The sequence below is a fragment of the Necator americanus genome, chromosome I (assembly GCF_031761385.1).
Source record: "Necator americanus strain Aroian chromosome I, whole genome shotgun sequence".
NCBI classification, from domain to species: Eukaryota; Metazoa; Nematoda; class Chromadorea; order Rhabditida; family Ancylostomatidae; genus Necator; species Necator americanus.
The window spans coordinates 23,953,630-24,020,328 of record NC_087371.1 but is presented as its reverse complement, the minus strand read 5'-3'; the positions used below and the strand labels follow the sequence as shown (position 1 = coordinate 24,020,328).

General features: G+C 41.2%; 6 protein-coding genes across 11 annotated transcripts; 5 read left to right on the top strand and 1 right to left on the bottom strand.

The window, feature by feature from the left end:
* Window positions 1-21,494: 21,494 nt before the first annotated feature.
* RB195_006689 (uncharacterized protein) lies at window positions 21,495-28,928 on the top strand (the record flags this gene model as incomplete). Of its 3 annotated transcripts, XM_064179913.1 has the most annotated exons (11): window positions 24,928-24,966; window positions 25,176-25,196; window positions 25,382-25,453; window positions 25,945-26,075; window positions 26,392-26,853; window positions 27,004-27,047; window positions 27,204-27,266; window positions 27,315-28,321; window positions 28,375-28,483; window positions 28,674-28,813; window positions 28,869-28,928. In XM_064179913.1, 11 exons carry the CDS (start codon window positions 24,928-24,930, stop codon window positions 28,926-28,928), a joined length of 2,148 nt encoding a protein of 715 aa, XP_064036829.1. The 3 variants fall into 3 exon arrangements, with proteins under 3 accessions (XP_064036828.1, XP_064036829.1, XP_064036830.1); XM_064179912.1 differs by lacking the exons at window positions 24,928-24,966; window positions 25,176-25,196 and adding an exon at window positions 21,495-21,530; XM_064179911.1 differs by lacking the exons at window positions 24,928-24,966; window positions 25,176-25,196 and adding an exon at window positions 25,745-25,858 and having other exon boundaries at window positions 25,400-25,453.
* A 2,710-nt stretch (window positions 28,929-31,638) lies between these two features.
* Window positions 31,639-34,827, top strand: RB195_006688 (uncharacterized protein; the record flags this gene model as incomplete). The annotated part of the gene is made up of 3 exons (XM_064179910.1): window positions 31,639-31,715; window positions 32,692-32,766; window positions 34,542-34,827. 3 exons carry the CDS (start codon window positions 31,639-31,641, stop codon window positions 34,825-34,827), a joined length of 438 nt encoding a protein of 145 aa, XP_064036827.1.
* Window positions 34,285-40,419, top strand: RB195_006686 (uncharacterized protein; the record flags this gene model as incomplete). 2 transcript variants are annotated; one of them, XM_064179908.1, is made up of 4 exons in its annotated part: window positions 34,285-34,369; window positions 34,424-34,816; window positions 37,486-37,628; window positions 40,366-40,419. In XM_064179908.1, the coding sequence occupies 4 exons, from the start codon at window positions 34,285-34,287 to the stop codon at window positions 40,417-40,419; spliced, it is 675 nt and encodes a 224-aa protein (XP_064036824.1). The 2 variants fall into 2 exon arrangements, with proteins under 2 accessions (XP_064036824.1, XP_064036825.1); XM_064179907.1 differs by lacking the exons at window positions 34,285-34,369; window positions 34,424-34,816 and adding an exon at window positions 34,873-34,879.
* Window positions 39,160-39,486, top strand: RB195_006687 (uncharacterized protein; the record flags this gene model as incomplete). Its single annotated transcript, XM_064179909.1, has 1 exon — window positions 39,160-39,486. The coding sequence occupies one exon, from the start codon at window positions 39,160-39,162 to the stop codon at window positions 39,484-39,486; it is 327 nt and encodes a 108-aa protein (XP_064036826.1).
* A 6,355-nt stretch (window positions 40,420-46,774) lies between the features above and the next one.
* On the bottom strand, window positions 46,775-53,216 carry RB195_006685 (uncharacterized protein; the record flags this gene model as incomplete). Its single annotated transcript, XM_064179906.1, has 18 exons — window positions 46,775-47,113; window positions 48,372-48,527; window positions 48,586-48,701; window positions 48,876-48,998; window positions 49,078-49,195; window positions 49,254-49,355; window positions 49,690-49,782; window positions 49,892-50,052; window positions 50,509-50,712; window positions 51,163-51,354; window positions 51,414-51,618; window positions 51,704-51,821; window positions 51,926-52,060; window positions 52,180-52,308; window positions 52,384-52,576; window positions 52,761-52,891; window positions 52,986-53,112; window positions 53,171-53,216. The coding sequence occupies 18 exons, from the start codon at window positions 53,214-53,216 to the stop codon at window positions 46,775-46,777; spliced, it is 2,688 nt and encodes an 895-aa protein (XP_064036823.1).
* A 2,909-nt stretch (window positions 53,217-56,125) lies between these two features.
* RB195_006684 (uncharacterized protein) lies at window positions 56,126-63,471 on the top strand (the record flags this gene model as incomplete). Of its 3 annotated transcripts, XM_064179905.1 has the most annotated exons (9): window positions 56,126-56,215; window positions 56,284-56,343; window positions 57,227-57,367; window positions 57,850-58,062; window positions 58,182-58,319; window positions 59,795-59,948; window positions 59,995-61,523; window positions 61,583-61,906; window positions 63,247-63,471. In XM_064179905.1, the coding sequence occupies 9 exons, from the start codon at window positions 56,126-56,128 to the stop codon at window positions 63,469-63,471; spliced, it is 2,874 nt and encodes a 957-aa protein (XP_064036820.1). The 3 variants fall into 3 exon arrangements, with proteins under 3 accessions (XP_064036820.1, XP_064036822.1, XP_064036821.1); XM_064179904.1 differs by lacking the exons at window positions 56,126-56,215; window positions 56,284-56,343; window positions 61,583-61,906; window positions 63,247-63,471 and having other exon boundaries at window positions 57,239-57,367; window positions 59,995-61,562; XM_064179903.1 differs by lacking the exons at window positions 56,126-56,215; window positions 56,284-56,343; window positions 57,227-57,367; ... (2 more) ...; window positions 59,795-59,948; window positions 59,995-61,523 and having other exon boundaries at window positions 61,601-61,906.
* Between the last annotated feature and the right edge of the window lie 3,228 nt (window positions 63,472-66,699).

The following is a 66,699-nucleotide window of genomic DNA, read 5'->3' as shown; positions in this document are numbered from 1 at the left end:
TCCGTACAATTGTGTTTGTGTCCGAAATCTTTTGCCTCTTCTACTTGTAGTTCCGCATTCTTCAAAGTAGGCCGTGTACGTATGGTGTTTTGAAGAGTGATAGACACCTCGAAAAGTGCAAATAAGTGGACAGTGCTGAATAGACGGTAGCTTCCAGTTCCTTATTCACTCTCTTCCTTTCTCAGCTCGTAAACAGCTTGCTGTCTACATTTTCTCAACTATTTCGATCTTATTGGTTTTTTACTTCCCCCCTTACTGCCAATAAGCAGTATTGAAAAGCTTTAGTGAATCGCCATAAATGCACTGGAACTGGGAAGTTCCTGGATTTATTCTCGAGGATTTCAATTAGGTCCTTACCCTCCTTAGCTGGAAGTTACTCCAGCTTCTTTCCTAATCTCTATTTGTTTGTGTAGTTGTATGTTGTAAAAATGGAAAACAGAAGACTCTTCATGTTTTATTTGAAAAACAGGAAATTCGCTCGCAAACCAGTTCTGCAACGAGAAGATTCCCGAAGCGGAAGTGGAACTAAAGAGACAGTGAAAAGTGACCGTACTCATCTCGATGTCTCTGTTATCTGCTTGATGAATAATTTTGATTTTTCTGCGTTAATCCATTGGTTTAAAATGAACAATTCAACCCGACTAACGTAACGTTCCTTACGCAACGCATCTTCCTCCTTTGTCTCCCTTTCACTCTCTTCTCCCTACTTTGGACGAATCGAAAACGTCATTTATTCATCACCTGAATACATTCGGCGTTGACTATATGAAGGAATCTCCAAGAACTTTTATCAAAGGCATCACTCCACTAATCTGGAGTGGTGTGGGTTTCAGGTGGGTTATGCCTATGCTTGGTCGTCGATTATGGGCAGGAGGGTGATTCCGTTCACTTCTTCCCAATTTCCGTAAAAAACGGCCCGGAAGATGCAGCGCGTGCACAATGCTGGCGCGCTCCAATAGAACTCGTGATAGAAAATAGCGCCCCGGAACGCTGGAAGCCATATGGGCATAACCCACCTGAATCCTGCAGAACCCCAGATTCGTGGGGTGATGCCTTTAAGAGAACAGATTCAATTTTCAGAAGCTTCAGGCACGGTGTATTTCAAGAAGAGGTTTTTCAATATTTGACTCATGAATTTCCCAGAATTTATCGTTCGGTATTTTTCTTCTAATGGTGTAAAAATATACAAATTGTTGTGGAGTGGTAACGAGAAGAGAGATGATGGATAGCATGTTTCCTCCTAGAGATGACCTCACTTTGATTGTTACTAGTGAATTCACAGCGAGGTTTCAACTCTGACAGTTACCGCAAGATATTCAACGATGCAGCGCACGAGTTTTTTCAAATTACGTGGATTATTTTCCTTGTCTCGCAAGAGACAAGGAAATTGCCAGCCGAGATGCGCCGGTTGGGTTTTCACTTTGCAGCAACTTGATCGGCTAGATATGCTATACTTCCCACTTTCCATGAAAAAAGTTTTTTTTTTCATAGAAAAAGGTGGGTGTGACGAAATAATATCGCGAACTCCTTCTCAGGCTCCAGAGGCAGGAACAGTTCGAATCCTTAGAGTGCTTAACCGTGAAGGAAGTATCGATCGGCAACAGTTACGTTAGCCCGTTGCTGTTTTCCTTCCATCGCTGTATGACTTTTTTTCGAAGGCCAATGTGGCGTTCTTTGCGAATTTGCGGACAGTAACGAGCTTGACTAAAGAAAACAGTAAGCAATTAATTAAATTTATCATGGCTCTTACTCTACATATCAGGGTGACAATGATTTTCTGTTTCACTTAGCAGCATCTCATTTCCAAACAGTTTATTCCTACATATTTGGTGTTCAATCTCCGACGTACCATCCATCGGTACTGACGGCATGTTGCCAGCGACAAGGTCCCTTGTAGATTTTTTCCTTGTGGAAGTCCGGAGGCTTGTGATCAAAGAATGACTGAAGGTAAACGAAGTGTCGTCCTTCGAGGTGATGAGCCAGAGATAGGAACTACTTGGACGGGGTGATGTTCAAAGTGTATGGCGGATGGAGAACGTGGTCCAGTCGAGACTGCGCAGTCCCACATGAGTCAATTTCGCGACATGTGTGCGTCCGTTTTCATACGAAATGATGACCCTCCTCCGTTTCCTTCTAAGCTTTGCAGCTTCCTGGTTCAGCTCCTCGTAGTACTTCTCAGCATTGATGTTAGAAACATGCGGTTGGAGCTCCAAACTCCCTTTACACCCCCGCAGTAGCACAACATGACCTTCTTTTAACTCCGGTCGAGGATTTGGACTCAATTCACGACACAGAGGAAGAGCACCGCCAGTAGCAGCCAGCAAGGAGAGCGTCAGTGTTAGAAGATGAAGTTCTAAGGATCGATTAATAACCTATAGTACTGGGTTGACAGCTGTACTAAATAAGTTCCTATAGCAAAATCTCTAAAAAGTAACAGAAATTAGTTGCCGGAATAATCAAAAGCAGGTTACGTGTATCAGCGCACTTCCTTGGAGAGTGGATCTTGCGAGGACAGAGGTTGTTGGCATGTGGCCACCTTCGTTCCCTACACTTAATGCCAACGATTCCTCTATCCCTGTTTTTAAAGCTGCTGACTATGAAGGGAGCACACCATGAAAATGACTATGTTGGAATGATATAATAGAGTTCAGGTTCAGAAAATTTCAGAACTAGGTGTAGATTATGAACATAAGGGTGACCCCGCTCAATCTTCTAATCGTCGGGAAGGCGGGCTGGGAAATGCCTTCCTGTACGATTTTTCTTACGAGGAACTTCACGACGCTCTACCTGCGTAGATGTAGAAAACCCTCCTGCCGTATTGTGCTGGTATTCATTGAGAATTCCCCTACTCTGTTGGTGGGTACATTATTTATAATTTTATTATTTTCGTATGTTGTAGTACGCCCTCCGAAACGGTCATGACGCTATTCCATCCAAAGATTTTCAGAAGAATTGTACTTCTTATGGGTGTAAAAGATCTCGAATTATTTCGTTTGGAAGGAGAAGTCGTTCAAATGAAGTTTCACGCAATGAAATTTGACTTCTAATCAATTATGTTCTAATTAAGTTAACGTTGTAGAGCGAAAAAGAACATTACTTCGCCAAATGTACTTTTTCGAAAAAATTAGCGCGGATTCTGCCGTTCAAACATCGTACAAAAATGGTGCACAGAGTGTATTTGGTCGATTTACGGAGCATTTCAGCTACGGTTCTTTTGGCGAGCGATGAAAACAGGCCCGATTTCACAGCGGAACTGATTTTGCGTCTCCAAAGGCTTTTAACGTGAAGTTTCAGCGATGATAAGGAGAAGCAAAAGAAAATCCTGAAGAGTCACTTAGATGGGTTTCCCTGAAAAAAATCGGCAGCAGCCTAAATTAATTATGATGCAACTTTAAGTGTGGGACTCTCGAGCGCTGCGAGGAATGGAAAGTTTTCTTCAAATGATTGGAGACGTTATAAACCAAAGAACGTTTGTAAGGAATTTAAGCTACATATTTCTAGAATTTGCAGTTCTCGCAAACAATCTTAGGATCATCTACGTTGAATTTTGTCGTATTTTTTATGTTGTTGATTGCTTGACTAGTGATTTGACAACTTGATTTGTCATTGCTGACAGAATTGGGATCTAATATGTATTCTGGAAAATTTTTACTCCTGAAACAAATGCTGTTCAGAAAATCATCCTCGTCCTTGAAAAAGCTACAATTCATGGACATATACAGCTCGTGAAAGTGAAAATGTTAAACTATGGGGATTCGTCTATTCCTTCCCTGGGGAAAACGCTCTTTCATTCGGATGGGTCTCATTCTTATGTGATTCATGAGTATCAACCAGCTAAGCAGTTTGTAGGGGTTGATCCACGTGTTCTCCGACACGACTCTTTTCTAGAAATTGTAAAAACGGTTCTATAATAATTTCGAAGATCAGAGGTGCGCATTATTCTCGACTACGACTGGAGCCCAACCCTCAAACCTCAGTCGCAGCTCCCGGCCCTGCTGACAGCAGCGATGCCTTGCTCCCAGCACCACCTGGAGCTGGGACTTGAAGTAGTCATCGAGTGTGAAAACATATGGTAAGGGACTCATGCATCAACCTAATAGTACTATCATGGAGGTTATGGAAAAATGAGAATGCTAAAGCTTTGTGGATGGTTCAAATCGGCGACAACCACTGTGCGCCACTGCCACTCGCGATGTTCTTTCAGAGTTTTTTTTTTTAATGAAAAACTCAGTTTGTGTTGCCCTTGCATTTACACCCTCAGGGTAAAATTCGAGGGCTATTGACGAAAGTTTGCGGGTTTTACTATCCTAGCACGGTGGATGGGGGACCTTTATGTTATTGTATTATAACTATCCTAATCATAATTTCCTTCCTTCAAGCGAAAATTCCTCAAAAACCGTGAACGCGTACGTGTGCTGTTGTTTTAATAGTGGCACTGCACTCTGCTCATTTTTCTCTGCAGAAATATTTTTCTCATGGTCTTGGCAGAAGAACTGACGAGTTGTAAAATTCGTGAATGTCACTGAGCGAAAAATTCGCTAGCATGTGATTGAATGCTCTGTGATCCAATATTTTCAAACTTTTCCATACTCGTCTAGCGGTTTCACGCAAACGATCTGTTCGCCCTGATGAACGCCGCAATTCGTCATGATCGTATTAGCGTAATTACAAAACAGCAACAACTGGGACTAAATCGCTGCGAAATGAAAACGGTGCGTCTACAGCACGTTGGAATACGTTTTCTAAAAAATGCCGAAGAAATGTCGGATATTTTCCCTTAGTACGGTCGATACCATTTCTGAAAGCGAGAGAACCGGCAAATGATTCTGGGTGCTAATTACACTTTTTGCTTTTATGTTCGTCATGTTTCAGATTTGCAGGAGATTCTGAAGAATTAGATGTCTTCGAAGTCTTGTTCGTAGACAATATCCTGTTTAAAACAGTTGTGCACAAACTTAGCACAGAGAAACTTCGTTAGTCAATTAATAATAATAATAATAATAATAATAATAATAATAATAATAATAATAATAATAATAATAATAATAATAATAATAATAATAATAATAATAATAATAATAATAATAATAATAATAAGAGCAAAGGTGATAATAATTAAGTAACAAATATTAATAAACGTGATAATAGTGCACTTAGTCAATCAGTTATTAACTGCCTATTGAAGTAGTGAAATTTTCATCTGATGAGCACAAACCGCAGACGAAGTTTTATGAAATAAGAAACAACGAGAGTAAAATTTACAAGTTATTCATTCACAAAAGAAGATTTTCATTAGTTGTTGTAGGCAACAATTTGTTTAAGCGTTGAACTACAAAAGTGAAATGTGCGGTCGACGAAAACGCTTACACGACACTGATCATTTTTTTATGCTTCAAAAATCAGTGAAAATAAATCAATCAACCATCAATAATCAGATCAAGCCAATCAAAGTTGCTGAAGCATCATTTGTGAAATAAAGGCGGTGGTGTTTTTGTTTGGAACACTCACTCTCACCAATAGTTTTTCCAGTTCAGCGAGGGAGTTCCCTTTCAACATTCCTCTTCCACACTCTCATTTGCTTTAGCTAATTGACTTAGTGACTTTAATGAAGTTCATGACACTGTGGAATAGGAGGTATGTTAAAAAAAACAGTTAAACTCGAGATTTTGTGGGAGGGAGCTCTTGAAGTTACGCTTTGCGCAATCTCTTTTGCACCATCGTTTGCTGAGGGCAAGGATGAGGGTGGGCGGAGCTATTTGACACTACCGTTATCGAAAGGATAAAAGAGCGACTTCTTATTCCCTTCTTGTCATGGACTTTTGAGAGAAAGGATGCAGGTGACCTTACAAATAGAACCATAGCATATTTATATCAGGAGTGAGCGATATGGCGATTTTGCTGAATTCAAAAATGCAGGTTAATTAGTTTTCAATTTTTCCATTAATGAAAGCCGAAGTTTACAAAATTCAAATCTTCAGTGAAGAAGATGATTGAGCCTAGTTGCAGTAAACTCGACTCGATTTCGACTTCAACTCGGTTGAGGTCAGGGCCCACCCGAAGTGTCAAGTCAGGGTTCTCATCCTTCCGGACAGGACTCGTAGAAATTTATCTATCTCGGAAGTGTGAAAGAGTTGGTCGGTGCTAGAGCGGTTTCCTTTGGTAGTGAAGATGTCGCGGATACTTCCACTACTACACCCACGTTTTCTCAGATCCCACGTTACAAGGAATTCAAAAAATCTGAGTAAATCATAGAAGCTAATTATCTTGTCTTTGTCAGAACTCTCCGGTTGATTTTCCCGTAAGAGGAAATAATTTAGCAGTGGAAACAGAACTAAAAACAGAAATAGAAGTGAGACTACTACCTTATTTTTTAGGATATTTTTATCTGAAAATGTTGAACATTGGCCGCAAAAACAAAATCACCAATCAGCAATTTTACATCTCTAAAATATTCGTTCTTATGATTAATTGATTTGCCGTATTTTCTTACTGCCGTTTTCATGACTCATATTCCCCTGCAACTACAGGATATCAGTCAAAAACAGTAAAAGTCCCAAATTTTACTTCAAGCCCAAGTTTACATAGATTAAGCTGAATCTTCCTGAGCACATATATTTGTATTTTTTAACCACCTAAACATTTGCTATACTGGATACAGCTCGATCCAAACCAAATCTACGGTTCCGCTCACGATCAACTCGCAGAGAGTTCCGTTGTTTATTGTTATTGGCGCTTGTTCTCATCGGATGAGGGAGTGCGAAGAAGGCAGAAGAAGCCTGTTTCCGATTCTCACTGGGTGGCACTGCATACATTGCTTATACTAGATTTTGTGATCTTCGTTGGGTGCATACTCATCTTAATGGCGCGGTAAAGCTATGTACACTAGTTCTCCTCGTACAGGTACGACATAAGCGGAATGGCTTGTAATTCAAGCTTTTCTTACATTTCTTACATCAACTCCTTTCTAGTAGTTCCAGTGTGTACCAGTTGTTTTTTTTTTGGTTCTAGTGAATTCTCAAAACCTCTAACTGCAACCTCTCCGCTTAGATTTACAATCGGTCACACTAGCGTTCAGCGAATCAGCCATTAGTTGTAGGGATTATTCGGGACAAAAAAGCTATTGAAACGTGATATATGCTCTGGAAATTTTCGGACGCACTCATTCGTATATTTTTTGTCGATGCTCCTAGGTCCATGCGAAAAGAGTCACAAGAACTTCTTCAAAGCCAAAGCCATAAATTTTTTGTGAGAATGTGAACAAAACAGTGGAAGGACAACTCCTGTTCTTAGTTTCGGAGAGTTTACAATTCCAGGTTTCCTTATCATCTTCCTGCATGGCTTTCAAAATCCTGCTTTATCTGGTCGTTTTTGGAGAAAAACACTAAACGGTGCGTAATAATGGAAACTAACTGAATACTCAAAATAGTTTATTTTCTGTTACTACTCATCTCATTTCCCCTCTTCTTCCTTTTTTCCCATCTCGTGATTTTATTCCCCAATTTTTCCGCAATCAGAGCAACAATCAGCGAACTCAATCCATGTTTCCTGGATATTAGCTTATTGGTAAATAGTCGGCTTGTAAAACCCGTGAAAAAAAATATTGCTAGATCCTGAGAGCTTTTTGTTCTTTGCGTTGCAGAGCTGCCAAACAACACTGATTTCGTGATGATTACAGAGGAATTTTTCGGCTCAATGATTTGGGACATGCACATTTGGAGGGCGGATAAACATAACCACAACATGCACGCTAAGCGAATAGTCAGTGAAATCTTTACACTGTTAATTATACGTGTATTTTATTGAAATTGATGCTACCTGCTACTAACTACGATGTATGTTAAGTGAGAAAGGCGAATTGTGGTGGAATTCGGCAAGTGTTCTTGAAACTATTGCAAGACCTGGAGAAAAACAGAGTAGCATGGAACGATAGACGTAGGGAAGTATGAAATAACAAATACCAGACTTGTTCGATGAGTTATCTTATGAATGTCAAATTTGAATGATAACTTCGCTGACTTGATGACAAGAAAGCCTTTTTCATGCTGAAACACTTTTTAGTGATTCGCGCTTGCATTGTTCAATAATATTCTTAGCAGAAAAATATCAACTGAGGTTCTGAAACTCTCAACCACAAACTGGGTAACGTTTGTTGAAAAACTTCCAGTGAATTTTCCGAGAAAATCTCTCATTCCTCTACGAAATTCCATATCTGGAGAGGTATTGTGAATTTCCTTAGGTTTCGAAGCCAATTTTATTGTCTGAGTGAATTTTTAGAGATTAGAATTGTGTACTTCTGCAGACACATACACTTCAGTTCTTTAGAAAAATTGCTAAGCAAAAAATCTTTGCTCTGTTTTGTAGGGATTGGGGACATTCATAATGAGGAAAATATTTCTGATCCATGCATTTTCATAATTGAGTGGAATAAACTCATAGAATTAGCCGTGTGCTATTGGGGTAATTGGTCACTAAACCTTATCGTTTGAAACTTGTCAATAGCCAAATTTAAGCAACAGCCAAGATTGCTGACAAACTTTATTACGGCTAACGTTTCGGCGTTGTCGCCTTCGTCAGAGCCTGGAAAGTAAGAACATTTGCAATATATCCTCTCAAATGCCTCATCCAGAACAAGTCATCATCCCCTAGGATATTACACCCGGAAACAAAAACCAAAAAAAGCCCAAATCGTTGTGCCTACCTCAGTAGCCGCGTTGCCGTGATGTTAGCGGATATCCGCGTGGTGCTATCGCTCCGCTGATACTAATTAGGATGCGACCCGCATATGACCCCGTAGATCAAACCCGCAAAAGTCTTGATACAGAGCCAGCTCGTTGGTCACGGCTAAGCACTCTTCCTTTCTATTCATTTTTGGACCTTTTGCATTTATCCAAAACGCTTCTAAAGTTCTGCGAGCTATAATTTCGGGTTCGTACGATAGGATCGTTTGACCCCATAGGCTATGTGACCTCTCTCCTTGGGAAATGGATTGTATACGTCGGCATTTTATTGTCATTTTATTGTTAATGTGGAATCGTCAACCGTAGCTTTTTCTAGTCTCTTTCTTTATAAAATAGCGTTATTTCTCTTTCTCTTCTTCTTTTAACTCATTACCCAGGTTCTTGTAGTAGTACTCCAGGCATTTTCATTGAAACAATTCACTCCGGCTCATTCAAAGCGGTACTCTTATGAAGCACTTTCATAAATTCTGCAGAAAAAAATTAGATGTACTCTAAAAAAATGAATGTGAAACATGAAAGCCGCTGCAGTAATCAACTCATTGCCATTGATTCAGACCCATCATTAGTCGATGATTGATCTCGTCCATCACTTTCAGTTTCAGTCCTCCATTGCTTTATATTACTGGGTCTCATTCTGTACCGAATCACTTTGATCACCTTGACTCCCGTTGTTCTTCGAACTGGTCGAGCCGGCGCCACTAATTCTTCCATTCGTACGGATCGCGTGCCAGAGTTACCCAGTAACTCCTCCATTCGTGTAAGACCCTAAGAGCATCGAATTTTTCTCTGACGGTCTTTGTGAAGAAGGCTTATCATTGGATCTGTGGAACGCCTAATATCACTCACGGCTCTGATCCAACGGTTGTCGTTGAAGCGCATCGCGTGTCCGACCCACCTTATTTCACTTTCTTCGCCAAACGTGGCGGCGCGGCGTCTCTAAGTCTCCTCGATCGCCAACGTAGGAGAGAACTTCGAACCCCTTCCCTCACTTGCGTGAAGCGGCATACTCCTAACGCCTACACAGTGTATTATTCGAAAATACAAAAAAAAAACCATGAACAGAAAAAAAAATTCTTTTACTCTTCCAATTTACGCTAATCCAGTGAGACTCCTATCGTTGGTTCTACGCTCTTTTATGCAGATATTGAAACCAATCACTTTTTGATGGTGGACGCTATCCTTAAACGGTATTCTTTGCTTGGTGACACTTGATATTTTCAACTAATTTGACCCCATGTTCCCGCGGTGCTACTTCATATTTCCCGCTTATGATTGCCATAATCCCGGTGTAGAAAAGGAAGATATATTATATCGAAACCCAGTGGTTTAAAAAAGTCAAAAAATTAGCGACGGAAAACCCGCGGGAAAGTATGTGATGTGTACTAAAAAGTCGCCTTTATGGAATGTGTGTCCTAGAAGTTGTTCTCGTTTCTCTGATAAAGAATACTCTCTCTTCTGATAAATCGAGGGAACAATTTGGACAACAAAATATTTGCGAAGCGCAGAATACGAATCCTTCAATTTTCCACAGACACTTCGTCTATCTTTTCCTTGGTTTTTTTGTCGACTGAACGGGTTCCCAACATTGTCGAACTGTGATTGTGAGACAAATAACTTCGATTACCTTCTAGATATTTGCCCAGTAGAGAAATCTTGGGGCGACTTTCTCCCAGGTTTTGATCGTTGAACTCTATCAGTCATGCGTTGCCGCCAGAGGATCCGTGAAAAACTTGCTAAGAACATTCGTAATTTTATCTCCTGTAATAGATATCTCGTTCTGAGAAAAGATCTTTCTCTACTTATGACAGAAATCAAAACTCATTCATAAGTTCCTTGTTAAAGCACTATTAAAAGGTGCAACATCTAGTCTGAAGACAATTCTTTGGGAGATTTTTGATGTAGGGATCTCTCCACCTCTGATCTCACCAGTAAGTCGCAGCTGGGATATGGTTCTCAAGGAAAAAAGATCACACGGAAAAAAAACAAACACGTGTGAAAAATTCGCAATTTACCACAAATTCAGTATCCTTGAGCAGTGCTGAACTCACATTCACCACTCACCAGAATACAGATCCGACAAAATACCATATGCGCTCTCACAAAATGGTGGAAATTTTGCCATCTTTTGTTGACACTATCTTGGAGAATAGACTAGGTGCAATTCAACAGTTGTAGCAAAATCAATTTTCCAGGGATCCCCTAGAAAAAAGTGAATTTTCATTACATAGAGGAATTATCTACAACGAATTTGTCGCAACTAACCCCCATATTCTCGCCTGAGAAGCACTCCCTCCACCTTTTTTCCTCACTCTTATCAAAGACACATCGCGTTCGGTCGCTTTCCAGCGGCTGCCATAAGCAAAATCGGCAGGATTGAGTGCAGCACGAGAAGATCTGTTTTTTCCAGCTCTTAGGTTTCTAGAAGGTTGAAAAACCTTAGAGATGAAGTGGTCAAAAAATTCTCACTCCTGTTCTTACCGTTAAATCGTCATTTACAGTTTCACCATTTGATCATTCAAATTATAATGATACTCCTAAATAACGATTGATTTACTAAATTCAAGGATTTCAATTAATGTTTCTTGGACCACTTTAGCACATTTCCGTATGGTTTATGATCCACCAATCCTGATTGTTAATTGACATTAATTTTGAGCATATCAGTGATTAACGGCGATTTCGTTTTTTCATGCCGTGATACAATGAAATTCTATGCGGTTACGCTGAGCACACTTTTTCTGGTCTAAAAGGAACTTGCGACCAGCGCAATGCGGAGAAACTCCATAATTTTGGAAATGTTATTCCTCACTAGTAAACGACTTTTGCTAATTTAACTTAGTACTACCTCCAGCTACGTATCATCTGTAAGTAGGACAGACTATTGCTTCAATCATTCTCCAAATATTGGAGGTTTCTTCGTACCGAAGAATTGGTATAGAGATCTATATTAGAATACTGAATTAGCTGAAGAGGTGACAATATTACAGTAAAAATTAAACTAACGGTATAAATGTCGCATAGAACATAGATGGAGGTGAATAGAATTATACGTACAAGAAGTGATAAGAACCTTAAGGAGAAAATACCAAGGGCTCTCAGATGCATACTCATTAGACGGAAAAATTTCCTGAAATTTTCCGGGGCTGATAACTTAATGCAAATCAAAACAATAGCCACAAGTCCCTGAGCAATTACAAGCTTTAAGCCTGCACCACGTGTTGGACGTATTTTGTTGAAACCACCAAATTTCCCACAAAATCAATTTTTCCGAAGATGAAATAGTCCCTCGTTTTGTTTTTTTTTTTGGCAAATTTTGCACATGTTATAAGCTATTTCGCTCAAAACACCAAACTTCCCACAAAGTCAATTTTTATCGAACATAAAATGATCTCTCGATTTGTTTTCTGGTATTTTTGCACATCTTTTACGTGTCCCTGATTTTTCCTTATTTACACTGGTATCCGCAAACAGCTGCTTTAGGACTTACAGTCTTTCTTAGCCATTAACTTTTTCAGCTCAAAAAGGGAGATTTCAACGATATGGACTGAAAATGGAAAAAGCAAACATCGTCAACTTAGTGAAAGCGTTTTATATTGGAGGAATGTTAGCAAAACATTCGAAAGTAGTTCCCTCCGAGAAATTCGCCAATAGCAACTTTTTGGAGCTGGCTAAGTACGATGTAGTGAGTTTTCCTCGGTTGATTACTGTAACTATGGGACAAGTTGCAGAAGACCTAACTACGACATTAGCAAGTTGTAATGTGACACACGTACCGATCAGGCTCAGCTGTCGTTCCACCGAAGGAGTACCGTATCGAAACACGCAGGGAAAGCTGCGCGCAACGCACTGCTAGCCGACGACGGACAGGTCGGTCGGCGCTTTCTCCGCACCCCGTTGCGGTTGTCGACTAAATCGCGGTGCTTTACAACGTGTTAGCCAAGCGAACTCGGCTTTTTTGGCTTCATCCTATCTCTCCGTTTCTTTTGCTGGTTTCTCACGCGGAGCGAGGCGTGTCATGCCCTTCCCGGCAACTGGAACCAATTTTCCCACCATTTACCTGCAGTGAACATCCTGTTGACGACTGGATTTCCGCTGATCTATTCTAGGTCGGAACTTCTCTTAATCTTGATCTGAAAATTTAATTTTGTGGAGATGAGGATCCACCATTCATCATCCGAGTTCTTCCTTCCCATATTCACGCAGCTTACAACTAATTTATAATTAGAAAAACCTCTTGTGACATTTGTGGATCCTAAAGCCAAGGATCTACCAATTCTTCAGCACAAAAAAACAAGCCCAGTGTGAAAAGAATGACCGAGGCAATAGCCCGTTTCGCACCTGCTTACAGATGATATACATATGGTTAGAAAAAAATAGCATGATTCATTGGCCATTAAGGAAGGACATTTTTGGACGGACACATGGAATTTTGGAGTTTTTTAGACTGTGATTTATCGTCGTTGGTAACCCATAGCCTCAGAATCAATGTTTATCAGTTGATAGATGCCGACATTTGCATCATTCACTCAAAAACAACAATTTTAGAGAAATCCTAGCACAACTTCTTCGATTCTGGGCAAGGCGAGAAGAAATCAATCCCTAAGTTGCATCGTCAAAAATTCGAGAAGCAGAATAGATTAGTGGTGTATTCTGCTACTCGCATTTTAACTATCCAATTTCTAGCTAAAAAAAAAAACTTTAAAAAATCATTAAGAAAAGCAGTTTCTAAGTAAATGTTTGATGATATCCGGAAAGTAATTCTTGGTGTGCTTTTGCTTTCAGAAAGGAAAACTTTGGTTTTGGGAAGGGTATTAAAACGAAATTTTAATTTCTGACCTCGTTTGGACACTCACTATTTTTGCATATTTCTGTATTCAGTCACTAAGATATAAGGACTGAACTTTAGAAATAATAATAAAATGAAAGAAAAATAATAAAATAAAAATAAAATAAAAGATCGAAACAAGCACTTAAGTTGCTGCCTTTTTTAAATCAAAGAAAAACATTTTATGAATCTAGCAATCTAGAACTGCCAAAATCTTGGTTTTTAACGTATTCTTTTTCCTTAGAATTTGTTTTCTTTTTATTCGTTCCCTATTTGCTTTTTGACTGCTTTGCCTCAACTGCAATTCATTGTTTTGCTCTTCTAAGTCGTGAAAGCAGCATAGCAGGTCGTAAATTTGCATAAAACACCTCCGGTACTCGGAAAAACCTCTTGCAAACATACTATCCTTGCCGACTTCATTCTGAATTCCATTCATTTCATTTTCTCGCCGAATCAAAAATCAGTGCATTGTTATTATTAATGTTATCATTACTATCGTTATTGTTATTGCTATTCGCTACAAAAATGATACTGGAAATTCCCTCCACTTAGAGAGCAGCAATGCTCTTCGCTCGGGATTCTTCCATCTTCTACAGCTCTGCATCCTAGATAATTTATTTGTGAACGTGAATGGCGTCTCCATTTAAGGACCCTCGAAGCTTTCCAGAGAAATTGTTAAAACTTGAAAAAAATGAAGCTCTGCATTTGAAATATATATTGGCACTTTTATACTGACTGCACGGACCATAGAATACTTTCTAGGAACTTGTCTAGTTCTAGAATGTTCACTTCAGTTTAAATGGGTTTTTTTTTTGCCACAATTTTGCACTGGGTATGTTCTAAATGATTAATTCGAATGTACAAATCACAATTCAACATTCAGCAAGTTTCAACAACACTCAAAAAACAACTGCTCCTCTGTTTCTCTTCTGTTTCTTCAAAAATTCTAATCGTGATGGAGAGTATAAGCTGAGTTGAATTGCTTGATTAGATCTCATCATGAGCTTACAGTTTGCTACCAGAAGCTATGTGCAAAAAATGTAAAAAAATTCTGATCCTAGAGATATATTAGGAGGAGGCGCAGCACTTTTTTCTTGCCCGACAGTGAAACAAGGATAGAAACGAAAAGTCGAACGAAGAAAAGACAGAATAAGTTTCTGAATCTTTTCCTCCCCAGTTCGTCTTTGTTTGTTAGAAATCAAACAGAAACGAGCCGAAACCTTAATCCAATCTCATTAAAATGATTTATTTGACGATAGATTGTTCTTGACGGCTCCACACAATATAACGTGCTGGGCATTGGTCACAAAACGCGTAGACAATTGCTGGTTTTAGCAACATAACAAACTTGTTTGCGTGGGGAAGAGCACAAAAAAATTGGGGATGACTAGCCGCTGTAATTCATGCTGCAGGTACACACAATATACATTAGCAATCGCGCTTATGCGACCACAGCGATGACCACAGCGCGATGTGTGTCTGTGACTGGTCTTGAATCGTTTCCAACTATATAGGCTTAGACTTGCTCTCTAACGGCCATAAGTTCCATGACATCCCTCTTTTTCCTTCGCTCATAGCGCTATCAGCAAGAATTATCATCACAATACGGTAATAACGTTTTCCACACACGGACACAATAGACGGAGTACCGTTTCTTGCCTTTTTGCGAACTATGCGCAACTTGATTCGCTCCTTCACATCACTTTTTCTATGAGGTAAAAGCTATGCACATTCATCAAATCACACCACACCAAAGCTGGTTCTCTTGACAGCACTGAGGAAAAGTGGCTTCGTGCCGTGGAATTTTCATGATTGACCTCTCGAAAAGCGAATCGAAACACCCGTTCCGCTTGTTCTTTTTCTCAAAATTCTAGAGGAAATTTCACATTTCTTTGCAGTAAGTAGGTATTTCAAACCAAGCAAATTGCCTTACTGATTTTCAGTGATTGACTTCTTGAGAAGAATTGAAAGGCTAGTTCCATCTGTTTTTCTTCCAGAATTCTGAAGTAAATTTCACTTGTCCTTGCAGTGAACAGTTATCTTCAACAGTTAAAGTCTGACTCTGTCTGACTAAGTTGAATTCTATTACTGTCTGCACAGGCTGCGGTTAGATACCATATTTCTAGATAATTAGAGTATTCATAGAACACCAATTGAAATTAGTTCAGATGATTGAAATTTTTGTTCAGCTTCGGAACCATCGTTTATCCCTTTCCAAAAAGATGCTAGGTGATCTTCTTTTCAATAAGTCTGCCGTTTTGTTTAGTCTCCATTCAATTTCCTGGCTGACCTCTTCTACAAAAGATTTTGCCATCTTTATCGTCCTCTCAATCGGTGATCACACCTACTCCGTACGTAGCCTGCCTTTTCTCCTCAGTTCTAATCTAGTTTCATTACATTGGTGTGTGTAGTGTGGACGGTATGAGGTTGGGTTGCGACTGAACGGCCGATGGTTTGAAGACGCCCGGGAGCCAACCAACCTTTTTGTCCCTTCTTTTCAATGAGGTGTCGATAAACTAATAAAAGAGTTGTCTGCGAGGATAAAAACACCGAATTGAAACATCGACTGGTCCCTGGAAGTAATTGTATAGGCTCCACACACGTCCACAAACCTCACAGATTCTTAGTTGAAGTCGAACGTGTATCACCATAGCGACTGATCCGAATGTGCTTCTTCCTTTACCCCTTCAGTTTGTCGTCGTTTGTTCAGTTATCACTAAGGATCCAAATCTCTCTTCACAATTTTCAGTAGCAGTAACTTTCTTAGAAATAAAAGCTCTCAACGACAACCTCTTTCTGACGTTCAGCTCTCTTTTTCACTACTTTTTTCCTTGCCAGAACGTTGGCGCGATGACCAAATTGTGAACATGGAGTGCTATGGAGTGAGATGAGGAGAATACGTGTTGTATGTCAAACAGAAGAGTGAGGCGTTACGGCAAATTCGGTTGCGTAAGCGGCTGCGCTCGAAGCGGCGCGGTGAAGCGTAACGGTTAGGATCGCCGGAAGGCCCTTGCTAGCACCGCTGATCCATCGCTGCAGTTCGCGATGGTCCTCTTCCAGCCGCCATCTCCACTGCCCCACTTCAAGCGCTGCCGCTTACGCAAACGCAGCGAGTTTCATGTCGTTTTGTCCCGACCATGTCCCTTTGATTAGCTACCTATTTACACACTCTCCGCTTGATTTCATTCCTCTAACTCTGATTCCTTGCAGTACTGATCCTTTTCAATTCCATGTTTTTCCTACATTGCAACTCCCCTTCTCTAGTTGTCTTCCTTCAAGCGTTTTAAAGTGGGTCCCGTGGAGTAGGTGCCATGGAAGAAAGCATGTGAGCTGAAGATATCTTCTATACTGGCACATAACACTGTTTATTCCACTTCCATTTATCTTCAGCTCATTCTAAAAATTCTGCTGCATTGACTGAACCTACAACGCTGGATAAAAATTCACGGTTCGTCTTCTCTCGCTTCATTTCTCCGCGCTCATACTCCATTCCGTCCTAATTAAAGTTAAAGTTAAAGTTCCTGGCGTCAATCAATCCGCTTGGGAGGCGCCCCCACGTTCACTTCAATTCAGAATCGTTTGAGGTTTACGAACGTGTAACTGGCCTATACAATGACTTGCGGTGGCTAGCCGATGTGTCAAGTCAGTGTTTTTATCCTCCCAGACAAGTCTGGCACCAATTTAATGACCCCAGAGGGATGAAAGGCTTGGTGAGCACTAGGGCGGATTCGAACCTCCGATCGATTGTGCAGGAAGCGGAACCTCTAACCGCTACACCACACCCGCACTCCGTCCTAATTATCATGGACAAATAGGTGGAACTTTCGGAAAGTCTGGGTTGCCGTAGGAAATCAGAGAATTGACACTTTCCGGAATTTTTCTTTGAAGCAACGGCGACAATAGCTTCTTTTTTAGGTAATGCCGCGAAACCTCCGAGAATTGCTGATTTGGCGGAACTAGATCTGGAACTTCCGCTGAATATAGCCGCTTTCAAAATCTCTTTTCTAAATAGTAGCATTTTTAAGATGAACTACTGCCAGAAACAATAATTTTTTCATTCTCTTGCCTACTGATGGCTTTTTCTCTTGATAGAGGCCTAGACAAATGTCCAACAAGTACATTTCTTCGGACAGTTTTATACGATAACATGTTTGCGCACCATTCCGCCCTTCAAACACTGACACTGGAACATATTCTTCACATTAGTTTTAAATGCAGCGTACCACAAAATTGACGTGTGGAAACCTTACGGGAAGTATGGATTTTAGATGTACATTCTGAATGTGAACGTGGCCCGCTTCATACCCTTCTTCGTCCTAAACAACGGCGCTCGAGGTAAGTTGAAACACGCCACTCTTAGACACGCGCCGCATCCACGTGCGAGTTGTCGAAGATCGACGAAATCTTCTCAGCAGCCTGACCAAGAAAAACACCGAATAGGCTGTTAAGGGACCGTAACGTACACAAAGATTCACGTCCTAACGTAACTCGTAAGAAGAAACGCTCGTCCTCACCGCCGTCTTAAGGACGGTTGGGGGGAAAGAGCAGGCTATGCTCATATTCTACTCCCTGAAGTCCACATTTTCCATGAGGTTTCCACAATATATCTATTTCCGAATACGCTGCCTTCAAAGGAATAAATGTTTGCTGCATATAAAATAGATATTTACTTCGGCCAAGTGAAATATATTTTGTAATTAACGTGGAATAGTCTAGGCAGCTATCCGTTTGATGGTTATTCGGATAGAGATTACAATTAAAATGGAATCCCGATGATTCTACAATGATTGTCATTAGTTTTTTTTGCCCTCCTTTCCTTAACGTTGACATCAGCAGAACTTGCTGGGCAGTTTCCACGTGTGACTTTGTGGAAATTCTCGAAACTGATATTTCCCTTAAACTGGAAAAACTGAACTCTGAGAACAGAACTCTTTGAACGCGAAGAATAGAAATGTAATGGTACGCAATTATTATGTTATCGTATCGCGCACGAGGTTAAAAACATCCTCCAACGGACGATTGTGTAACAAAATCACATAACTTACTTATTTAACCAAGAACAATGAACACTGTGGATGCCAATCGCCTGAAACAGTTTGGTTTATTTCCACTGGTTGCCGCGCCATTTCATCTTCAGAATTACTCTTATCCACAATGATCGCGCCTTAGTAATACTTCTACATAGTGCTGTTAGCGTCATTATCGAAATGTGATAAGTGATAAAATGTTGAAAGTTACCACCACCGATTGCGCAAAACCAGAAAAGGCTAATCAACGTTTTCCTGACCACTTAATCGAAAAATCGCTACCAGGTTTCCGTAACTCCATCCGCATTCATGAACTCTCGTGCCCCGGATCCGTTCCTGAAGCATTGATTTCGGTGGCCAAACGAGGTCATGATTGCGCCGATCCAGAGATATCTGCGTTGAGCTAAGACATAACATCTTCGGCCTAACATCTTCGATCACCTCCTAATACCTCCGAGACATTACGCATCCAGTAGCTATACGTAAGAAGACGTAAACAAGCCTCTCGAAAGCTACGCTCGTGGCTCATGGAGACACAGAAAAACGCACTAGATACACTCCTGCTCAACAAGATTTTTTTCGTTTTTTTTTTTAATTTCTTTATCTACTCTTTTTATTTTTGGAAACTTGAGAATCTGTGCATCAGTGAAAGAAAAAGCTTTTCGCTTTCGATAGTTCATTTTCATATTTGTTTTTCCATTTTTGTAGCGGTGAATCACGTTCAGTTATTTCGCTAATTTTTTGCAGCCATTAGTTCTTAGGGAAGATTCTGTGGAATGTACCCTTTGAAACAACAAAGTACGCTGCACGTTTTTGCTGCGTTCTCTGCAAAAAATCGCATTCTTTACAGAGTGACCTTTCGTGGTCACAAACGATTTAACGAGCATACTAATTTTTAATACGCTAGAAGATCGGTAATGCGGATGTATGACCTTGCATTTTTTTAATGGAAATTGTTTTCGAAGAGGTTGGAAAACAACGGCGCCTCCTTCTTCGAGTACTTTGGCTAGTGTTAGGTACTACATTTATGGATGAACATGCCACGCTTTGATGTGATTGAGGATTCAGTTAGAATAAAAGTTTTTACCGAAGCGTAAGGAAAAGGGAAATAATTACACTTCGAGAATGTCCGAAGAATGTTTTTCAAAACAATTTTTTTTTCAAATTAATCAAATTATTATTATTCATATCAAATTCCTTGTTAAAATATATATTTCATTGCCAATGAAAGCTCGTAGTGGTGGAACTGAGCGGTCTCGACAGAGAGAACGTACCTCAAACTTCATCGATTTCACTAATTGGAGCGCTTTCATCAATTTGGCTTCTCGTTTCACTTCTCGTTGATGAGAATCAGATACTAGAAAGGAGGAAAAACCTTAAAATTATTTTATGGTGATAGAAAAAGGATATTCTAACCATTTAAAAATGAGCCCCACCTAAGAATGAAAGTTTGTAGTTTGTTGTGGAACTCCTAAGAGTTGTAGATAACCACTTTGGGATCGAATGGATTGTAACTTAGTTGTCACCTTTGGGAAGAACAGATTTTGTTTCAAATCTATGGTAAGTAACTCTTTTTATCACTAATCGGACTAAATCACTTTGTCATGATAGTCTATTCACAGGTAATCATATTCCATAGATAGGAAATCCAGCTAATCATCTGCTGTGAATATGAGATTTTTTTAGGTTAGAGGTCAGATAGGTTAAATATGTCAGGTGGAAATATTTTTGCTCGTTCTTCATCCCATCTTTTATCAGTTTTTAACGCACACACTGATCAGAGCGATTTATAAGTACTATATAAAAGCCCTAGGGTTTTCATAACCTTTTCGTTCGTAATTCTCAACAGAAACATCGGTTGAGACATGAAGATTGTGTCTCGTATGAACGAGTATCGTGAGATCTCAATTGTTTCCCAATAATTTGTAAATAATTTAGAGGTTCATGAAATTATCTCGCCCAGAGCTATAATACAAATCCTGACTTTCTAAGAATTTGTTAGCAAATTATCCCCTTTTGAAAAGTCTGTTCTGAACTAGAAAGAAAATAGAATTATATGCGATATATTAGAACATCCCATGTCCATGGCCATAATACTATCCCAGAAAATTCCGTTATTTATGGAATGCAACAGCAACAACATATTTATTATTGTGAAGGTCAAAAATGACTGCGTAATAATTCCTAAATAAAAATTATTTTGTTCACAAAACGTTGAAAAACGACGAGGTTATTGATACACCTAAAATTCATTGATGACCTTTTACATCAACAAGTTCGCTATCGGTCACACTCGCCGAAGAACTTTTTAGAACGGTTTCCGGGCGAGAGCTGTTTTTTGAGGATGACCACGATAGGTGACATTTGAGTGAAGACAACTGAAAACAATGAAAACTTCAAAATTTCCTTCCTTAAAGGAAATATTTCCTAATATGGTGAGATTTCTCGGTGAAAAGTTTCTGAAACGCATGCGCATTACTTTGCTGCTGAGTTAAAACATGTCCGGAAAAAAGGGAAAAAGGCTCTCTACAGAATGAGATGAGCACCTCCTCATCCTGTATACAAAACGATCTTTTGTTTGCTGTTTCCTCTATATATGTGTATATGTGTGGTATACAGTGCGAACACGTTTTCCTTCTACTCCACTATTCTCTTAATCAAACAATGTCAGCTATTGTTAGTTCTCATTTCTAGAAAATGCTCTGTTTCCTATTGTATCTTGGAGTTGTGATAGCTGTCATAGAGCTCTCCAGTCCTCCTCAGTGGGACTTTTGGGGTTTTTAATGGAGAGTTAGGAACTTTAGAAGTCCCAGTCTCGAAATTCATCTGTCTCATTTCATTTTCCTTCTCAGACACATCGTCTAGAAGAAAGAAGGTCGACGAATCTCATTCGTTGTTTTGGAAATGCAAGTGAAAACCGGTAACTCCAACCATATCAATGTGGGTTATCAAAACTTATTAGGTCAAGTAGGAGAACTAAATTATTACTAACTAGTAAACTAAGTGACGAATTTCCACTATGTTATACTTCCGTTATATTTAGCATTGAAATAATATTGTTATTGTTAGTTATTAGTACTGTTATATTGTATATATTTGTTTAGAGTTACAGTATAATATGTTATAATTATGCGATATCGATGAAGAAGAAGTGGTGATGCGCAATTGATTCCATCACGGCTCCGGAAACAGGAAATTTCCGTCAAAAAGAAAAAGCGCGCATGTTGCGGCAAACTCTTTGTGGTCATTTTGGAACAAAAGCAAGTGTGTGCTCGTAAAGCGTAATGTACATCACTGAAAATTTCAAAGGCAGCGCTTAGAAAAGAAAAAGTTTGAACTCATAGTGGTACGTAGAGTCCGGAACAGGTGCAAGGAATATAAGTATTAAATATCGAAATGAAAACGTGTAACTCCCATAAATCCACAATTTTGATGCGTCAACGGCACTCAGAACTACAAATTTGCACAACTTTACAAAAATACGTCTGAAAAAGCGACTTGTGAGCTCGTATGGAATGAGCAGAACTAATTAGACCTTATAGAAGCCTTTAAACAGGTCCTTAATAATACTTATAGGTTAGCAAAAGATATAACTCTAGCAAGATAGCTGCTCCTCTCATGTAAAAGTAGATATGTCACTTTATCAGACACCTTTTCGCAGGCGTCGTGCAGACTGACGCTTCCGAGCACTCTTTTCCTTAAATTTTTCGATTTGTGAGGCGAACGGCCGTGCATGTCACTTTCTTTTTTGCTAAAAAAGCACCGTGGCTGCTTGAACGTCTACATTATCCTCTAGATCCCCCTTCATACTGCTCAAATGAAAAAATAATAACACACAGAATATAAAAATAAGCTCATCTGGGTGTGTCAGTAGCACGTGATACTGTGTACACGGAACATTTGCTTGTTCGTGAATTATGTCCAATTAGGAGTTTAAGAGGTTACATATGGACACCATTGAAGATTTCGCGATGTTGTCAATTCGTTTTCTAATATATATATATATATATATATATATATATATATATATATATATATATATCTTATAAAACATATAGAATATAAATTATAAAATATACAAAATATATCTTATGCAGTAAATAATACATCTTATATGCCTTGCGTCTTCTATTTTGATGTAATAACAGTTGTACTATTAGGAGGGTGTAGTGTAGCGGTTAGAGTCCGCTTCCTGCACGATCGATCGGAGGTTCGAATCCGCCCTGATGCTCACCAAACCGTTCATCCCTCCGGGGTCGATAAATTGGTACCAGACTTGTCTGAGGAGATAAAAGCACTGACTTGACACATCGGCTGCCCCCCGCAAGTGATGATAGGCCAATAAGTTCCGGTGGGTGATGATCATGGGAAGACTTTTGTCTGGGAATTTTCTGGAAATTTTCGGTGTTGCTCAATATTTGAGGGTAATTGCATAAGGATTCCCGAAATAAAGGACAATGAAAATGGAAAAAGGAACACTTTCGCCAACCTCAAACGATTCTGAATTGAAAACTTAAACTATTCTTAAATGTAGAGCATGGAAGCACCTGGCTTGTTAAATTTTCATCGTTCGGTCCTAAGCATTCGCATATCTGCAAAACTAGGTCTATAAAGGATAAAGTAAAGGATAAAGTTTCTGGCGTTAATCAATCCGCTTGGGATGCGCCCCCACGTTCACTTCAATTCAGAATCGTTTGAGGTTTACGAACGTGTATCTGGCCTATACAATGACTTGCGGTGGCTAGCCGATGTGTCAAGTCAGTGTTTTTATCCTCCCAGACAAGTCTGGTACCAATTTATCGACCCCGGAGGGATGAAAGGCTTGGTGAGCACTAGGGCGGATTCGAACCTCCCATCGATCGTGCAGGAAGCGGAACCTCTAACCGCTACACCACACCCGCCCCAAACTAGGTCCATACACCGCTAAAAAGTGATCTATTCCAGCAGATCTCTCGAATCTTTTAATTGGATTTCGCATCCTTGCTCTGCTTTTTGCTCGCCTAAAGCTGATAGCGGTGATTCTGACCGCCAGGATGTTCCAATAGATCGTTGTGGATCTGCGCTTCGTCAAGCAGATACTGTCGAAGCATGTGGTAGCCTTTCTTCTATTCGCTTCTTCTCATTCCTTAAAAATTTAACTCCTTTAGTTGATCAGTTTTTGCTCGTCTTTTCTTCTGGAAAAATTACATAGATGAGTAGTAGATTATGCAGTAATTAACAGAAAAATTAAAATCTAAAATTTAAAAAGAATGACTTCCATCTTATTATACAATTTTAATGTTTTATTTTACAAAATTAAAAAAATTAAACTAATAGAATTAATTAAACTTTTTTTAGAACTGTAAAATTAAAACTAAAAAATTTTACTTTTAATTTTACAATTCTAAAAAAAAGTCAACGAAATGAATTTGTGTCTCGTATAGAGTTTTGAGGATTGACTGCTCGGCTAGTAACGGCCCGACCTCCGTGAAATCTTATAACTTGTCCTTGAATTATATTTAGTTTTCTGCACCTCAAACTTCTCTTCACTCGGTTTCCAGTGCTCACCTATCGATACCTGTTCTCTCTGATGTATCTGACAACTCTGGTCTATTATCTTACAGGGCTACCGCCCTACTAAAAGTTTTCTCTTTCAAGGATAGATGTTCTGAGCAGATTAGGGGTTCTACAAGAGGTTGAGACGCGCTGCCATTTCGGCAGTTTTACGTCATACTTTGACCTGATTTCCTCTTTCAGCATTCATCCACTTTTGATAGTCCTCTCAACAATGAAAAAGTTTACTGAACAGGATCTTCCATTCTCTCAACATCTCTACTAAAGCAAATGACATGTCTTTACTTTTTACGCTATTCACAATTAAAATAACTATTCCTAATGAATTAGATATGCAGAGATTTCCTTAAATTCCTAAGATAAGCAACCTAGTTTTTCTTCTTTTATAAACTTGAAGCTGAAATTAAACAAAACAATAAATTTCTTTCTGCTTTCGCCCGTAAGGGAAAGCAAAATATGTATCTGGTTCAACACATGCAATTTCACTAAACACCAAACGTCCGTAACTCGTGGAAAAGAAACGTAACAGAGTAGGTATTCATCCGTATCGGCGATATTACCGTAGATTACTTGCTTAGATACTTATTATAAGTAGGTCAGTAAGTAATTGTTACGATGGGATCATCGTAATACTGGATCATGGAGAAAAATCATAAGAGAGTTCGAATTTCTTCAGGTTACAGTTGAAATAGTAACATTAGTGATCCGAATGCTCTTCTTTTAGTTTGTGTGCGATCCATGTGAGAATAAAAAAATTCACATATGTTTTTTTTTATTTTCGAGAATGTTGCGTTATTTTTATTTGGACGATTCAAAGAAAAAGGTAATTTTCCTGGGAAACCCTGCGGGTAACAAACTTATTCCAAAATAAAATTGCATTCAACATGGCGGTCCCGTAACCGGCTTCAGTGGCTTCATTATCTAACGCTCATGCAGCAGTGCTATGAATTTTAGAAGCTTCAACTCACTTCAACAGGCTGTTGTAAAACGACTTATTTTCTACTCGATAACTCTTTGAATACAACATTCTAGAGATTAGACTGCTCACAATTAGTATGTACTTGCATACGGTAATATCAAATGTCTGGATGACCGTTCCTTCCTCTTCCACATGCATAAATTATCCCTTCGAGGGTAACAACTCATAATCCATAATTCATCCACGTTTTATAGAACATGTCCTTCTCTCGCAGCTGTACCTTGAATGAAGCAGTCGAATTCAGTTCGCTATTTTTCAGGACGTGATCTCGTCTCAAATGTGGTTCTGGTGGTTTGGCATGCTTGTCGTATCAGGCGTAAGTGACGCCAAGGTTTGTCCTTTTATTTGCTGTTCGCCAATGACGTTATTTAAATTTTTCTTATAATAAATTATTGTTTCATGTCACGGATTCCTCGACGATCTCAGATGGTGAAGTCAGAGTGTTTAGACCTCACGATGACCTTCATGATGTAGAATTTGAGGTAAAACCTTTTTCTTATTATTTTTGGGGATATTTTTGTTACATTCTTTCTTTCACACACAAAATGCCTTCCATATAGATTAAAAAAGGGTTTTCTTCGAAAAAAATCAAGAAAATTATTAATATTCACTTTTACTACAGGCGCAAAACATTCAGTCGGCTCTAAAAGCGAAAAATATGCAAAGAAAAACAAAAAAAAGACATTTCTTTCAAAGTCTGGTTTTTCTTCTCATCAAAGCACTACAAGAAATAAAGGTGTTTGGATAATAATCATTTAATAGTTTTCCCTCACTAAAGCACCAAAAAGTAATGGTTTTGCGAAGGAAAAAATTTGAATCCAGATATTTCCTGCTGTATCATACATACTCTTCTTCTTCTATATTTCTCGCATTTTTCATGCTCTTCCTCCAAGAACTGCTGAACGTCGTGTTCTAACTGTGGACCACGATGGGAACGTCGTTAGCGAAAGACGGTAAGATCTGCTAGTTTGAGCCATATCAAGCGCATATATTTACAGTTAAAGGTAACTTATCGGTTCAGTCGGAGTGCATGGTGTGTTATCTGACAGACTTTCATTGAATCCAGAAATTCTACTGCATGTAAAAGCGTTAATCTAGGCGATTTTTCAAGTTTCTGAATGCTGTGGACTGATTTAGTATTTGCATGCGGCAAACGATAACATGTTTGAAGTTGCTATACAACTCTTTTTTTTCAAAAATGTCGACAAAGAAAACATTGCCAGGATTTAAAGCTAATGAAATAAGTTCTTTGCCGTTCATTCATTGCAGAAATGATGGCGTATCGCGGAAGAGTCACCGAAGGATTCCGAAACAAATCAGCCGTAGAATTGAACAGCGAATTCAAGTGCAAAGGTTCTCTCGTCCACCTCAAGCATTGCTTTTAAGACGACCACTCACCCGTATCGAGCCAAACACTCCGACACCGCGCAGATCATCGTCGCCACGAGACGATGAGATTTCATGGCGCACACGGACTCGAACAATTCTAAGCTCATTGCCTAACTCCGCTAACCTACCACTGACGAGATCAACCCGAATTCGACGACCACTTCCAGCATTCACTCGAGAGCCGTCGCCGCGACATCGAGGTCATTCGTCCCGACGAATTGTGGACAACGGACTGAGAAGGATCACTATTCCACTACCGCATGAGCCTCCTCGCTGGACTAGCCGACCTCTAATTCGATTCTCCCGTCCTACTACTAATAAAAAATTAACGGCTAATGACAGGTTACTAACAGTTTTTCTTATGAGAAACCTAACTTGTTTCATGCTATCAAGAAACTAACGCAACCTACTTTTGTATTTTTCTAACAATCCACAAACTCACGTTACAGCTTCCCTGATGACGAATCAGCTTTAATCAGTTTTGTTATTTAGAATTCTGCCACGACCGAAATCTGGTGAAGATCGACCAGTTTTAGGTACGAATTCAAGTTTCACATTAATTTTTACACATCCAGCCATGAACCGCGATTATTCTCGTTCCATAATTACAGACTTCGTCACAGTAAATGTAGAATCCCTTGTGGGCAACCATATCAGTACCGTACCCTCCACCATTCTTTATCATGTTTCAGCACGACGACCATTTGACCTATCGGATACCGATATCGAAAGAGCTGTCATAAAGGCGATCCTAGGTGAGTTATGGATCTATGGTCTCACCTATCTTGATCTGATTACTTCAGAATCATCAACTGCTGCGTCTAAAAAGAAGTCACGGCTCCGACGACCTAATCTTCACGCTAATCCAAGCACAGACGAATTTAATAACAATCGAGTATCGCAAATCACATTCACACCTACAGGAGTCTCGAATACTGCTCAAACAAGGAAACCATTCACAACAACGCTTGGCAACTCGTTCACAGCCGGGGATGCAGAGTTTAGCGAGCCATTCATTCCACTTCTCACGACAACACCAACAGTACTTCCTCATTTCGAAAGAACCTCAGTTACAAAGAGCTCATTCCCGCTCTCAACCTCTCGGAGGGTTACTCTCGTTTTCGACAAAGGTCACACCTCACAACAAAGATCAAGAAGTCGTCCTCTTCACAAGCACAGTAGTCTGTCTTCGTCTCTTCTCCATACTAGCACTACAACTATGGAGAAAGTTTCATTCACTACGGAATCTCCAACAACAACAACAACAACAACAACAACAACGGCAATAACAACAACACCAGTAACAACAACACCAACAACAACAGCATTGCCTTTCCAGACGCCAGTAACCACTAGCGTAAGTCCCAGCAGCGCGCTGTTAACCACTGGACAAGAGGAAGTCACTTCACATCGAACGCTATCCACTATTTTCACGACTCCATCAACAGCTCAGACTAATAAAATAATATTGATGGAGTTGACCCCAGCGTTGCTACTAACGATAAATCCAGAAGAATCGCAGCCAATGAGCACAACATTCTCTAGCAGCTCCGATTTCGATGAAGAGAGCACCAGTTTGAATTTGGCAACAATTCCCTCTTCTGATGATACCTCAACAACCATTCAAACTTTCGTAGGTGATACTGATTCTGGGGAATTTGCCAAAACAACAACATTTGCTAGAAGTAGAGGTGTATCGAAAGAAAAAGACGCATTGACTAAGAGCACTGAAACATCGTCGAAGCCTGACAGCAAGTCTCAAGACGACCTGCTGGATGACGCCGACGCAAAAACTCTGTCCTCAGAGCAGGTATGTCCGACACTACAAACCTTCCAGAAAACATTCGAAAACCATTCTTGTAGATGAGAAGACCCACAGCCACGCCATCTCCACTAATCACCCAGGCAGAAAACCAGACAAGTCAAAATGGCGGCGAGCTCAAAGAGGAGTTGAACAAAAATATTATCGAGGGTTTGTTGAGCTATGCTGCAAATTTCTCGCATCTTAAACACTTTATCTTCCATTCTTACTCTTAAAATTTCGTAAATTGGGACACACATAAACATAAGACACATCGCTCGCAGGTTTGATGTTTCTTCTGTCATTTCCTTATTATAGTTTTATGCCTGTTTTTGTATCACAGTATTTTGAATATTTTGAGGTGAACCATTTACGGTAATGCCACCATCGCCAATACTCTCGACGACGACTCTATCCATACAAGAAATCGGAGCTCCTGGAGCTGAACCGCCAAATGATTCTGTTGTTGCAGAACTAAATAACGCGGAAAATTTCATGGAGGTAAATCCAAGTACAACCTACCCTCGTTCCATTCTAACTGACTTTTTCTACTAAGGTCGCCCGTCGGCTACAACTTTTAAGAACGAACTTCTCACGAGACCGGCATCGAACATAAGAGGACGGTTCACCCCTGGAATCAATTAGTCACCTACTTCTTCTTTTCTTTTTTGCATCAGTTTTGTTTGAAGTGCCTTTGTAGAGTCTTAGCTACGTTTATCTCCGAAGACCTTTATTTATACATTTATATTTCTACATTGTATGTGAATTGTAATAAGTCATACACTCGTAACGGGTGCAAACTGTGAGCAGCAGCGAGCATATTGATTTGAACTCAATAAACATTGAAGTATGTTATGAAGAAGGAACTCTTTTTTCGACCATTCGTAGGCCTTTTTTGAAAACGCGGCATCGTTTGCGAGGAAGAGCGGGTGTTTTACTATGAGAAGTATCGCAAATTTTATTGTAGTTAACTTTGTTATTACTCCAAAACAAACGGGAACCAAAACCTTGGACAAAAACCTACATATCGTCTACCATATATATCAAATTCACAAAAGTCGTTATTTCATACTATTTCATGCGAAAAACCTAACATTACTCTATTAAAACTTAAGAACAATCGCGGAACAAAAAACCGAGCAGCAGATTTGTGCGAAATAGAAAATAAGCGCTATCCAGAAAACACGCTTTTCATATAAGTGACGTTATAGTCGTGTCAAGATGACATGAATCACGAGTGTAGTTGCGGTGCATTTGCGTACGAGCTCGAAACGGCGCAGTGGAGGTAGTGGTTGGAACGCAGTTGGGACCGTCGCAAACGCTCCTAGCCACCACGTTCCTAGCCGCTACGCTCCACGAAATGGCCTCGAGAAAAGCCGCGTACGCAATTGCGTACGTGCTTCGTGTCGTTTTGACCCTATTATAACTCATTTTCTACAGGTGCAGCATACTATATCTTAATGGTGTCAAATCGGAACAGAACCGCGCAATACGTCTCTAAAAATACAGCAACTAATGGAGAAAATCAGAGTAAATTGTACTGATTTCTGAACCACTTTGTAAAACATCAATAAGATAGGTCAAAAAACACGAAAGAATTAGGAAATAGTAATGTGTGCGGTGAGGATGCAAAATTAGCAGCGATTTGGTGGCTTGGAAAATCGAGCAGTCAGAGACTCCCAACTCCGGGAACTACAAGAAAACTCGCGCTTAGGTATCATCGCGAAAATCCTCAAACGCAATGAGATCTGCACAGATCGCAAAGAAACGGATCGATTGTTGCCAGATTTGTGCCCATCCAGCGTCCACGCTCTGTCATTTCTCAAACGCTATATTTTTTCAATTTGTTAAAGCCGATATCTTAGCGCTAATTTATTATATCCTAGCAAATACGTGTTTGTACGTCCAATATGATTTCATGTTGTACACTCACAGCTGCTTTAACTATCACACTTCGCCCTTCACTTATTATATTTATTTTGCTAAGGTTTAAACAAATGTTAACATCATCTCTTTCTCTTCTATTTTCTCTGAAATCTCTTCTTTTCTTGTCTTTTTTTTTATTTGAAGAGAATTAATTCATCAATTAAGCCAAAAAGGAACCACTGATTATATATCGTTTATTTGTTAGGATGAAATTATCAGGGAATAGTACACTTTTTCTCTGAAAATGGTCTTCGTAAATTAAAACAAAACCTTTAATGCTACGTTTTAATCATAAAGAACGACCAGAGCTCCCATACTCCAATTCCTGTTCACTTCCCATATGGGGTACTTATCGATATAGAGTGGCGACTCCTTATTGACATCTATATATATTTGTCATCCAATATCTCCCAATGTGTAGCAGTCCACCAAGTAAATTATTCTTTTCATGAAATTGTTCTTGCTATTCGTTACCATGCGATTGGCTAGAATTGCTCACTTCAAGAAATGAAATTCTGGATTTACTAAGTCGCCTACACCGCCTCGTCCCTAATCCTTGCGGCACAAGTCTCACTAACGATAAATGTACGATTTGTCCGGCTCGTCTTTAGTTTCTGGAGTTTTCAATGCGTTGTAGGAAGTGATTTTCGGCTCTTCTTCTCACATTGTCAGGATTGACGCACACTTGCATTGAGGGTGTTGAAATATTGATGCATGTTTGTGTGGATGTGCTTGCATTCACACAAATTGTATCACATTCACGGTCCACCCAAAAACTTGCAATCAAATAACTGGATGGTGCAGGAATTCCAGAGTCGCCTCTAAAACGTTGAGTCCTCCGCATCCCTTCTGGAAGACACCGCTAAACTGCCAATCAGTTCGATTGTACGTTCCGGTGCACAAACCCTGTCAGTGTTTTCTTACTGAAGTCTCTTTGATGACAAAATCCATTGAAGTATACAGTAAATGCTTCAGTTTCTACTGGTTATCTTAATCCTCTAATAAATGTTATTTAAGTAGGAACTAATCTGTCGAATTTGTTTTGAATTAGGAGGTGTTGCTGCTGGAGGAGCACAACTAGCGCGTCTCGCTCTAAGAGTTTCAGGTTGTTCGTCATTGAAACCCAGCATTCACATTTCATTCATTCTTCACTTCGTTTCGAATAGTAACAATCCACTTATTTCTCACATGTCATCTTGTAGGCACTTACTACTAGTTACTAAGAACTCCTGGAAGGATTGATTTTTGCTTCGTTAAATTTTAAAACTACTTTTTCTTGTATCATTGATGGTTTAGTTGAAGAAAGCTCCAATTACCCACATTTATTACAAACCGCCTGGCACACTGGAAGCGAGAAGTACGACGTTGTCATACTTGCTTTTTTTGACTCTCTTAGAGAGATGGTTGGAGCAGTTCTTCTACACGGTCGTGAACAACAACTTATAACTTTATGGAATGAGCTTAACGCCCTTTATAGGTTCTTTGTACTCGTACTTTTAAACTTGCTCTGAGTAGAAATATCTCTTTATAACGTCAAGTTCTTCGCACTTGTGAACGACGGCTTCAAAAATAGACGAATATTCTGTAGAGTCATCAGAATTTCTATAAAATAACCTAACTGTCGTTTTCGATGTCCCACTATGGGTTCTGGAATTTGATGGATTTCAGGAGCAATATGCAAGATAAATGTGAACCACATTCATCTGTACCATAATTTTTTTTCTTTTCTCTCTTTATTTTCTCCATTGTTCACATCATCATCTTTTTAGAGTCTTAGAGCTATATAGCCCAATTTGACTTCCTTCCTCCCACTAGTGTTCTTTGTCAAAGCGCACTGTCAATGTAAAATATTGGGTTGTTCGCCTCAGCTATGGCTTGTAACTGCGACTTTTTCTCCTTTCTTCAATTTCGAGCAGCAAATCCTCTCTTTCAGTTCAGGACTTGCAGTTTCATGTTCAAGTGTGACCTCGTTATCAAGGGTGGGGCGCGGTAACCATTTTTGAAATAATAGTAAAGTCGTTGGTTTTGCTTTAAGGGAAACTTGATCAAGCAACTTAGATAGGAACCTCGCCCTTTTTTAAAAATCTTTTTGACATTTTATGAACGGAGAGTTACATCCAGCATGTCATGCCCGCTTCGTTGATGCATTGTTAAAGTAGATAAAGAAAATTGGCCTTCACTTTTTCCAGCACGTCTCTGTTGATATAAGTGATTTATTGACTGGTCGCTTCCTCTAGCTCATCTCACGTATGAGGCTTGTCCTCGTAGACACGTGACTTGAGGTATCCCCATAGGAGATTATATAAAAGTAGAATCCGTAGCTCTTATGTTGATTTGCTTGAGATGTGGCCAAGATTGGCAATGATCTTTATTACCAGCTAACGTTATCGCCTTCGTCAAAGTCTGGAAAAATCAAAGCCATCAGTAACCTGTACCCTCCTCATTTCCTACAGAAAGCATTCGAACGATAACCGTACTCAACGAACAACACATCGACTAATGTTTACCTCATTCGTTGTGTATGCTAAGTAAGTTTTATAGTTGTAGCGGACCACACATGTGCAACTAGCATGAATCACAAGGGTTTTCTTGAGCTGTAGCCAATATTGTTATTGATCGTCTTTATTAAACAACAGCTAACGTTTCGGCGTTATCGCCTTCGTCAGAGCCTGGAAAATTCAAAGCCATCCTCTCAAGCGCCTCATCACCCTACAGAAATTACCACAATGGTTTTTCTAGGGACCTGATGGCCCGTAGACCAAAACACGCACAGATCTTGATATGGGGCTAGTTCGTTTGTGATTGCAATGCACTCATCCTTTCTGTTCATTATTGGACTTTTGGTGGTTATCCAAAGTGCCTCTAGTGTTCTACGCGCTACGAACTCGGACTCGAAAAATACTATCATAACTTCTACCTCTATTTAGGAATTTTGATGACATATTCTTCGGTGAGGGCAGGTGTGGCGCAGTCGGTTAGACCTCGAAAGCGCCCTAGTGCCAACCAAGATTTCATCCCTCCGGGGTCAATAAATTGTTACCAGACCTGTACGTGAGGATAAAAACACTGACTTGATCATCGGCTGGCGCCGCAAGTCATTACAGGCCAATGCGCGTTCCAAAACCTCAACAATTACGATTTGCAGTTAAACCCGTTGGTGCATCCCTAGACAATTGACACGCCAGTACCTTTATCCTTTATCTTTTTATTCTACTGTGTGCTCCGAATGGGGTAGAGAGTTTAGATTTTGCGAATCCATCTAGGTGCTCCTTGATTCGAACACACAGAGGCCGTTCCGTTCTTCACTTGATACGATTCACCGATCTTGATACCACGTGATACAATTCACCAATCTTGATACCATGCAATCTCCCTCTCTGCTAAATAGGCAAACAACGCGGCTGGGAGTTGTGCAACGTCGGTCATATGCACGATTGTGTACCAGCTGACACTACAGGTTCGCTGATGGTATTTCCATAACCCTCACTTCGCTCTGTAGATCCGCTTGGTGCAGGCAACTACAGCACAGTTTTGCTCATATCATAAGATATGTAAAAGGGACAGAACGGAATCTTCTCTGGGGCGTCCACAACTTTGGGAGAGATGTCGTGTCTATCAAGCAACACAGTCTCCAGTCGGGTACCTATAGGGTATTGCCAATTTGTGGGCTAGATTTAAGGACACGCACATGAGAGAGCGGGATTCCACTATATCAGAAGTGGTGTATCCTATAACTTCCATTTCGTGTGGTGACGATTATATAAGAAAAAGGAGAAGTTCTCCGTGCACTCGGGTTAAGGAGCGCCTAGATTGACTCTCAAAATCTAACCTCTCTATCATTCTCGGAGCACACAGTAGAATATGTCACCAAAACTCCAGAATAGCGGTAGAAGCTACGACACTATCTTTTGACTCCGAGATCATAGAGTACAGAACACTAGAGGCATTTTAGATAACCTCCAAAAGCCCAAAAGGGAACAGAAAGGATGAGTACATTGCTCCCTATAAAAAAACATATGTGATTGATAATTATGTTGCTTGGTGATATGTTACGTTACTATATCCAACAAATAAGGCTAGCACTAGCCGATGTGTTGTCTGTTGAGTGCGGTTATCGTTTGAATTCATTCTGTAGGTGATAAGGTGCTTGAGAGGACAAATTACTGATGGCTTTGATTTTTCCAGACTCTGACGAAGACAATAACACCGAAATGTCAGCTGTTAATGAAGATCATTACCAATCTTGGCTACATCTCAAGCAAATCAATATAAAAGCTACAAATTCAACATATCATGATTCAAGGACGGTCGAACATAGCAAAGATGTACTGGCAAACTGCTCTCGACTGGTGAAGGAAGTTCTTTCTTTGAGACAAAAGATCGTCTCAGAAAGACAGACCATCCACTTCCTTCGCCGTTGTCAACAACATCAGGTCACTCCTGATCTCATAGCCAACAAACGACTTCACGAGATAAGCGGTGTCTCCAAAGAAAGTCGGCAGATGCACAATATCGAAGAACAGCTACGCATGGCATTGAAGAGAAGACGGGATCCTATGTTCTCGCTGTTCAGAAAGTGTATGTATTAAGAACAATATTGCAAACGTTTCCTGCCGGAACGCATCTGGAGAAGAATGGTGGGTGAGTCAAAATCAATTTACGATTGTATTCGATCTAGTGCTAAATCTAGACTGCAGAAAGTTGAGGCGATAAGCACACTATCTGCAACATCAGAAAGCTAGTGAACCTATTAGAGCGACCTCTCTATCTTCACACCACAGTGCCCCCACCGTTGTTAACAACAAAGCGCAAAGTTCATTTCGTGCTTCTTTGATTGGCGATCTACTCATCTCAGCTGCTGAACTTTCCGTTTTGGATCTCGGTTTGTTCAATCAATAAGTCCGAAAGTATCACGCAAGATCGTGGGCGGCTTCCAACTAGTTCATTATAGGTTGCGACTGAAAGCAAAGAAGAAGAGCGAAAAGAAGAAAACAGAATCGCCGGGCGAGTATCCTTGCCATCCATACCATTCCCGTTTACAGTGCAAATAACCGAACCCTAACCCTACTGTAGACATCAAGTTCCATGCGTGTACTCAGTGTACTCCGTTCTGGAGCGTTTCTCGAATAGACACATCAATCTCAACCTCTGTTGCGCAACGCCGAGGCCTATGAGAGATTCGCAATCTTTGTGCAGAAGACCTGGGAAGACCAAGATTGCGGTTAGCGACAAGGAAAGGGAATTTGTTGTCTTATCACGTGAACTAGACAGAACAATAACGAGACAACACCTTGAAGATGATGATCTATTTGCTCTATCTTCCGCCAACGATGTTAGGAAACAATATCGCTGTCTAAATAATGTTTGGATTGAAACAGCTGCAACAGCAAGGCTACCGAAAACCCTTACTACGCGTCTCAAGAATAACTTAACTGTGTGTCCAGTCTTACACACCCTCATATGAAAACCCACAAGCTCTCTGGAAATAGTCTCGCTTCAATTAGTCCACGTGACTTTAAGCGTTAGCTGTTAGTGAAGATCATTACCAATCTCGGTTAAAGCTCAATGGTCCCGAATTACTTCTTGAGATATGTTCCTGCCCATCTGGGTAGCTCCAACAGTTCCCTCAAACAACTTCGCAATTCTACGTTCGAACGTCAATACGCCATAGAGTTTTTTCTCGTTGCGTCGCTCAAGTTAGAGGGGCAAAGGCTAGCACTCACTTCTGCTGTTGTTTTTATGTCCAACACCAAAGAGCCTATGCCAGACCGCAAACTACTGTCCTGTTGTCGTTACATGGATGTATGTTTTGTCGTCTGCCCAACCGAGACAGAATTGGGCACGTGCTTCAATCTCTTCAACCAGCAATGTCTGCTCATTGATTTCACAGGGAGAAGCCGATAAGAAAGAAATTTAACAAAGCTAACCAGTTGTTTAACTGGTTAGTTTCTTAAATGTGGAAATCTACTAGCGCAAACAAAACATCTTAATTCATTTTCTTTCAGCGCATCTCAGTAAGAAATGAAAAAGTCTGTCATAGGCAACATTGTAAAGGACGGCTGCAGGGGTGGCATCAAGTAGCCGGAAGAAGGCGTGGTACGTAAATAGGGCCCAAAAGTGGCAATATTCCATGGGTAACCGACAGGAGACTGTGTTACTCTACAGGAACGACATCTCTCCCTAAGATCCAAAGTAGTGAATGGCCCAGAGATTATTCCGTCCTGTGCGTTTTACATGTTTGATTACATGAACAAAGCTGTGCGGAGTTATCTACGCCAAGCAGGTCCTAAGAACGACGTGAGGGTTGTGGAAATACCAGCGAACCTCAAGCGTCACCTGGTGCGTAATCGTGCGTATGACCGACTCTGCACAACTCGCATTTGCGTTGTTTGCCCACTTAGCAGAGAAGGAGATTGCATGGTATCAAGATTGGTGAATCGTATCACGTGGTATCAAGATTGGTGAATCGTATCCCGTGAAGAACGGAACGGTCTCTGCGTATTCGAATCAAGGAGCACCTAGATAGATTCGCAAAATCTAAACTTTCTACCCCATTCGGAGCACACAGTAGAATAAAAGGATAAAGGATAAAGGTACTGACGTGTCAATCGTCTTGGGATGCACCAACGGGTTTAACTGCAAATCGTAATCGTTGAGGTTTTGGAACGCGCATTGGCCTATACAATGACTTGCGATGCCAGCCAATGATCAAGTCAGTGTTTTTATCCTCCCGTACAGGTCTGGTAGCAATTTATTGACCCCGGAGGGATGGAAGCTTGGTTGACACTAGGGCGGTTTCCCGCCATCGACCGTCCTACCACGGCTGACCTCTAACCGACTGCGCCACATCCGCCCTCACCGTAGAATATGTCATCAAAACTCCGGAATAGCGGTGGAAGTTATGCCACTATCTTCCCACTCCGATATCGTAGCGCCCAGAACACTAGAGGCACTTTGTATAACCCCCATAAGTCCAAAGTGAACAGGAAGGATGAGGGTATTACGATCACAAACTAACCCCGAATAAAGATCTATGCAGGCTTTGATCTACGGCGCGGGCCGTCAGGTCCTTATGGAAAAAACCCTGTGATCCATTATTGTCCTACGTGGTGGTCTGTTACCGTATTCAACAAATAAGGTGAGCGCTAGCCGATGTGTTGTTCGTCGAGTACGGTTATCGTTTCAATGCTTTCTGTAGAGAATGAGACGCTAAGAGGATAAATTACTTATGGCTTTGATTTCTCTAGGTAATATTGCCGAAAAGTTTGCTGTTAATGAAGATCATTATCAATCTCGGCTAAAGCTCAAACAAATCGACCAAAAACCTACGTGCTCAGCATGCCAAGTTTCAAGGACAGTCGCACATAAGCACCATTGTCATCATTCTGAGGTCATTCTTTCTTCTTCTCCGCGGTCTTGTTTTAAACCCCTTTTTTGTACCAGTCCGTGTAATGTACGACGCACAATTTTCGGCACTGTTACATACCCCGTTCAATGGTCGGGGGACGCCTCCGATTTGCCTGCGGTCAGATACCTCATTTCGGACCGTTTTTTCCAAGAGGCAAGAGCAAATGCAGTTCGTATTGGTGCCATTCTTGGTTTCCTTGTTGTGGTTCTGTGAATTGCTACATTTGTGACTTTTTCATCTGTACTGCAATATAAATCCGCGTTGTTTTTGCACGCTAACTTTTCAGAGCAACATCTAACTGTTATTCTCTTAGAAGCCCCATATGGAAAGTCTTCTTGATTAAAAAAATCAACAACAGCTACTTAAACAACATCTAGAAGGTTTTTTAACAACGTTATTGACTACATAACCGCCAGCTGACTGCAGGGCGAACCCCTCCAGTCAGCTTTGGACGGCACCTCGTGCTTATTTTGTTGCTGTGTCGCCACACATAAACATTTAGTTCAGAATATTGACCAAGATGTTTTGCTATTAAGAATTCAAAAGTCCGCTTCTGTCCCACCCACCGAAACACAATGGAGATTTTATTTCTCCACGTGGCGCTCATAAAGGATGGAGATGTTGTGGCCCCGTGAAACACGACGTGAGGAGGAGACCCAAATCGCGGGTATTTGGGGCGCCCACGGTTGCTCGCAATTATTTTTAAAACGTCGAAATCAATGCTCCGTATCCATTACTGCTACAATCGAAAATACATGAAAATGTAAATCCTTGTTTCGTACTTATTTCTATCAATTATTCATAGTTGATCCAGACGAAACTTCTCTTCTAGGAAACAAAATAGTTTAGATAGTTCCGATCAAAGTCGGTTCATCTACTAGGGAATACACGTACTACACGTAATTATATGAAAAACAAAAGGAGCAGGAAATGTTGGACTCAAATTGTTTGATACTGATGTCTGAGTGATTTCGAGATCAGTGGTGCTCTAATTGATACAAATCGTAGAAACGAAACATAGAAAATCCGAGCTACGCACGTAATTTCGTAAACCTTGTCTTTTGTATTAAGAGCTATAGTTTGTCCGAAACAACAATCAACAGCTGGTATGCGTTCTCGGGGACCTAACACCGTATGCGGGTGACCAAGCAAATAGTTGGCGTCCAACTCTTCTATGAAGTGTATTTTAAAGGTTCCGCACAGGGAGAAAGTAGCACATACACTAGTCTTTAAGTCCTTTGCAGCACTGCAATCGAGGCCAGCACCAGATGCATCTGCTTGTTTCCGGAGGTCAGCGAAAAGTGAGTCAGAGAGGGCCTACAAATCTACTTGTGTGCGACAAAACGGGATTTCACTCTCATACCGTTGTCGCGTACCATAAGAGAACTAAGAGAACTTCATACCTTCCATGTGAAAAGTTACCTTCAATCAATTTGCTTACGAGAGCTTTTCGATAATATATATATATATATATATATATATATATATAATATAGTTCAAGCACGTACAGTCCATGCAGCTAAACGATTTACGTTTTGCTGATGACATCGCTCTGATAACATCTAGCATCGGCCAAGCAGCACGAATGCTGGTGGAATTTGACGAAACACATGTATGCATCGGTCTTCAGCTGAATCTGCAGAAGACGATGTTCATGCGTGACGGATGGGTCTCGGATGCTCCATTCACACTCAACAGAACGAACATATCGGAACCAGCTACCATGCACCAGCTACGTCTATATAGGTCGAGAACAAATATGAAGAACGACTTGACCCGGAACTGGGCAGGAGCAAACGAGCGGCTTGGAGAGCGTATAAGAGCATTGGAGATGAAGTGAAGAAGACTAAGAATACCCGGCTCCGTGCTCACTTCTTCAACACCGCAGTACTTCCTGTTTTTGCCTCCAGAAACCTTGCGTACTTCGCAAGCAGGAAGAAAATACGGTGAGCGTCATTGAACGCTCAATCGAAAGAGTGATGGTAGGAGTATTCTTCTTCACGCAATTGAGGGTCGGGACTTGAAGTTCTATCCTACATCAGTTCGCGTTTGCCAAGGAAAGCAAAATAAGGTGTGCTGGATGTTATGCCCTTCAATGACAACATTGGTAGAGAACCGTGAGCAACTAGGTTCCACGCGATATTAAGCGCATTACGGGAAGACCAGCCACCCGATAGTCGGACCTCTTCACAAAGTCCTTGGGAAAGAAATTTGATGCTCTTCGTGTCCCACGCGGAAGGAGAACATATTGGGCTGGCACGCGATCGGTAAAAATGGAAGGATTACTGGCGCCTGCTCAATCACTTCGAAGAACAACGGGAGTCAACGTGATCAAGGTGAACGTAGTGATTGCACTAAATGCTCATCTTACGTTGGTTTCACTTTAAACTTAGCAGTGACTACTGAATTATCCATCTCGAGGACTAATAATTTGGATGTCTTTGATTTGAATCAGATGAATTATCCACGGTAGGATGCGAATTCACGCTAAATCGAGGAACATTCTTCCTTGCTATTCATTTTAGGGCTTTTGACATGAATCTAAAATGCCGGGCAAAAGTGAGCATTTACTACTGCGCTTCTCTCTAAGGTTCTCGCTAAGTTAGTGATTTAAAAGTAGGCTCAGAGTTCTCTCTGTCTATTTGTAAAAAAAATCTTTGTAGATTATTTGAATGATTTAATAATTAATTAAGGTTGTGAGTTAATTCGCCTATTTTAGGCTCTGAAGAAGGCGGAACATCAGCCAGTCCAACCAATTGACAACCTTTTGTAGATCGCTGGTGATAGGTCAGAGATCATCAAAAATCTGTGCCACATATTGTAACATAACGTTAACACAACATATTGTAGATGTAGTTAATTTTTATACTAGCGTTTTCCTGAAGCAGTTTTTTATTTGCAGCAAATGGTTTACCTCAAGCCTTAGATCATATTATATATAGAAATTTATATCCTTTATATTCCACAGTATTTCCGAAACTTCGAAAAAAAATCGACCTGTTCGTGTTTATTAATGTTTTGCAGTTGAAAATGAGCAAACAAATGAACCAAATGCTGCAACCCGAAAACCGTCATTATAATTTCGAACAGGATAGAGCAAAAGGATATGCACTGCAACATTGGTTCCAACACTTTAGAACGGAGAAATGAATCTCCATAATGAAGAACGCAGGCACGATCGCCAACGAATCACTGAAAACTCCACTTGGAGCAGAACTATGAACGAAAAAAATGACAGCTTGCAGAAGAATGAAAATTAAATAGCAATTGTCTTTGATCGCCTATTAAAAAAAACGACGAGTTGAAGAAGCAGGACAGACGGGTGTCGCACGAAGCGCACATAAATCAAGAAAGTTGTCGCTTCAAACTGTTGCTGTCTGTACCTTTCTTTTTTGGTGGGGTTGTGCAACAGAAAGCAAAAAAAGATCGTCATTAGTTCTTTTTTTTTGCCTTCTTTTTCATCGTTAACATCAGCAGTTAGCAGCTTCCGCGTGCTTCCATGAAAATATCAGTTCCGTGAATTTCCACAAAAAAGTGGAACTTTGTGGAAAGTCCCAGAACTGATATTTTCCCAAAAGTGGAAAAACTGATTTTTTTTCGGAGCACTGCTTGGGCTCGAAGAACAGAGATGTAATCAGTGGTGCACAATTATTATGATACGCTCATATTCGTACTTTACATCCCGTACCTTATATTTTCCATCAGCTTTCCAGATCACGTCACTTTTGTGGTACACTGTACCATAATATTCTGTAAGTCATATAAGTTATTCTTTGTGAATACGCTTCGTTCTGACTTTTCAGCACCATTTGCACCAATATCCCAGATACATTCGTAACTTGCCAGCACAAAATCATTTTTCCTTTCCAAATATTGAGTTCTCTAATGGATCCGCTCAATATGACAGTGAAGGATATGATATTAACTTTCATACTACAAAGTACCAATCAAAACATGAGCGCAGCCTTACAAATTCTAATGTCAAATAACTGCACAGGTATCTAAACACAGAAGCGTACCCAAACGAGGCTGTTGCTATGCATTGCACTGGTTACGAATATCACAGAATATCGCAGTCAGTTTGAACGGAAATATTTTTCAATAAACTTCCTTGACACGATGGGATAATTATTGGCATCAAAACATCTTGAACAAAGTATTTAATTTGTGGTGAGCAGCGTTGAATGCGGAAACGAAAAGAGTGGGAAGTTTTTTATTTTAATCCTTCCCTGAAATTGCACCGTGAAAATTGAAGTTGTTGAAAGTTGTGAATGTTGAAAGTTCGATGTGAAGTGTTCATGACTGAGCGAAGCAGACTTAGCCAACTAGTAACGATATAAGGAAGAACAATTGACGTTTATCACTTTGGAATGAACCGAGGCGTTTAAAGGCATCACCCCACGAATCTGGGGTGGTACGGATTTCAGGTGGAGAGTTCCCATACGGGGTAGTAGATTATGGAGAGGGGGTGATTCCGTCCATTTCTTCCTAATTGCCGTAAAAAACGGCCCATAAGATGCGGCTCGTGCGCAAGGCTGGCGCGCTCCAATCGAACTCTTTGTAGAAAATAGCGCCCCGGAACGCTCGAAACCGCATCTTCCGGGGCAATTAGGAAAGAATAAACGGAATCACCCCTCTCTCCATAATCTACGACTCCGTATAGGCATAACCCACCTGAAACCCCCACCACCTCCGATTCGTGGAGTGATGCCTTTAACATACAATTCATGAACGAACAATTCATGAACGTGCTTCCTATCTATTATTTATCCATACAAACAGTGTTGCTACTTCTGTCTTTGCGCTAAATACGCTCTACTGGTATAATGATTATAATTGTCGAATTATGCAGGTCTTGATGAATGTGATGCTTCACTTTTCAGTAGTTGTTTCTGTCTCGTTTACTTTCTCCTGCATCAAATTCTACGCATATTTGAAGGTGGAACTGAACTCTTTTGAGAACTTTGTTGGCTATGCACGACGATTTTTGTGGTCATGCATGTCATGCTCAATGCTTTTCTTTTTTGTGGTCTTTTACCATATAAATACTGTTGATGGGCATCTCCAAAGAAAACATTTCACTAGTTCCCCCCAAATCCTGTGAGAGTATCGTATTATTTAGGGAATTCGCATACCAACTAGTTCAATCAGCCGCCTTCGCGGTAATCTTCTGGGGCAATGACCTTTGTGCAACGGCTGCGCTTACGCGAAAATTGAGTCGTTGAAGGACATCATTGTTGGACAACAACCATAATTTTATGGACAACAGAATTTGAAATGGTTTTCAATATATTTGGAGTTACCACTTAACTTCCAAGAAATATTATTATTCCCTTGTTGCTTGTTTATCTACATATCTTATAGTTTTCTCTGCACATTTACATCGTATTAACAGTTCTTCTGTGCCAGTTATGAGAAGAAAAATGAAAATGAGAACTGTTCACGAAGCGGTGACTGATATATAACTTTTTTCTTTCTGATAGCGTTTCCCGATGTGTCCGATGTCCTTTACACCTAGAAAGGATGTTGGGGATTAAAGGCACCCCGCGAATCTGAGGTGGTGAAGATTTCAGGTGGAGTATTCGTATACGGGATGGGAGACTAAGGAGAGAGAGAGAGAGAGAGAGAGAGAGGGGGGGGGGGTGATTCCGCCCATTTCTTCCTAATTGCCGTAAAAAACAGCCCATAAGATGCGGCTCGTGCGCAAGGCTGGCGCGCTCCAATCGAACTCCTTGTAGAAAATAGCGCCCCGGAACGCCTGAAGCCGTGTCTTCCGGGCCGTTTTTTTACTGCAATTAGGAAGAAATCTCTCCATAGATCTCCCATCCCGTATACGAATACTCCACCTGAAATCCGTACCACCTCAGATTCGTGGAGTGATGCCTTTAACCAATGAGTGTTTTGTTCTCAAATAAAGATACTCGCAGAAACAAAAGGCATTGCAAATTTCTAGACTTTCTGGTAGAGAATTCTTTGTTCAACGTGATAGTTGTATTTTGATTTTATTTTTTAATTTCCTTCATTTGTTTCTCTCAAATCATTATTAGTAGTGTGTAGTGGACAAGACAGAGCGTATTCGGCAACAATTGGGTTTTTTCCTCGCACTTAATCGAGAAAATAACCCCGTGTAACTGAGGTTTGTATTGTGTATAGAAAAGTAGCACTGCCTTAAAAGCATTTTTTCTGCATTTACAGTCACCGAAGCTACTCACGGGATTTGTGCCACGTAAGGAAAGTATTGGACGAGACATGAAAAAAGTGAAAAAAACACACAAAATGTAACAAGGAGCGTAGAACACCCTAGTGAACGATACGAAGGATGACAGCAGAGAGCATATTATTGATTGGTTTGTTGTAGGTCCTTAAAGAGGAGAAGAAAAGAATTTTTGCTCAACCGGCCGACGCTGTGTGATCCGTCCTTGAGTTCAAAATTTCCGCTGTTGTCGCGCGAAGAGCAACAGCGGGTGGTGCTTTAAAGGCATCAGGAAGAAATGGACGGAATCACCCCACGAATCTGGGGTGGTACGGGTTTCAGGTGGGTTATGCCTATACGGGGTGATAGATTGTGGGGATGAAGGTGATTCCGTCCATTTCATCCTAATTGCCGTAAAAAACGGTCCGGAAGATGCGGCGCGTTAAAAAGGCTGGTGCGCTCCAATCGAACTCGTTGTATGAAATGGCGCTCCGGGACGCTCGAAGCCGAATCTTCCCTGCCGTTTTTACGGCGATTCGGAAGAAACGGACGGAATCACCCTTCTCTCCGTAATCTACGATCCCGTATACGAATACTCCACCTAAGATCTGCACCACCTCAGACTCGTGGAGTGATGCCTTTAAGGAGCTACAACAAAACAATCAATAATATGCTCTCTGCTGTCATCCTTTGTATCGTTCACTAGGGTGTTCCACGCTCCTTGTTAGATTTTGTGTGTGTGTGATTTTTTTTTTCACTTTTCGTCGTCTCGTCCAATACTTTCCTTACGTAACACAAATCCCGTGAGTAGCTTCGGTGACTTTGAATGCAGAAAGCAAATAGAGTCAAAAATTGTTCTCTGTCTTCTCAATCTGACATTTTCTGATACAAAATGCATAGACCAGTAAAATTAAGAGACAAAAGATACTGGGTTGTACCTTAAAAATTCTCTACCAAACAATAAAAACTTGGCAATGCTTTCTACGTATGCGTTTTTCCATTTTCTATGTATGTATTTTTAAATTTGAAGAAACCATTGTCTACTTATTCCTCAACAAAACAGCAGTGAAAAAGAGAATGTAATTAGAATGAATGAGAAGTCATTCATAAATACTTTTTTTTTCTTTTCAGACCTAAATTCCCATCTTCCTAGCCTATACCTCTTAAAGAGGTGACTAGAACTCACAAGGGAACAGTATGTGAAAAGTATGTAAGATGTTAATCTAGTCATACACTGCGTAATTCATAATTGCGCGACGATCAGTTTGACCTTTTCCGTTCAAACTATGCTATCGATATGCGCCTCCTGAAAATGAAACACCCACTTGAAAACCGATTACTCGAATATCAGTCAAGGAGTGATTTTTTTCTCTCCTGCCTTAAAATGTGAATTTAGCCGGAAAACTACAACTCAAGCGATTCCGAAAATTCCGCTACACATTATTATCACTAAGTGATACGATAGTGTTGCAGTTTCTCGATTTATTTCCATTTTTCTTCACAAGATTTCAACTCATTCCTCCATTGATGTCACTACGACATTATTCATTTCAGATGTATAAAATATATGTATATAAAACTCCAAAATTTGCTAGATGTGCATCGAATCAGACCACGTTCACCCTCCTGACAGGCCAGAATAGTAAAAATCATCTCTCATTATCGGAGTAGTGCACTGAGACAAGACGTCGGTGCTCCTAAGAGACTTTTTATTACATTTTTTGTGTGGTAATGCATATTTAGGATTGCGTTGCTGCGTATTGCCCCATATGCCTAAATTTATACGACCCATCAGTGATCGTAGTCGTCAAGGACTACAGCACCAACAGACATGGTACTAACGTAATCCACTCCTAATGATTCCTGAGATGTCATCGACAACATCGTGATCTTCTTGCTTCTAGAGAATTCTAAGATCCCAACAAGCCCCGATGACCTATCATGGAAGTTAACAATGCTCGCCTTCCTCTTGAAATATTGTCCAAAACTGACCTCCTACCTCTTCTACAAGCTGCGTTCACTTAGTGACCGACAAAAATTCTACAGAATATAAATGCCAGGCTAATACTTTATATGCATATGCACCAGAATATTTGCTGAGTATCAGGTAGCTAATCGCACATACACAGAAGAATCAAAGAGTACTTTCCCCACACCTCATAGATGCCACACATCGTACAACTCCGGAGATCCAGTGATCGTAACGACTAGCACATGAAACTGAAACAGGTGCTGCACAGGTAGACATGTGAGTATCCAAAAAACTCGCTACTGAAGTTGATCTCTGTAGAGTCGAAGTATTTGGGTAGATTAGAAAATAGACTGTAAATAAAGACATGTAATTTTCATTTAAAATTGAAGTGGACACGTGTTCCGAACAGAAAATAGCGTAGAGTATGAGACCAACATTGAAGAATATATACTTGAAAAATGGAAGACGAATTAGCAACGAAAGAAAGGCTTTGTTGGCAATGTTGTAGATAAAGATGTCTGAAAATTGCCCTCATCGCCTATAAATTACAAAAAAAAAAACAATAAAAATGAGAATTACTTGAAAAATTACAACCTAGAAAGCATTAAAAACCATTCAAGGAGATAGGAGACCAAGTGACGGCCGTCGAAAGAAAAGTCTTGAACATGAAAGTGATAAGTGAGCAAATATCGCTGATAATACACAGTAAAGGAAACATTTGTGTGCACACATTGAGGTGAATGTCACCGTTGAATTACTCGAAGAACCGTGAGACATGATGTTTGGCAATGATCATTATGAAAATTGTAAAATGCTCAGTATAATACAATAGTATGAGGAATCAAAGTCATTAAAAATGGGAAACACCATGAACTGTTAAATAATAGAAGGACAGAAAAATCTCTGAAAAAGCACCCAATTTCAATATATAGACATGTTTCTGGCTAATGATCATGATGGCGATCATTTGCCTTTTCCCCGCGATTTCGGAGCCGCATCAGCGCTTGTTTGCCGCTTGTTTCGTCGATGTCCCCTTCGCGGACCACCGAGTGCACTGCCTGGATCCGCAGCTGCAGTGTATGGCGGAGGCGGCTCTACAACCAACACAGCAGCTGGTGGAGGTGGAGCTGATCCCGACGGAATTAGAGGTACAGGCACAGGCGCTGCTGGCGGCAGAGGAGGAGCAGAAGCTCGAACGGGCCGAGAGCCTGAGGATGGCGGCTGAGCATTTGAACGAGATGGTGCACCACCTGCTGAGGTAGCTACTGCAATTGGAGCGCGACTTCGTTGTCGACGCTGACGCTGAAAATAGAGTATCGCCGAGAAAGCAGGGAATAGGATCACAATCAATCAAGAAGAACATAGAACAAGTTAAGACACATTCGTCCCAGTTATGATAATGCATTACAAAACAAAGACATTGTAGGTGCACTTGTATTTTAACATTTTCCTAGCTAATTCGAATTTTAAAAAAATTCACTATGTAAGTAGTGAGAAGATCAAAAACAACTGAGCAAAAACAAGAGGTGTACATTTAGAAAATTAAACCGTACTAAATATAATATGTTTGCAAAAAGACGCCATTTTTATTTCACGTCCAAGTTTTCCTATCCTTCGTGGACAATAAAAATATTCGAAATTCATTGTACTCCAGTTCGTTTTTAAGAGCACAGACTTTTTCCAAAATCTTTTACGCAAGATGTCGAGACTCTCGCAGCACTTGCATTCTTATGTACATCCTACCTACTACATTAGTAAAAGACTGTTTTCCCACGACTAAGTGAGATAGCAAGCTAAGCGCTATTAGCAAAATTAACTAATCAGTCTAGAAGCATCATCAATTGCCAGTCTCCTCTCTTTCTTTGGGCCCGTCAACGCCACTATTACACTAATTACTAGAGTATCACTATTATTATTAGAGTATTGAACCGTCAATAGGAGAAGCGATACAGGCCAAAATTGAAAGGTTAATATTGCTATTATTAGTATTGCTGAAAATCTAGAAATCTAGCGGTCAAGAATTTCTTAAAGACTGTAATACGTCTGACCGACGTGGACTGCACAAGTGACCAATTTATTACTTCTTTATAAAGTTTCAACTTCTAATACGAAGAACTGGACAAAAACGATGTGATTGGGGTTATCACAACGATGAATCAAAGACAACTTTTTTCCTTCGAGCTACCATTTTAGGACTTCATATGAAAAATTAATTTCAGCAGACGCACTGGCTTTTACGATAAAAACAGCCACTCCTGACCAGCGCAAATGTATGTATGACGTAAACATATGAGAATACTTCTTTAAGGAAAATTTTAGATAATAAAAAGTAAAAGAGAACCTAATGCAGCCCTAGGTGCATTAATGGACATAGCAATTGTCCAAATTGCTAAACACGAGGTGAATAGTCTTAACCAATGAATTTTTCGAAGTACTAAAAAGAGTAATTGGACCATCAAACTTCAGATAGAACTTGAGACTAAGTTATTGAGATGTGTATAGACGTCAAGTGTAAAATAGAAACTAAACAGAACATTCTACAAGTATGTTTACAACTCACAATCAAAGTAGATGGCCTTGTAAGTGTCTGATACAAGTTGAGTGCTGGAGGTTTGTTGGGATTAGTACTAGGTGTATGTACAGCACAACATTTGATGAAGAGAGCCATGAACACCAGCAGAGTCAGTGCACCACAAACAACAATCCACCATTTCTCCTGGAATAATTCCCACAAGTAGAAATATATACTAAAGCCCCAAAATAGGTTATCTTACTTGCACCCATTGTGTGACGGTTTCGATGGTCTTCTTGTTAAACAGGAGGTTCTTCAGACGAGCAAGTGGGCCATTAGCATCTACGCTGCGGCACTTACGGAAAATATCACAATAGCCTGGAAAAAAGCAAGAAAAATCATAAGTATTTGCGAATAAACACCCAAATTCCACCAGATATCACCTACAAAAGTAACTTGGACTAGCCAATGGAACGAAATTGCTTCGAATTAAATAATGATTACACAATAACACACGGGAATTCGGACAAACGTAAAACTCTTGTATGTAACCTTTGTAGTTATTGCACGGCGATCCCGGATGAAGGACAAGACCGCTTTTTCCTCTCCTTCCCGACTGCACAAAACGTGTTCTGTTGGCCGCAAACTCCGGAAGATTAACGCTCGATGTGCACTCTGAAGATTACGTAGGCTACTTTTCCTACCTTGTCAGTGCTTGAAATGAACACAACACAAATGTTTCGAATTTTCTCACTTCCATCTTTAATACAAGCAAGATAGCACAGTTCCTCTGGTTTTCCTTCTGTAAGAAAGCAATCCTTAAGTCCAACAATTTCGCATACCGATCCATTGCAACTGCCTCCAGAACATACCTTTAGAAGCATAACGTATACAATGATGGTGAGTAACAATGTAAGCAATAGTGTAAACCTTTGTGCTATCCTGACAAGGTAATCCATTTTCTTTAGGCGGAGATGGAGGACACTGTGCAGTGAAACCATCACAAGTTTGCGTATGACTGCATTCAGACTCCTTGAAAAAAGAGGAATTTCAAGTCACTGCGTCTTTAAAGGCATCACCCCACGAATCAGGGGTGGTACGGATTTCAGGTGAGTTATGCCCATACGGGGTCGTAGATTATGGGGAAGAGGATGATTCCGTCCATTTTTTCCTAACTGCCGTGAAAAAAAAACGACCCGGAAGATGCGGCGTGTGCACAGAGCTGGCGCCCTCCAGTAGAACTCGTTGTAGAAAATAGCGCCCCGGAACGCTTGAAGCCGACTACAGTATAGGCATAACCCACCTGAAACCCGTACCATCCCAGATTCCTAGATTGATAGCTTTAAAGCAAAGTAGACAATCTCACCTGACGGCACACCTTGTAGTCATTCTTCTGGTGAAGAGAACAAGTTTCAGGATTGCAACAGTATCCCTCGGAAGGAGAGCACATAGCTCCTTTCTATAAAGATTCTCCTGCGATTAGCCCGAAAATCCACAACAAGTAAAAATCATCTCCACAGACAGCCGAAATAAATAAAATAATGGAACAGACGTAGTATGTCACTCGCCTTCCTCTTACAAGGTCCTGCGACACTAAAACCATTCTTCGCTGACTCATGTGGCATGCAACATTTATCCCCCATCTGATCACAATCCGCTTGTGAGAATCCACAATCACACTCTTCTCCTGGCTCATGTATCTGATTCCCGCAGAACGCAGATGTTCGCTCTGAAAAGATGTAAATACCGTCTTAACATTTAGATTCATCAAGATTCACAATTTCACTACAATTCCTTGGTTTCAAACTAGTCCTAGTTCTCATTTGTTTGAGATTTTGAGTTGTAACCATTTTTATAGATCAAGAAATGCTTAGTTCTTGAATTGGCTATTTTTTAATTCGCACACTAATGTCTGGGAACATTTGAACGATATAATAATAACTAATTTGAATCTGATTTTTGCAAAATTCTTTTGAAAATCAAAAAGTCCACAACTAACCAAATGTTAGTTGTGGACTTTTTGATTTTCTCAAAAGAAATGTGATGCATGTATCTTGCCGAATTACTACTACACTGATAACCTGAAATAAAGAACTTCACATTTTGCTGTATTTGCACTGGTATCAAACCTCTACTTTCATTCTTATTTAAAAAGAAATAACCATCAACTTCTGTATGTAAGTACCTTGGAAACAGTTACGCTTCATCAGAGCGCCGACCGGCCCTGCATGACGAGTAGGATCAATAGGTACGGACTGTAGAACAACGTGCAACACGCTGGAGATATTTGCAACGGAACACGGCGAAAACTTGGCGTTGTTCACTTTGTCGCCAGAGGTTGCGGAGGCGAACATTATGAAATTGCCATCAGGTAGACCTGGCTGACACTCTGTAACATTCTCTTTATTTCAAAACTTTCTGGCTTTCACCTTTATAAGAATAAAAAAGTTAAATCAAATCAACGTATAAGAATATATGAGTGGCAAACGCAAGTTGTCTGCTTCGAATTTGCCATATAAAACGGACACCGATTCTTATTCATTATTTGAATTAAGGCTGATCAAAGACTTATCAAAGAACATGCTAATTAACCAGTACGGTATTCTTCACACGAAATCAAACATGGGGATTTTAAAGAGTCTAGCTGGCGAATTTGTGATAGTTGTTGAATGATCAAACAAAACGTTTAATCCGATCAAAATATATATATATATATATAAAAGATATGTATTTTACGGACAGATACATCCCTAACGAACACCCTTCAGGAAGACTTGCCGTTTGCTGCAACCCCAAACAAGTCAGCAATATCTTCTTCAGAATCTTCTTGAAAACATACCAAGAGGATAGTCATGTGGAGATCCAAAGTTGTGACCAATCTCGTGAGCAAGAGTGAGCTGTGATACTCGCGTAGGAACACGATTTCCGTAATTGACCAGAGTTACGATTCCGGTATTTAAAGATCTAAAAACCCAGCCTCTCGATCCCTCATTGTACCTTTGGTACACTTGACAAATACCACCCGCCGTGTCTAAAAAAGCGGAGTTACTTGAGAACAGCATTTGAAAGCAAATATATTCAACCACTCACTGTACTGAGGACTTGCTACCCATGCCAAACCAAGAGTACCTCCAACGAAATCACGGAACGTGAGAGCATAAGCTAGACAAAATGCTGAATGATTGCGTTGTGAATTCAAGTTTAGGAAGTTTGACACATCGACGTTCTCTTCACAGAAAGGGTTATCGCTACCAGCAACGGGACGACCGCGGTCGCACGTCTCAGGTGTGTAGATCTGAATGGCAGAAAATGTATAACAAATTACATCGATTTCTTTTTATTACTGCAAACATAATAAAATAAAAAGTCAGAAAACTTACGGAAGTTCTTTGAATAACAAAATGAAGTCCTTTAATCCCGTTGAAGTTAGTTCCTTCATAGATTTCGTTGACAGCTTTGATGTGATTATAAAATAAGCTCACAATTTCTTCTCGAGTCCTAGAACACCAACAGATAATAGATGTCTGAGTTCTTTAACATGTATATCCAGTTATAAGCATATATACCGTTGAATGGTAGTCTCAGAAGGATAGGAAACGTACCGAATTGGATCGTTGTTCCCTTCTTTTCGCTTAATGTGTTCATATAATTTATGATCAGCCTGTAGGTACAGAGAGCATGTTCTCACAGTATATAATCCCTTCTCATCGCGAGTGGCTCTCTTCGATCGTCCATGCCTGCGTTTTAGCTGATTAATACATAAAAAGGAATATAAGGTAACAAACAATAAATTCCAAGCTTTTAATGACTATATGTAAAAAATAACATTAAAGTAGCAAAGTTATGTGTTGCCTACATGGTCATGTAATTAGTGTACACATCCGATGGCATTTCTGCTGAACGCTGGATGCGCTCCATTTCTCGTTTCACCCGATCATTTAACCCACAACCATGTAAGTGATCATTGCCAGGGGATGACGCTGATCTGAAAGTCCCGCATTTAAAAGTCTCTTAAAGAAAATACAAGATAAGTCCCACTTCACTGAAACAGATCACAAACCGTTTAGATCGCATTTTGCCGTGGTTGATTTCTGCATCGTGATAAATGATTGAATGATACTGAGAAGGTCGAGATCCAACATCAAAATATTTTGCTGCTCGGTCCACTGTGTACGAATGACCATCCCCCGAAATAATGTGACCGTCGAATACTCCATCAAGAATAGATCCATACACTTTCGATCCAGGGTCATCTGAAAATAGGTTCACTTCACATTCTAGATCTGTAGTAGAAGTTTAGAAAACTAGTACATTTGTACCCTTCTCATTACCAATGCAGTCTAAATACAACAAAAATGACTAACAATATCCTCATTCAGAACATAGTTGCTTACCTACACCTTAACACAATTTTTTGCCCAAACATCAATGAACAACCTTTTATATGCCCCTCGTATAAGAAAGTGTGAGGCTGAATTTCCTCATATCGCCCATTTTCGTCTAAGATATGGTCTGGGTGGAAGTTTTCATTGAATTCATCCAAAGGAAGCAAGCTGAGGTGAAATGTTCTGAAAAAAACATTAATTTGTAATAAGTGATAGTTTATCTAGAAGCATATGTGCGCTGGACAAATGCATATGATAAGAGTTTGATTGAACCAACCTGTTATATGCGTGAAATCTTAGATGTACAGGCTCTCCGTATCCTAACGAACGTTTTCTACGCACTGTGTTCACAGTGCGATAGTTCAGAGTTTCATAGTTGTCAACAAAAGTACTCAGTGAGAACACTGAATAAATGACATTGAAGCGAGATCAAAGGAGAGTAAACGAAGAAAAAACGCAAACCTAAGGCGGGAAATAGAATCAAGAATAAAAATGGCAAAGCCAGCATGTTGTGCTAAACAGAGGCAATGTTGGATTGAATGTTTCCTGCCGCTGACTATTGCAAATCCATGGGCAGAAATGGTAAAATTCACCTAAAACCTATGCAGATCCATATTCGCTTTCTAAAATCTATTCTAAAATCTATATAATATGACCTAAAGAGTAAGTCCAAACAAAAAAACTCAATGAGTACGATATACGGTATCAAAACGAAATGGGCATAGAAAACACCTGATACACCTGAAAAAAAAAACGGAATCGTGATGTAGTAACGAAGAACCACAAAGGTCAACGAAGACCCCGAACAAAGAAAGAAGCAATTTCATCTCCCAAGGACACCGCCCTACTCATGGGTGCGAAAGAAAGAGTGTATTTAGTTCGGCTGGAAATGCACTGCAAAGCGTGAGAAATCTAAAACCGTTAGAATGAAAGAGGTCGAATAAATCTCCAAAACCTTCTCTCAGATGAAACAGCGCTTGCTTTTGAAGAACAAGTTTGCGCTTGTCGGACTGGGCACGACCGAGGCGATGAGAACTCCTCGAAGTGCTTTTGGAAAAAAGTTGTCAAACATACGTGGTCGACAGTGGCACACGTTTCGAAATTACCCGAACTAGTTCAATTAAAACAAACGAATAGCCCTGCCATCAAACATCAATACAATGCCGGAATCACAACCGTAACATTCGTCCACGTCAATAGATAAACTCAGATATTTCGGCTTATGCTTATCGCTAGTCACAGAAATTGCAAACATAAATGCAAGTAAAAACCACAATAATGGAATCATTGCCGCCATATTGATCGTCATCAGGAATGACAATAAGCGAATATTTCATAAAGCTGAAGTAATACCCAAGCTCCAGGTGTAAATGAAGTACTATTCGATTCTGCGAAACGTAAACTCAAATATGATATCAAATATAATTCCATAAAAATCCGAGCAAGAAACAACATCATATTTAGAATAAAATAAATAATATTTGAAATAATAAGTACGTTGACGCTCGAGTTTTCCCACTATACCTTCTAAAAAACCAAAGTCTCAAAGAATCATGAAGGTAGTAGAGACATAACAAGTCTTGGCAGTGGTGAACAAACGGATTTCAATGTTATCAAAAGGAAATTGATCCTGAAAAGACAAAAGCCGGGTAAAGTTTCGTTGGATTATTTACTTGATTTGATTATTTACTTCGAGAAATAAGGCCACTCAGTGGCGCCCTTATTTCTCGAAGTAAATAATCAAATTAATGGGGCCCTAAGGCCGAAGCATTAGTCTTATAGGATCTATGACATGTAAATTTAAGTTACAAAAAGAAAGAAGTAAGTTAGATCTTCGGGAAATAAGGGCGCCACTGAGTGCCCCCCCCCCCCCCCAGCGACATTTTCCCCGAAGTTTACGTAGGTTCTCGACTGACCCAAGCAAGACCTGCGTACCTACACGAAATCTAGGGTTTACTCAAATTCCAATATTATAGTTAAAAGGGCCACTCTGATTCTTTTTCGAGCTGTCCGGGGCTGTAGTCGAGACAAAGGGAAATGAACTCGGCGCAGTTACGCACTTGTGCTCGAAGCTAGCAGTTGGCAACGAGATGGCCCAGCCGCTACGCTCCACAGCACCGCTTCGTTACAGGTTCCTACGTGAGTGCACCTACCTTCATGTCGTTTTGGCGCGATTATATCTCTGGATTTCGCACGCTGGAAGGAATATGGCATCTGTTCAGGTATAAGTTAAACCAGTAAACGTTTTCCGAAAAGAAGAGAAATCAGTCAAAACTGCTTCTCGTGGTTAATCTAAGAATTTGCTTCAAGGAAACTGCCTTTATATTTGGATTTTAAATATGTTAGTGTTGCATTCAGGTTTTACATCTCAAATAGAGGGCTCACTGGCCTAAGCACCGGGTCCCACCTACTGACCCCAACTACTTTGGCACCTATATGCCAGAAAGACGTCCTGCGATGTTCCCAAGATCGATTATGCCACTTCCGCAAACTTCTAACCCATCCGGAAGCAGCGCAATACTTTTCGTTCAGAATAAAGTGCTGATGCAAGTAAGCAATGCTGTATGTTAAACATTACCATGAAACCACGTCAATTCAATGCTTCCCTGTTCCTAAATTAATCCAGGAAGGCATTCCCCGCATAAATTAGTTAAAAGAACAAGTATCACTAAGAAAGTTGCAAAACACATCAAGAAAACACTTTTAGAGTCGCTAAAGAGAAACAAGAGAAAATGTAATTTTGGGAGGGAGTGCATGCGCTCATCTCTGGAACCTCAATCTTTCTTTCGCATACTAATTTCAGCTTACATGTCATAGTTCCTCTTAACTAATGCTTAGGTCTTGGGGCCCCCACTGATTCAGTTATTTACTTCGAGAAATAAGAACGCCACTGAGTGGTCCCCCAACTACATTTTACCCGTGTGACCTTGGTTGTTCTTATGAAGTATTTGATTTTCAAAGAAATGATTGCCAACTCAGGAACGGAGGTGTCGGTCTTGATCTGCACCAACCAAATTTGCTGTGACCGATTTTTATGAGTAGGATACTCCAATACGCGAAATCATGCGAATTCGTAGCGGAAACGGTAGTACTGTTAGCTTTAATAGTGGACAAAACTACGTATGCGTATCAACAGAGTTCGAACAGGTAGGGAGTTTTTACGGCACCAAACGTTTGTGCAGTACGTATCCACAAACATCACAATCCGTACGAAGTTACAGTGATCCATAAATGCGATTTTGATGTTGTCTTTAACGAACATTCACTAAGACGAATCGTCGAGTGATACTCGACTAAGATGAAAGAAATAAGCGTGACTCAGGAGAACAATCCAGTATAGCATTTGGAATTACCTTAGCAGACCAAGTAAGACGAAAATTTATGGGAAGCCAACACCGCCACCAATGAAATAAGACGATGAATCAGCTGTTCAATGAAGCGGCGCCAGGAACCAGCCCTCAGTGTGGTCCTGTGTTGAACGAGCGGAGGTTTCTCCCCATGGAGCACGTCAGCTGCACTACCCGGTATTGCATGTACATCGATATCTAGGGTTGTGAAGTGTTCTTGCAACATAGTTATTGTTTCGTGTATGCGATCCAGCCAAGTACATATTGCTCGGACAGCTAAACCAACTGGTAAGTAGATTCAGATCTCCTGTCTCCTCTTAGTGTCTTTGAAGTCGTGGAAGTCATGAAGTGAAACACATAGACTGAGTGCACTGTAGATCAGTTGTATGTACATTTTTCATCCTATCTCCTCTACCCTCAAAATGCACAAGGACGAATAACTGTAGAGCGGCACAGATTTTCCAACAATCCTTGAGTTAACGCATACCTGCTGCGCTTCCTGTCTGTGTAGCATTGGTTTGCCCTGTAAATTTCTTTTCATGACCGTAAATTTTTTTTCTTTAATTCAATGTTGCCTGGATTCTTCGTCAAAGCAATCGACAGTATATCAATTCATCAATACACAAAGATCATTGACCCTTTTTATTTCGGTGATTACATTGTTGATTGAAATATCTGTCTCGTTGAATAAAAGGAGAGATGTCCGAAAAGGTTAAAAGGACCTTCTGAGCGAAATTTCTATCCTGGTTGCCCCGCGGCGATCCTTAGCAAGTCTCCGCGACATTTTGGCGTGGGTGACCTTGGTCCGATAGTTGAAACTCCCCAGATAAAAGCATGCCGCACCGGTTTTTCTTAGCTATTGTCATCTTCCATTATATTTCATCACAGCAAGCTTTACGGCACACTGATGGACTTGGAAGCATTTCCAGGATCTAAAAATATATTGCAGTTCAGTACATCCGTTTGATTCATTTTCATCTACTTTCATTGACGGAAGAAGAAAACAGACTGGGTACGAGTAGGGTAACACAATTCATTCTAGCCAAATTAATGATAACACGATTCATTCTAGCCAAATTAATGCAACAAAATGCGAATCACATTCCGCCGGGGTTCTCTCGTTTTTCTCATGACTCCTGACGTGTTCGTTCGCTGAATCTGTCATTTTAAGAGGAAGTCAACGATGTCCCTCAACAGGAACAGCGTTCAGAAAGTACAGTTGAACAATGAGGAGCTGCAGAAGTTACTGAATAAAATGTCCAGTGACGAACGCAAAGAGCTCACTGACACCCTGAAACAATGCACCACTGAGGTTTGTTTTCTTTTTTTTTCCTCATTTCTGTACGACTGTTTATCTTGTACCTCTGAAAAGTAAACGCAAAGTTCGTGGAAATGATGTTATCTCATGGTTTCTTCCGTCTAGTAGGTTGAAATCGAAACACAGTTCATTAGAATGATAGCGAAAATGTGAAACACCCCTACCAGCCTAGGTATCAGAAGTCTCAATTTGTCCGACGATACATCTCTTTGCGCTCGTACGATTAATGAAATGGACTCTACACGTTTCTATTTCGTCGTTTGTTCACTTCTTAAGGATTGTCTTATCGGGTGAACTGGGGCCTCTGGTTCTTGGAATTATAGGGAGTGCTTCGCGTTTTCGGTATCCTTGAAGACTACGTTTGACCTTTGCTAACTAGGAGCACGACCCAACATCGAAAGTTTCCACGAACTCTGTTCATGAAGAACATTGATTCTAATTCGTATTTAGGGATAAACTTGTCTTTGAAATTTCAGATGACCATGACTCGTGGTGTTCCTATTACCGCTGCAGTGCTTGGCTCCTTGTACTATGCTCGAACACGTCTACCTCCCCAGTACCACTTTGGTCCAAAAGGTTGGCCATTTTATGCAATCATGGGTATCGGCACCCTCACTACCGTCAATATCCTTTCGATGGGAAAGTGTCGTGATCGCGTTCAACCGATTATCGGTGAACTGTGGCAAAAGGTTAGAATATACAACTTTATTTCACTTTATTATTCTTTGTTCGGCATTCTACCTCTGTCTGTTTCCTAACTTTGACTTCTTTTACAGTGAAGTTCATCGTCAATCTGTCTTTATTTTAGTACAATACTGGTCAGTCCTCAACCAACTATGACGCGATTAGGCGGCGTCATCGTGAAGAGTACGGATTTACAGCTCCCACTACTGCACAACTACCAAGAAAGATTGACGACATGCAGACCTCCACTGATCGTACATATGTGAGTTGTAACAGTTCTTAAAAGCAATAGGCATCGCCGTCGGTGATAAAAACGATGCTCATCTGCATGGAAAGGAGAATTAAAGGCATCACCCCACGAATCTGGGGTGGTACGGATTTCAGGTTCCTATACGGGGTCGTAGATTATGGAGAGGAAGGTGATTCCGTCCATTCTTTCCTAATTGCCGTAAAAAAAAACGGCCGGGAAGATGCGGCGCGTGCACAAGGCTGGCGCGCTCCAATCGAACTCGTCTTAGAATATAGCGCGCCAGAACGCTTGAAGCCGTATCTTCTGGGCCGTTTTTACGGCAATTAGGAAGAAATAGACGGAATCACCTTTCTCTCCATAATCTACGACTCCGTATAGATATAACCCACCTGAAACCCGCACCACTCCAGATTCGTGGGTGATGCTTTTAAGATAGTGTTCTTGTTGTGGCCAAGTTCTCTATATTGCGCTAGCGGGATAGTTCCACACTAACCCTCGTCTCCGTCTCCTCTCTTTCATAGTCCTCTGAACCGTCTTAGGGCTCAAAATTTTGTTTCGGCTGGTCCCCTGCCGCCAACCTCGAGCGCTACGGTCTCAAACTGGGACAGAGTTAAGGAGGACTGAAGGTGGAATGCATAACTCGAAAAATATTTATAACACTTTCTTCTCTGATTCCATCAAATCAACATGTATTTTGCAAGTTTCTTTATCTGCCACATTCCGGTCCCCTAGACCAAATCTTCCAATCCTGTATTCCTCTTCTGTGGCCTTTCGTAGTTTTGCGTTGAAGTCTCGGACAACGAATTTGTAGAAGGACTTCTCGTTGCGGATTACTTCCTCCAGTTCCTCGTAAAACGCGTCCTATTCGGGTTCATGAGCTGCTGATGTTGGTGAGTAGCAGTTGATGATATTGATGGGTTTTTGGCGCAGAGGGCGGAGGCGAAGAATGGCCAGACGAGGTGACAGGATCTGAAAATCGACAAGATGGACGACAGATGTGTGCACAACAAAACCAACACCGCCTACATTTCGCGACGGAACCTTCTCTACACGAATGATGAGTGTACCGTCATTCATCTGTCGTACGTCGCTCCTTCTGCACTTGGTCTCCTGCAGAGTAATCACGTGAAATTTGATACGCTCTGCAGCTCCGAGAAGGGCATGCGTCTGTGGACACTGTTCTCGCGTAGTAAGTACACAGTCTGAGACAGTCTCCATGGCGAGTCGTGCGTGTGTCGCCTTGGTCCAAAGTCAATGACGTCCTGAGCAACCTGAGATTTGATCGCCTCTCACCGGTCGCCATACCGTCCGACGTCCGAGACGGCAGGGTACTGAGGCAGTGTATATGCTGGAGTGGCAAAAAGATTTTTCCCCAAACAAAGCAGCCGTGCCACGGCGAGCTTAGCATTCACCACAGGTCGTCGCCCAACCTATATGGATCAGGGAGCCACCTTGCGACATTTTGCCAAGACGTTAGTAAATCTTAGCATGATGAAAATGACAATCGTCTCCCCGGACTGTTGTCCGCCTCTCGCCTCATTCATGGGAACTCTCTTTTCATGAAAAAAGATCATCGTCGGTGGACATGGGGATCGCCCAGTGGCGCGACTCGTGCGGAGATCGACCACATACTCACCAACCGTAAGTGGTGTCTACTTGACGTCTCAGTAGTACCATCCTTTTGTAGTGGTTGTGATCACCGTCTCCTCCGTGCGAAAATACGGCTTAGCCACACGATGGAAAAAGAACATCTGCTATCGGCAACGAAGGAGAAAAGAAGTCGTCTACGACGATTGCGTACTCGAGGATTCCTTGTCCCAAGGTGACTGGCACATCGAGGAGGAGGAGGACCCAAACGTGGACTACGAGATGCTGCTCAGAGGATTACAAGCCTGTGCTGAGCGTGCCTCGAAGCCGCGCACGACAAACTTGGATCGAATTTCGAAGACCACCAAGGAATTGTTGGAAGGAAGAAGGGCTTTGATCCGGCTTGATCCGAATGCATCGCACATTGCGCGGTTAGTAGCAAACACTAGCTGCAGAAAAGCGTTGCAGGAGGATCTTTTGAAATACAGGCAGAAGAAGATTCTGGAAGCAACACAAAGAAGAACGAGTCTAAAGAAGTGCCGCAGGGATCTCCACGAATATAATATTCCGCTAGCAGCCTTGCTGAGCGAAGACGGGACTCGCACGTCTTCTCGTCGTGAGATGGAAATCATTACGGAGAGGTTCTACTCGAACCTTTTCCGTTCATCAACTCCTGTGTCAAGCCCGATCATCCCCACTGGTGAAGCTCCACCACGGATTCTCCCTTCGGAAGTACGAGTCGCTATCAAGAGCATGAAACCTGGCACAGCCCCCGGACCTGATTTTATATCAGCAGACTTTCTTCGTGCTGGTGGCCATCCGCTTCATGTAATCTTAGCAGCGCACATGACATCCTATCTTCAGAAAGAAAGGATCCCAGACCAGTGGAAGACCTCGCAAACCGTTCTTATCCATAAGAAAGGTGACCGAGAGGACCTTCGGAACTACCGTGCGATATGCTTGCTGAGCGTGTTATACACAGTATTCACCAAGATCATCCTCACGCGCATATCTAGGACGCTGGATGAAGCCCAGCCTCAAGAAAAAGCTGGATTCCGCCAAGGGTTCAGCTGCTTCGACCACATCCAGACCGTGCCGAGGGTCATAAAGGTTTGCCGGAAATACCGCCTGCCCCTTGTTCTAACCTTCGTCGACTATGAGAAAACCTTTGACAGCATAGAAACGAATGCAATACTGTCAGCGCTGGTCGATCAAGGTATGGACGCGTCGTATGTGAGGACATTAGCCAATTGCTACGATCGATGCACGACTAGGATACAGCTTTTCCATAATTTAATAATAATCCCTCTCACCATACCCATTGGAAACGGGGTACGCCAAGGCGATACTATATCGCCGAAGCTGTTCACGGCTGCATTGCAATGGATAATGAAATCACTATCCTGGGAAGAAAGGGGCATACATGTTGATGGAAGATTTCTCTCGAACCTTCTTTTCGCGGACGACATCGTTCTCTTTTCGAGCAGTACCAATGAAGCAGAAACGATGCTCAACGAATTGAACGAAGCAGGGAAGAGAATAGGACTGCGAATAAACAGAAAGAAAACACAGTTAATGAAGAACGCCTACTGCGAGGACGGAGGAGTACAACTTGAAGGCTCCCAAATCGTGAAACTTCGTCATACGTATACCTCGGGCGTTCTATGAACATTGAAAATGTTTTGAAGGAAGAACTAAATAGAAGAATGTCAGCAGCATGGGCAGCATTCGCAGCCGTCAGGGAAGCTACGGACCAACTCACGGACCAAGATCTTCGTGCCTATCTGTTCGATTCGACAGTTCTTCTAGCGCTCTGTTACGCAGCGGAGACGTGGGCAGACACCGCTGCCACGTCTAGGAAGCTACTTACTACCCACAGAGCCCTTGAGAGATGTCTTCTGAAGTTTAACCGGCGCACACAACACCTGGCCGGTCTTTGCGACTCCGACTTGAGAGGAATGCCCCATCTTCGCGACCCGGCGGAATATGTATCGAAAGCAAAACATAGATGGGTCGGTCATATCATGAGAAGAATCGACGATAGATGGACTAAAAGAACGCTAGAGTGGATCCCAATAAGAGACCCTCTCTTTCTAGTTCAAATAGTCTGGGCCGATAGAGCTATCGAATGTGTGAGCAGAATTTACTTCAACTTAGCATTAAAGTCAACAGGGAAGCAAATGCAACTCTGGAGATTGTCTTCGTCCAAACATGTAATGACGGAAGGGTTTTGAAAAATACGATCGTAACGGCTACATTGATAGCTAAAGAAATAAGCTTTCAGAAGAGACGAAGAGTGGGCGATACGAAGTCTGCTGAAAGAAAAAATGTAGTGGGGGCAAAACTACAGGAAGCACGATGCTGTTCCTTAGGCGGCTGCGCTCGAAGCGGTGCAGTGTAGCATAACGGCTAGCACCATTCTTCGTTGCAGTTCGCGATTGTCCCATCTTGATCCCAACTGCTTTCACCACCGCACCGCTTCGAGTGCAGCCGCTCACTCAAATGCACCATGTCTCATGTCGTTTTGACCCTACTACATATGTAGTTGGCGCAGATATGTGTTCAATCGAGGGGTCCGATGCGTCTGCCGCAACGGACGCTTTTTCTCTGATACGTATCCACTCCGTACTTTCTCTTATCCGGGCAGAATCGAAGGTCTATCGCGTTCATCCTCTGAACACAGTCGACAGCGATCATATGCACTCCTATATCAATCTATTGGCGTACCTTATCTCAGTTCCTACACACCCTTATGGTAAATCACCAGTGCAGAGAGTGTAATTGAAGACACCAAAACTTTCAATACAAATAGAAGTGCTGATAGAAAGTAAATCAGTGCAATGAAAGTGTTTATGCATCGATTACAAGAAGGAGGCTGAACTCCTTTCCTTTAGCAATCCTCACTGCCAATCATTTCGCAACGATTTTTGTCGCTACTCGTCCATAACTACCAACAAAAAACGATATTTCCGTGCTTTAAAAGCAGCATACTATTATGAATCTGATGTGGTGAGGGAAAAGCTAGAGATTGGGGGCTCCACTTCTTCCTCCCTAATTGTCGTAAAAAACGGCATCCTCAGCGCAAATTTTTACGACGATTAGGGAGAGTAAATCTACCCCAGATTTCGCAATCTACGCCCCATCTCTAGCTATCACGCGGATTCCTCCTCAACGTTAGATTCGTGGTATACTGCCTTTAACCACGATAAATACTGTACTCTCGGAAGAATGTAGCTGACTTCATAGTTGTTCCGCGCCGCCTAAACGGTGAAACAGCAATGCGGAGCGGGATTGCCAGCTCTCAGTAGCAGACGAAGAAACGGTGAAAATGGTCATAGTGATTTTTTTTCAGGGAGATTCGTATGGCCCTGGTACTGAATCAGGAATTCCTTCAACTGAATTATCTTCTGATAAGTACGACAAGGTGTTCGACTTCACTACGGAACCCACCGACAATTCGCAGCTAAAGAAAACAACCCCACAAAATTATATGTACGGTATGGAGGAACCGGTCTACATGTCTGGAACACCCACCGCTTCACAGGCATCTCAGCGATCATCTGAATTTTATCGGTGATGAATCTTGTTAGTTCGATAGTTCATTTAAAAAGAAAAATAAAGAATAGCAGTGTCACAAATTGTGGACAAATTGCATATACTGTGCACATTTTAGAATCATGTTTTAGAGAAGCTGTGGCTCTCAGCGCATTTGAAAACAGTTAATAGTCCTCTTCTTGAATAGTAACTTCTGTCCAGAAAATGATCTTAGATGGTTAAGACTACATTTGTTGATTTCGAGTTCATTACCTCATGTACATCTAACTGCCAATAAAGATGTGATTAGATGCTTAGCCTCAATCATTTTTCAATAGTTGCAATTTCTGGACCCGCTAGAGGATGTAGAAAGTTAGAAGAGGCCTAGTAGAGTCAAAACGACATGAAGCACAGTGCAGGTGCGTAAGCAGTTGCGCTCTAAGCGGCGCGATGGAGATAGCAGGTGGATTCGAAGTAGGACCATCGCGAACTGCAGCAATGAACGGTGATAGCAGCGGTCTCCACTCCATCCTAACCACTACGTTCCTCAGCATCGCTTCGAGCGCAACCGCTTACGCAACTGCACCGTGCCTCATGTCGTTCTGACCCGACTATATGTACGAACACAACTGGTGAGCTGGTGGTTCGCAAACGAAACTGACCACAGCGAGGACAATACGACACCAGTGCAGGTGAATGGAGCGCTTCCTTTTCGCGAGACTGAACCAGCAAACTGACAAAGGGATAGCCAGTGCACTGGCAATAACTATGCAATAACTAATGAAACGGTTCGAACTTTCTTGGAATCTTGAAAACAGTTGAGTGCAACTGTTTTTCTACTAGTGTGTTTACGAAATGAGCTGACTCATACTGCATGTGTAAATCAAATACGACATCAGTACCCGATAATACATCCGTTATTTGGCAGTAAGACGTATGACCTACAAGCTCGCTCATTCTTCAGGGCAAAGTGGTACGTTAACATATGATAATAGAATCAAAACGACATGGAGCACGGTGTAGGCTCGAAGGGGTAAGGTGGACCGTAGTGTTTAGTAGGGGACCCTTGCCGACACCATTCCTCGCTGCAGTTCGCGATGGTCCCACCACGATTCTAACCGCTACGCCCCGCCGCAGCTCTTAAGCGCAGCCGCTCCCTCAGCTGCACCCTGTTTCACGTCGTTTTGACGCTACTGTGTAGTTGGCATGAAACAGGTTGTGGCACGACAATGCGACGCGACCTCGGTGAAGACATGCGTTGAGATCCCTCTACAGTATGCGGGGAACTGTCTGGATCTCTTTTCTAGTTTTTTTTTCTATGATTTCCACTTTTTTTCGCGGAATAGTGCATGGATAGACCTGTGCAGCATTTTAAAAAGTTACTTCCCTTTAGTTCTTTTCGCTTGTTTTGCTCCTAGGTTACCTCTTGGACTACATCCATTTGTAAGGATTTAATTTTTGTCCCATTTCTGTGGAGTTGGGGCTCGATTTTCATTTTTCGTAGTCGTAATAACAATATTCGAACTTGATTTCGCTTTCGCGAAATCTTTCGCGGTGGAGCATTCGTATATGGGATGGGAGACTATGGAGAGGGGGGTGATTCCGTCCATTTCTTCCTAATTGCCGTAAAAAACGGCCCGGAAGATACAGCTTCAGGCGTACTGGCGCACTATTTTCTACAGGGAGTTCGACTGGAGCGCGCCAGCCTTGTGCGGCGCCGCATCTTCTGGGCCGTTTTTTACGACAATTAGGAAGAAATGGACGGAATCACCCCCCTCTCCATAGTCTCCCATCCCGTATACGAATACTCCACCTGAAATCTGCACCACCTCAGATTCGTGGGGTGATGCGTTTAAGGTTTTACTTCAAATCACGGCAAACTGCTAACTATTACTTAACTCTTTTAAGACTAATGGGACATACATATTGTGCTAGACATTCGGAAATCTATGTAGAGAAAATGGATTCGTCAATTAACGAACCAGTATGCACTATCAGTTCCATGCTATGTCTTTACGACACAAATTCTATCTCTGGCGACCACTAGAATTCAACAATTGCTAGCGACACGTTACGCACGTTTTTGCTGCGTTTTTCTATACCTTGTGAGCATGGACAGTTGGTAAACGGCTGCCTTCGAAGCGGTGCGGTGGAGAAAGAGGTTGGAATCGAGGTGGGGCCATCGCGAGGAATGGTGTTAGCAAAGCTCCTCCCACAATCCCTCGATCATAACCCTAATTTCTACCGCACCTCTTCAAACACAGCCGCTTATTGTTCTGTGCTTCATGTCGTTTTGACTCTACTAAGCTCTTCTGCCCGCTATAGCCGCACGACCAATGGTTCGAGACCGCCCTGGTGCCTGCCAAGCCTATCATCTCTCCAAGGTCGATAAATTGGTACCAGACTTGTCTGGGAGGATAAAACACTGACTTGATCATCGGCTGACCCCGCCAGTCATTGTTGTTGTTGCAGTCAACACGCGTTCCTAACCACAACGATTACGAACCGCTAAAAAAAAACGCGTTGGTGCATTCCAAGTGGATTGATACGCTAGTGACTCCATTCTTTTATCCTTACACCCTTCTGCTGTGTTTACCAAGCCTAACAAGAGGAGGGTACTGGGAAGTAGACACACTTGCACGGAGGGAGAGTACATGGGAGCAGACATATGAAATGCGTCTTAAGGTGCAATGCCACCACAATGTCTGATATGCTTCTCATCCAACCCTTTTGATCGTATTGTCGCATCGGCCCGTCATCGTCATCGAACCCGTCTCATCTGGCTTCACTGCCGGTTGGAATCTGACGCTACAAGACTCATCACACTACTTTCAGATGCTAGCGCACGAATCTAATGCCGAGTCTCTGGATTAAAGGCATCACCCCACGAATCTGAGATGGTACGGATTTCAGGTGGAGAGTACCTATACGGGGTCGTAGATTACGGTAAGGAGAGTGATTTCGTCCATTTCTTCTTAATTGCCGTAAAAAAACGGTACGGAAGATGCGGTGCTTGCACAAGGCTGGCGCGCTCCAATCGAACTCATTGTAGAAAATAGCGCCCCGGAACGCTCCAAGCCGTATCTTCCGGGCCGCTTTTTACGGGAATTAGAAAGAAATGGACGGAATCACCGTTCTCTCCACAATCTGCGATCCCGTAGACGAATACTCCACCTGAAATCCGTACCACCTCAGATTCGTGGGGTGATGTCTTTAAACAACGTGCCATAATCATTTCCATAAAGATAAAGATCCTACACCAGACCATGTA